This window comes from Pristiophorus japonicus, chromosome 19 (genome assembly GCF_044704955.1).
Source record: "Pristiophorus japonicus isolate sPriJap1 chromosome 19, sPriJap1.hap1, whole genome shotgun sequence".
Taxonomy (NCBI): domain Eukaryota; kingdom Metazoa; phylum Chordata; class Chondrichthyes; family Pristiophoridae; genus Pristiophorus; species Pristiophorus japonicus.
Window position 1 is genome coordinate 60,914,464 of NC_091995.1, and position 72,089 is coordinate 60,986,552.

At 46.3% G+C, this 72,089-nt stretch overlaps 1 protein-coding gene and 1 long non-coding RNA gene across 2 annotated transcripts; one reads left to right on the forward strand and one right to left on the reverse strand.

The window, feature by feature from the left end:
* Window positions 1-11,986: 11,986 nt before the first annotated feature.
* On the reverse strand, window positions 11,987-51,376 carry LOC139229913 (uncharacterized). The gene is made up of 3 exons (XR_011587862.1): window positions 51,342-51,376; window positions 50,067-50,231; window positions 11,987-13,861 (listed from the first exon to the last, which is right to left on the reverse strand). It is a non-coding gene; the product is annotated as an uncharacterized lncRNA (long non-coding RNA).
* On the forward strand, window positions 26,813-27,223 carry LOC139230468 (histone H3-like). Its single transcript, XM_070862291.1, has one exon. The coding sequence runs from the start codon at window positions 26,813-26,815 to the stop codon at window positions 27,221-27,223; it is 411 nt and encodes a 136-aa protein (XP_070718392.1).
* Window positions 51,377-72,089: the final 20,713 nt, after the last annotated feature.

Below are 72,089 nucleotides of genomic sequence, written 5' to 3' on the forward strand. Positions count from 1 at the left end.
TATATTCATCAAAGGGAAAACATTAGCAGGACTATGGAGAGGGGGACTAATTAGATATGTCTCTTAGGAACAGCACAAGCACGATGGGCCGAATAGCTTTCTTCACTACCGTCAGAATCTGAGAGCTACGCTCCTCACATCGGTGGCTCGTTGGTCTTGCTTAGGGATTTTCACAGTTTAATTGTGCTAATTTACCAAAATTCACTGGATTCAGGGGAGGTCCCAGCAGATTGAAAAATTGCAAATGTAATGCTCCTATTCAAAAAAGGAGGTAGAAAAAGCAGGAAACTATCGACCAGTTAGCCTAACATCTGCGGTTGGGAAAATGTTGGTATCCATTATTAAAGAAGCAGTAACAGGACTTTGAAAAAGCAACATTTAGTCAGGCAAAGTCAGAATGGATTTATGAAGGGGAAGTCATGTTTGACAAAATTGTTGGAATTCTTGGAGGACATAATGAACAGCGTGGATATGAGTGCATCCTGTTTTCTCTTGAGCTGAAAAGAAGTTAGAAGTTGTCTGTTGAAATAGTCCTTTGGCTGCCGAATTCAAACCGGAGAGAAAATCAATACGGGGTGGCCAAGTTGCCTGGTCTTAATAAAAGGCGTTGGCACCTTTTATTTCTGGCCTCAACATCAGTTCAACATATCGGATCATAAGCACCGCTCCCATTGTCTGGTAATGGTTCTGCTATTCCCACTAATACTGGAGGGGCCCGATGGTTAGTTTGTACTACCCATGGCTCAAGCACTCTCTGATGCCAGTCTTGTACATGTTGTTAAGTTTAAAATATTGCATTTTTCCGCACTGGCAATGCATTGACTGATAGCCGTGCTGTAATAACCTGGGTTGATGTGGCGCAAAAAGGTACATGAAAGGCTAAAGAAAGCCATCATTTACAGTGCCTATCACCAATTCTCGTTCCATTTGTTGAGCGAGGTCTAGTCATTTACTACTGACTTTAAAACAGCAGCACAGAATAGTATTTTGTATCACTGCAGATGTGCTTCTGATGGTTGGGGAAGCAGCAGTGCGATATTCAGTAAATTTGGTCAGTGACAGCTGTTGAGTTTACAGTTCCACATCCGAAAATGCACTGTTCCCTGACCGGGAACTGATTCCAGGCTAAGGCGGTGTAAGTGCCGAATCCGAACCAATAGACAAGCAGGAAAGCTGCTGCAAATGTCTTTCCAGCAAGCACATCAATGCAGTCTTCCCTCCTTGCTCCTTCGAAATTCACATCACATTTGTGCCAGGTAAAACTGTTCGGAGAAAGTGGCATTTTTGTTGAGAATACGAAAGACATGTCTGCGCAACCATAGCATTACGTGTGTGTAGGCATCCACTGAAATCTATTTCGTTCTGTCCTTTTCTCTGGATTTTTCACTCTTGGTGCCGGTTGAACACTTCCTTTGGTGTATTTGTCCTCAACTGCAGCCTTTTGCCCATCTCGGGGAGACAGAACCGTTCTGTCTGTCTATTCCTGCTTAGGGCCATTTATCAACAAACCAAGAAACACAAATAAACAGAAAGATGTGCCTCTCGACCCTGGCGGCAAAGAAGCAATGGATGTTATTCCAAATAATTCCAATCCCTTAGGATTCTGTGTGAATTTGTTTCATTAAAAAGATTGGATTTAAATGGTACGAAAAATATGATCAGTAGTACTCGAATGACTCTTAAGGGGACCAAACCCACGGCCTTGGCATTATTACTACCACGCTTTAACCAATTGAGCTAACCGGCCACGAAGTGCACTGAGGGCGTGTGAAAGCCCAGCCTGAGGGGATTGCGTTTCCGGCTCACACTGGGTGACAGAGTTACTGCACAAACATTGAACACATCACATCGTTTAAACATTGTTCACTGTTCATATACAAAACTGGGCAGTGTGTAAATAGAAAGTAACAGAAAAAGAGCCCTGAATGTAATAACATTCATGCTGAAAAGCATTATCACGCAACCGCTGAACAGCCCATTCCTCAAGCACTGTCCTGATATAAAACCAGTCTCTCCCCTTAAAATGAAGGGAACGCAAAATAACCAGAAATTGCCAAAATCTGGGATTGATCAGGAACCTTTAAATCTTCAGTCTAACGCTCTGCGAGCTGAGTTATTTTGGCTCCACAGCAAATGCAGCAATACCTGCTCACACCTTTAAAAAAGGAAACCTAAGCGCGGGAGGAACTGCCCCGTCCACTAAAGCCTCACTTCTCGGCAATGGGTCCCAAACAGATCTCCCACCCTGGTTGTGTTAATGTAATGTGTAATGATACTGAAAATCTTAATGCTCAGGTTAAGTTATCACTGCCCACGATCCAGACACTCTCTGATTCCGGTCTTATACACGTTGATGAGTTCAAAATGTGCATTTTTCCGCACTGGCAATTAACTTACTGATAGCCGTGCTGTGATCAGCTCGGTTTGTTAGCGTGATGCCTCGCAAGAACATACATGGAAGGATAATGATGATTGTGATTGTTCTCACACAGCAGTTAAATGTTGGCAAAACGTATAGTATCAATCAGCAATTCTAGTTCCATATGTTGATTTAATTTTCTGCTGAGGTTTTCATAAAGACACAAAGATTGCACACCAGGCTAGATCTCACAGTGTTGAAGACACAGTGAAATATACTGGAGAGTTTATAACTGTTTCAGAACATAAAATGTCAGTAAAATTCCCCGTTCTTTTCTTGACACTGATGGGTTGTGAAAGGGAGACGGGCCGAAGTCCCATTGAGCTGCACTGACCCCGAGCCAAGGTGAAATTATCAAAGGTTCAGTCCTTAGCAGTGACATGCTGAAGAGAGATAAGAGTCGCGAATCAAGGATTGATTTAACAATACTGATGTTGAATCTCGTTCAGATCAAACACTCCATGATTTCTCTGCCGCAGAATTCAGAGCTGGGAAATCGCCTGTGAACCCTAAACAGAGACACACAGTGAGCCAATGTGCAATACAGGACGGGCCCAGGCCAAATGAATATATTAATGCTCAGGATAAGTAACATTAGGCATTATCAGATGCCAGTCTTGTACATGTAATTAAGTTTAAAATGTTGAATTGTTCCACACTGGCAGTGCATTGATTGTTAGCAGTGTTGTGATAAGTTAGTGTGATGTGGCACAAAAAGTTACATGGAGGACTAATGATTACCATGATTGATCTGACATTTGCAGTTAAATGTTTACAACACTTACAGTGTCAATCCGCAGCTCTAGTTCCACTTGTTGAGAGAGGTCTAATCATTTACTGCTGAGTTTAAAACAGCAGGTACAGAAGTCTATTTTGTATCGCTGGAATGAATGATGCGCTGCTGATGGTTGGGGCAGCAGCAGTGTGGTGAGCTGTGAATTTGTTCAGGACCGGCACATTACTTCGCATTTCAGACAATCTAAATCACACTGATCCGCACTGACCCCGAGCCAAGGTGAATTTATGTTAAGTTCACTCTTTAGCAGCGAGAAGCAGAAGAGAGATAATAGTCGCGAATCAAGGAGAGATTATCTGATGATGATGTTGAATCTCCTTTATATCAAACACTCCATGAAACTCTTTTTGGAGTTTACCTGCAAAACAAAAACATTAATCGGTGCCACCCGCCCTGGATGACACACCAGACATTTTTTTTTTTTTTTTTTTTTGGGCACTAAAATCAAATTTTCCTTTTTCCAGTGCCCCCTATAAAAGGGGAGGGGGACACTAAAAGCACCGGCAATTAAAACAAATTAAACTTTAAAATGTAAAATCAAATTAAAATTTGGTTGCCGGGCGTGATGATGCACTCCAGTCCCTCCGGTGCCCACCTCTCGCGGAAGGCCGCGAGCGTACCGGTGGACACTGCGTACAAACACTCCATGAATCCTCTGCTGGGGGATTCACAGCAGGGGAATCACCTGATTAATCAGCTTAAACATGTGAAACTACAACCTCAGTCTCTGCTCCATGTCTGTCATTGCAGGGAGGCAGCTGCTGGCTCCGCCCCAGGGGCTCAGCTTGTGTGGATTTTGCACATCTCACCCGGTGTGGTACTGAGCCCCATACAACAGAATGCATTCAGGTTCCTTCCTCGGCCTTACACATGTTAGTTTATTGCACGCGGTGTGGTATGAGGCCACACAGAGCAGTGGAAGTCCAGGCTCCATTCCCCACCTGTGGTATGTTACTCCATGACCTAGTGTGGTACTGTGCCCCACACAGAGCAGGGAAATCCCAGGCTCCATTCCCCACCTGTGGTATGTTACTCCATGACCGAGTGTGGTACTGAGACCCACACAGAGTAGGATGGGTCCAGGCTCCATTACAGACTTGTGATTCCTTGTTGTCATTCTGTGTGCTACTGACCCCCATATAGAGCAGAAAGAGCAGGTCCCATCATTGGCCTGGGCTCTAGAGTGTCTGGTTCCCAGGGCACCCAGTGAAGCAACCACGTGTATATCTGATCCCTACATTGAAGAACAAGTACAATAGCAGAAGAACTCGTGGAAAGGTTCCAACAGTTGTGCGAAACCCAGATACCATGTTAATTGGTTGATGAACCATTCTAATAGTTCAACGCGGGTTTTCTGATCAATTTGTTTGACGTATTTTCTTCCACCAACCATTTGCATGTTTCCAAATTGAATGTTGCGTTCTTTATTGGGATAAGTAAACAGATACTGGACAGTTGCTATCTTACTCATTGTGATCTGAAGTTTTAGTTTGGTAACTGCCTGTTTTAGCATATGTTGTTACTGACAATTTAATTTGTTTCTGTGGTGCAATTGATTGACACGTTCGGCTGTTAAATAAAAGTTTGGTGGTTCGAGACCACTCAGGGTCTGCTTTTACTTCCAGATTTTCAATATGTGCTTCGGCTGCAAGAAAATGGGGTTAAAACTGTGCCAGATTGAATTCAATGTTGGAAAGTGTGAGGTCTTCCAGTTGGATCAGAGAAAGCCATTTTGTAGTATTTTCTTAATGGTGAGTGACTAATAGGAAAAGGAGGAGACCATCCAGCTCTTCAGACCTCGAGACATAGAAAAATAGAAATTCACAGCGCAGAAGGAGGCCACTTCGGCCCATCAGGTCTGTGCCAGCCGACAAAGAGCCGCGCGACCCTTGGTCAGCAGCCCTAAAGGTTACATATAAACATATGAACAATGAACAATGATGAAAGGTAAAGAACACTCACCCCAACCAATCCGCCTCACACAGGTGCGACACCTCTTAAACTGAAACATGCTACATTCCACCCCAACCGGAGCCATGGGATCTCGTAGGAGAGGCAAAAACCAAGTAAAAACCTTGGTCAATTTTGGGGGAAAAAATCCGGGAAAATTCTTCTCCTACCCATCCAGGTGATTTTAACTAGTCCAGGAGATCACCCTGGCAGTATTCGATTCCGTGCAGTACTTAACATCATATCTGCACCGGCCAACAAGAGGTTATCCAGTCTAATCCCAATTAAGAGCTCCAGGTCATTAATCCTGCATTTGCGGCACTGCAATTGCCCACCCAACTATCTCTTAAATGTGGTGAGGATGTCTGCATCCACCACTCTTCCAGGCAGTGAGTTGCAGATACCCATAACCCTCTGCGGAAAGAAGCACCACCCCCATCCCCTCTAATCCAATCTAAGTATTCTACCAACCACCTTACAACTATGCCACTTATAACAGACCCCTCCACCAATGGAAATAGGCCCACTATATCCAGGCCCCTCAATATATTGTACACCTCAAAGAGGTCTCCACTCAACCTCCCCTGTTTCAATGAGAACAGACCCAGTCTATCCAATTTGTCATCACAACTAAGATTCTCCATTCCAGACAGCATCTTAGTAAATCTCCGCTGCACTCTCTCCAGTGAAATCACGTTCTTCCTATAATACGGTGACCAGAATTGCACGAAGTACTCCAGCTGTGGCCTAACCAAAGTTTTATATAAATTTAAGCATAAACTCCCTGCTCAGATATTATGTGCCTCAGCCAATAAAAGCAAGCATTCCATATGCCTTCTTAACCACCTTATCCAGCTGGCTTGCTAGTTTCAGGGATCTGTGGACAAGCACTCCAAGGTGCCTTTGTTCATCCATGCTATTAAGTAGGTCACCGCATAATGTGTATACCCTTTCCTTATTAACCCTCCCAAAGTGCATTATATCACACTTCTCTGAATTAAATTCCATTTGCCATGGCTCTGCCCACCTGACCAGTAGATTGATATCCTCCTGCAGCCCAATATCAACATCATAGCAAATTTTAATGTTGTCTACAAACTTCTTAATCATACATCCCATATTCAAATCTAAATCGTTGATATATACCACAAAAAGCAAGGGGCCCAGTACTGAGCCCTGCGGAATCCCACTGGAAACATCCTTCCATTCACAAAAACAACAATCAATCATTAAACTTTGCTTCCAACCTCTAAGCCAAATTTGGATCCAACTTGTTACTTTGCCCTGGATCCCATGGGCTTTAATCTTTGTGACTGGTCTACCATGTGGGTCCATATACACTACAACATACACACTACCCTCATCGACCCTCTTGGTTACCGCCTCAAAAAATTCAATCAGGTTAGTCAAACACTATCTTCCCTGCTGACTATCCCTAATTAATCCTTGCCTTTCCAAATGTAGATTTAGCCTGTCTTTCAGGATTTTTTCAATAAAGTCACCACCACTGTGGTTAGGCTGACAGGCCTGTATTTATTCGGCCTTTCCTTTTCTCCCTTGTTAAACAAGGGGACTACATTAGTGGTCCTCAAATCCTCCGGCACCATGCCCAAATCCAAAGAGGACTGGAAAATGATGGTCAAGGCCTCTGCTGTTTCCTCTTTTACCTCGCTCAACAGCCTGGGATGCATTTCATCCGTCCATGGGGCTTATCTACTTTCAAAGCTGCTAAACCCCTTAATACTTCCTCTCTCACTATGTTTATTTCATCCGAAATATCACACTCGTCCTCGATAGCAGTATCTGCATTACCCATTTCCTTTGTGAAAACAGATGCAAAGTTTTCATTAAGAACGTTACCAACATCTTCCGCCCTTCACACAAAGATTACCCTCATGGTCTCTAATAGGCCCTACCCTTTCTTAAGTTGCCCTCTTACACTTAATATATTTATAGAACATCTTGGAGATTTACTTAATTTTACTAGTCAAGAATTTTCATGCTCTCTCTTAGCATTCCTAATAGCCTTTATAATTTTTCCTCTTAACTTTCTATATTCCTCCAAAGATTCTATACTATTTAGCCATTGGTATGTGACATAAGCTTCCATTTTTATCTTTATTCTCGCCTGTAACTCCCTAGACAGGGGCTCCAGAATTGTTATTCCCACCCTTTTTCTTGAAGGACACATGTTTAGCCTGAGCCTTCCGGATCTCTTCCTTGAATGCCTCCTACTGGTCCGACACTGATTTACTCAAAGTAGTTGTTTCCAGTCCACTGTGGCCAAATCATTCCTTAACTTTGCAAAATTACCTTTTCCCCAATTTGAGAATTTAATTCCAGGCCTATCCTTGTCCTTATCCATAACGAACTTGAATCTGACTGAATTATGGTCACTGGCACCCAAGTGCTATCCCAGTAATACCCCCTCAACCTGCTCAGCTTCATTCCCCAAACCTAAATGCAAAACCACCCCCTCTCGTGTTGGGCGTGTTACATCCTCATTGAAAACGTTTTCCTGAATGCATTTCAAGAATTTCGCACCCTCTATACACTTCACACTATATTTGTCCAATCAATATTTGGATATTTAAAATCCCCTACTATTACTACCCTAAGGTTTTTGGACTTCACAGCAATTTGCGTCCATATTTGCTCCTCTATCTCCCTCCCACTGTTTGGGAGTGTATAATACACGCCCAGCAGTGTGATCGCCCTTTTTTATTTTTCAGTTCGACCCATGTGGTCTCATTTGATGACTCCTCAAACATATCATCCCCCTCCATGCTGTAATAGTTTCTTTAATCAATACCACAATGCGTCTTCCCCTTTTTATCCCCCTCTCTATCTTGTCAAAAACCCTGTAATCAGGAATATTAATCTGCCAATCTGCCCTTCTTTCAGCCATGTTTCTGTAATGGCTATAATGTCAAACTCCCAAGTATCTAACTGTGCTCTTAGCTCATCTGCCTTATTCGCTATACTCGTTGCATTAAAGTATATACCATTTAGCTGTTGTATCATTCAAGTAGATCAAGGCTGATCTGCATCTCAGCTGCAGTTACGCCTGGATACCATATCCAGCTTCATCTGTTTGTCCTCTCATTTTAGTTAAGCCTGATGCTGCTCCTGGCAAGCTCTTCTACACATCTCATTGAAACAGGTTTGATCTCCTGGCTTGACGGTAATGGTATAGTGAGTGATAGGTCAGACGAGGACGCTGCAGATTGTGGTTGAATATAATTCTGCTGCTGCTGGTGGCCCAAAATTGTAGAGTGAAAATATATGGGGTTGTATGCGATATTTTACTTTATTCATATTTAACCACAAAATGAATTCAGTTTTTAAAATATTGATTCAGTTTTAATGGGGAAGGTTTTCAAAATGTTCCCACCTGGTTTCGCAGTGGGGATTTTTTGTGTGTGAGGCGATAACCACTGCACTACACAAATTCTGCTCCGAGAGGTATCGTAAGAACATCACAGAAGAGAACATGGTCCACAAATGCAGGTCCTGGATTAACATTTGTATAATACACCTTATTATCAGAATTTCAAAAACAATTTAAACTCTATTGGAAGATGAACCATTGTTCTAATTGATGCATCAACTTTCTGTTTCAGACTAAAGGACATTGCAACATGGTCACCGAGTGACAGGCAAATCTTTTATAAGTGTTTTGTCTTTTGCTTGTGATACATTTTCATCAGCTCTAATTTTACAGAGGGTATTTTATTAGTTGGTTAAGAATGTTCAGTGTTTCTCACACCGGGAATCTGGTACAGCCGTTGTTCAGTGTAACAGGAAGCAACAATTGTCGCCACTTTTACACAGAGGAGTAAACTCGCCCCTGGAGGTTCGCGTGGAGCAAGTTACAATTCATTCATTCCACCCGGGATCCCGACTTTTTGCGTGTGAAGCGAGCGTGAAATTTGCTGCAGTCCCGAAACCTGTGCTCAGTGTGTCAGCCGCATGTCAGAAGGATGTGATAAGGGAGAAGGTGAGCCACTGACTCACCTCTCTCTGCACCGATTGAGATTGTGTCGCTTCTCCATCAAACAATATCACTTCTGCCACACACAAAAAGCTCACATTCCTTCTCCTCTTTCACAAACATCTCACAGAGCAAAACTACACCACACACCTGGAAAAATTCTTCATTTTAGAATCAGAAAACTCCTGAAGGAGCAGCAGGGACAGACTTCATTCACCAAAGGTGGAATCTGAAGGGTGTGGGTGTTTTTTCATCCTGAGAGACCACAGACCAGGGACATGGATTTCCTTGGAGTGTATGTCCACAGATCCCTGAAGGTAGCAGGCCGGGTAGATAAGATGGTTAAGAAGGCATATAGAATGCTTGCCTTTATTAACTGAGGCATAGAATACAAGAGCTCGCACTATAAACACTGGGTTACAGTACAGAAGGACGCAATTTTGGACCATCACACCTGTGGCTATCGACAAAGAGCTATACAGCCTAATCCCACTTACCAGCTTGTGGTCCATAACCTTGTTGGTTACAGTACTTCATGTGCAAATGCAAGTACTTTTTCAATGTGGTGAGGGTATCTGCCTCAACCACACTTTCAGGCAGTGAGTTCCAGACCTTCACCACCATCTGGGTGATGAAATTCCCACTCAAAACCCTTCTGAACTTTCTACCAATTACTTTAAATTCATTCTCCATGGTTGTTGACCCCTCTCCCAAGGGAAACAGGTCCTTCCTATCCATTCTGTCTCGGCCCCTGATCATTTTATACATCTCAGTAAGGTCTCCCCTCAGCCTCCTCTGTTTCAAAGAAAAAAACCTAACCATTACAATCTTTCTTCAAAACTAAAATTCTCCGGTCTAGCCAATATCATCATGAATCTCATCTGTACCCTGTGCAGTACAATCACACATTTCCTATAATGTGGTGACCAGAACTGCATGCAGTGCTTTAGCTGCAGCCGAACTAGTCTTTTATACGTTCAAGCATAACCGCCTTGGACTTCTATTCTATGCCTTGGCTAATAAAGGCAAGTATTCTGTAGGCCTTCTTAACCACCTTATCTACCTGGCCTGCTACCTTCAGGGATCTGTGAACATGCACTCTAAGTTCCCTTTGTTCGTCTACGCTTCTCAGCTTGAAGGAATTCAAGCATCCACCACATGAGATGCCAGCCTGCTCCAGAGATCCACTGTTCTGTGGGGAAAGAATCAGCTACCGACAACTAACCTAGATCTAGCCTCAAACACCTATTCCCTTCATTATCGTATCAGCCTCAATCAGATCATCGCTGAGTCTACGCTTCACGAAAGTGTAGAGTCCCAACTCTTTCACTCTATCTCGAAAACAAACTTGGAATTAGTCCAGTGGCCCACCTCTGGACCTTTTGCAAAGCCTCAGTATCACCCAACGAACGAGGAGACCAAAACATGACACAGTATTCCAAGTGTGGCCTGAATAATGTCTTCGACAAAGACAAAATAGTATGCTTCGTCTTAGCTCAATTGTCCCATGGATTCACCCCAGCACTCTATTTGCTCCAGCTATCGATTCATGGCATTGCTCAAGTAATTTTAAAGATGTATGTGCTAGAATGCCCAAATCGCTTTCTGTCTCCACCTTCTTTACTGCTTATCCCTGATGCATGAATGAATGTTGAGCATTTACCCTGCCCACGTGCATAAGAATGCAATTAGTTAAATTACACACCATTTGCCAGTCATGATACCAATCTCCCAAAATAGCAAGATCTGCCTGAAGCAGACGAGACCCGAATATTCGCACAAATCTCGGTATCCTTTGTAAATTTGCAGATTATGCCACCATTACCGACATCCAGATCATGAATAAAAATACTATATTAAAAATAATCTCTATCGCTAAAGAAGGAGTACTTGGTAAAATAATGGGACTAAAGGTGGATAAGTCCTCTGGACCTATTGGCTTGCATCCGAGGGTCTTTGAAGAAGTGACTGCAGAGATGGTGGATGCATTGGTTGTAATCTACCAAAATTCCCTGGATTCTGGGAAGTTTCCAGAAGATTGGAAAACCACAAATGTGACACCCCTATTTAAAAAAGGAGGGAGAGAGAAAGTAGACTAGTTAGCCTAACTTCTGTCGTTGGGAATAACCCTGGAGTCCATTATTAAGGAAGCAGTAGCAGGACATTTGGAAAAGCATAATACACACAAGCAGAGTCAGTATGGTTTTATGAAAGGGAAATCATGTTTGACAAATTTGCTGGAATTCTTTGAGGAAGTAATTCGCAGGGTGGATAAGGGGGAACCAGTGGATGTGGTGTATTTGGATTTCCAGAAGGCACTTGATAAGGTTTCACATAACAGGTTAGTACAAGATATAAGTTCACGGGGTTGGGGGAAATATGTTACCATGGATAGAGGGTGGGCTAACTAACAGAAGCAGAGAATTGAGATAAATGGTTCATTTTCTGGTTGTCCAATGGCAATTAGCGGGGTGTCACAGGGATTAGTGCTGGGGCCCGAACTATTTACAATCTATATTAATGATTTGAATGAAGGGACAGAGTGTAATTTAGCCAAGTTTGCTGATGATGCGAAGCTGGGTGGAAAGCAAATTGTGTGGAGGACGCAAATAATCTGCAAAGGGTTGTAGAAAGCCTAATTGAGTGGGCAAACAATTGGGAGATTGAGTATAATGTGGAAAAGTGTGAGATTATCCAGTTTGGCAGGAAAAATAAAAATACAATTTATTATTTAAATGTAGAGATATTACAAAATTCTACAGTACAGAGGGTCCTCGGGTCCTTGTGCATGAAACACAAAAAGTCAGTATGCAGGTACACCAAGTAATTATGAAGACAAAAGGAATGTTGGCCTTTATTGCAAGGGAATGAAGTATAAAAGCAGGGAAGTCCTGCTACAACTGTACAGGGTATTGGTGAGACCACACAGAGTACTGCATACAATTTTGATCTCCTTATTTAAGGAGGGATATATTTGCATTGGAGACAGTTCAGAGACGCTTCACTAGTTTGATTTCTGAGATGAAGGGGTTGACTTATGAAGATAGGTTGAGCAGGTTGGGCTGCTACTCATTGGAATTTAGAATTGTGAGATGATCTTATTGAAACAGATGATACTAAGGGGGCTCGACAAGTAGATGCAAGGAGGATGTTTCCAATCTTGAGGAAATCTAGAACTTGGGGGCATAGTTTAAGAATGAGGGGTCGCCGATTTAGAACTGAGATGAGGAGAAATTTCTTCTCTCAGTGTTGTAAATATTTGAAATTCTCTACCCCAGAGAGCTGTAGAGGCTGGGTCATTGAATATATTTAAGGTGGTGATAGCCAGATTTTTGAGCAATAAGGGAGTGAAGGGTTATGGTGAGCAGGCATGGAAGTGGAGCTATGTCCAAGATCATATCAGCCATGATCTTATTAAATGGTAGAGCAGGATCGAGTGGCCAACGTCCTACTCCTGCTCCTATTTCTTATGTTTATTTAAAGGGTGAAGAATGAATGCAAACTTAATCAGCATTTTTTTTTATCTGACCATTTTTACATTGATTAATTTGTCAAATATCCCAAAAATTAAACTACAGCCCAGTTTTAGAGGGAATCAATATCAGCAGAAAGAAAGCCCAACTGTCAGAATGGACATGATTCAGTCTGGGACAACAGCAGAATCCAAACCCTGAAGTCACTTGTGAACTCCTTGGTGTCTCAGCAGGGTGCATAACTGAGTGAATCCCTTCCCACAAACAGAGCAGATGAACGGCCTCTCCCCGGTGTGAATTCGCTGGTGTCTCAGCAGGTGGGATGAAGTAATGAATTCATTCTCACATACGGAGCATGTGAACGGCCTCGCCCCAGTGTGAGTGTGCTGGTGTCTCAGCAGGTGAGATAACCGAGTGAATCCCTTCCCACACTCAGAGCAGGTGAATGGCCTCTCACGTGTGTGAATTCGCCAATGATCTAGCAGGTTAGATGACTTAGTAAATCTCTTCCCACACTCAGAGCAGGTGAACGGCCTCTCCCCAGTGTGAATTCGCTGGTGTTTCAGCAGGGTGGATGAGGTAATGAATCCCTTCCCACACTCAGAGCAGGCGAACGGCCTCTCCCCAGTGTAATTCGCTGGTATTTCAGCAGGGTGGATGAGGTAATGAATCCCTTCCCACACTCAGAGCAGGTGAACGGTCTCTCCCCAGTGTGGACTCGCTGGTGAATCAACAGGTGAGATGAATGAATGAACCCCTTCCCACACTCAGAGCAGGTGAACAGCCTCTCCCCAGTATGACTGCGCCGATGAGCTTCCAGCTCAGACGGGTAATTGAATCTCTTCACACAGTCTCCACATTCCCACGGTTTCTCCGTGGTACGGGTGTCCTTGTATCTCTCCAGGTTGGACGATCAGTTGATGCCTGGTCTACACACAGTAGACGTGTATGGTTTCTCTCCGCTGTGAATAGTGCGATGTTTTGTCAGGCTGTGTAACTGGTTAAAGCTCTTTCCACAGTCTGTGCAGTGGAACACTCTCACTTGGGTGTGTGTGTCTCGGTGCTTTTCCAGTCACACTGATGTTTGCATGGCAGAACAGACAAATTTTTCTCCTTCCACATTCAAAGTCCGATGATATTCAGGGCCTGAGGAATTGAGTGATTCTATCAGATTTTGACGTGATATTTGGATTCAGTATCCCGTCTGCAAATCCTCCCCTCCTGATACCCTGGAAAAGGAATTTACAAAAATGATTACTGCAAGTACAGGACAGAAATTCAGAACAGACAATTCTAGAATGTAAGGAACATTCTTTCCTCTCTTGTTCCTCCAAAGCTGGAAATCCCCGTCCCATGCAGTCTTCCCCCTCACTGTCCTGAAATTCAAACACATCGCACGTCTGAAGGCAGCTTGTCCTACGCTCTCAATTATCATCATTAACTCTGGCTGGGTTCAGTTCTACACTCACCATGTTCAGTTCTACACTCACTGGTTCCCCTCCCCTGAAGGTCTTACTCTGGCTGGGTGCAGCTCTACGCTCACTGGTTTCCCTCCCCTGAAGGTGCTGACTCTGGCAGGGTTCAGTTCTACAAATCACTGGTTTCCTTCCCATTCCTCTTGAAGTGCTGAGTCTGGCTGGATTCAGTTCCACATTCACTGGTTCTCCTCCCTGTCCTCCCTTGAAGGTGCTGAGTCTGGCTGGGTTCAGTTCGACGTGCAATGGTTCCCCTCCCTCTCCTCCCCAGAACGTGCTGACTGTGGCAGGGTTCAGTTCGACGCACAATGGTTCCCCTCCCTCTCCTCCCCAGAAAGTGCTGACCGTCGCTGGGTTCAGCTCTACACTAACTGGTTCCCCTCTGCTGAAGGTGCTGCATCTGGCTGGGTCCAGTTCTCCAATAGGTTCAGTGCTTTATTCATTGGTTTCGCTCCCTCATCTCCCCTGAAGGTGCGGACAATGGCTGGGTCCAGTTCTACACTCACTGGTTCCCCTCCACTGAAGATGCCGACTGTGGCTGATTTTAGTTCTACATAGAAATATAGAAATATAGAATGAAGGTGCAGGAGTAGGCATTCGGTTCTTCGAGCCTGCACCACCATTCAATATGATCATGGCTGATCATGCAACTTCAGTACTCCATTCCTGCTTTCTCTCCATATCTCTTGATCTCTTTAGCAGTAAGGCTCATATCTCACTCCATTTTGAATATATCGAATGAATTGGCATCAACAACTTTCACTGGGAGTGAATTCCACAGGTTCGCAATTCTCTGAGTGAAGAAGTTTATCCTCATTTCGGTCCTAAATGGCTTAGCCCTTATCCTTAGACTGTGACCCCTGATTCTGGACATCCACAACATCAGGAACATTTTTCCTGCATCTAACCTGTCCAATCCCGTCAGAATTTTATATGGTTCTATGAGATCCCCTCTCATTCTTCTAAATTCGAGTGAATATAAGCTTAGTCGATCCAGTCTTTCTTCATATGAAGTTCTGCCATCCCGGGAATCAGTCTGGTGAACCTTCGCTGCACTCCCTCAATTGCAGGAATGTCCTGCCACAGATTAGGAGACGAAAAGTGTACACAATATTCAAGGTATGGCCTCACCAACGCCCTGCACAACTGCAGTAAGACCTCCCTGCTCCTATCCTAAAATCCTCTCGCTATGAAGGCCAACATGCGATTTGTCTTCTTCACCACTTGCTGTACCTGCAACTTTCAATGACTGATTTACCATGACATCCAGGTGTCTTTGCACCTCCCGTTTTCCTAATCTTTCACGATTCAGATAATATTCTGCCTTCCTGTTTTTGCCAGAAAAGTGGATAACCTCACATTTACCTACATTATGCTGCACCTCCGATGCATTTGCCTAACCTGTCCAAGTCACCCTGTAGTCTCTTAGCATCCTCCTCACAGCTCACAGTACCACCCAGCTTAGTATCATCTGCAAACTTGGAGATATTACACTCAATTCCTTCATCTAAATCATTAATCTATATTGTAAATAGCTGGGGTCCAAGCATTCAACCTTGCAGTACCCCATTAGTTACTGCCTGTCATTCTGAAAAGGATTCATTTATTCCTACTGTTTGCTGACTGTCTGCCAACCAGTTCTCTATCCATGTCAATCCATTACCCCCAATACCATGTGCTTTAATTTTGCACACTAATCTCTTGTGTGAGACCTTGTCAAATACATCACATCCACTGGTTTTCCCTTGTCCATTTTACTAGTTACACCCTCAAAAAATTCTCGAAGGTTTATCAAGCATGATTTCCCTTTCATAAATCCATGCTGACTTGGACCGATCCTGTCACTGCTTTCCAAATGTGCTGCTATTATATCTTTAATAATTGATACCACCATTTTCCCCAGTACCAATGTCAGGCTAACCGATCTATAATTCTCTGTTTTCTCTCTCCCCACTTTCTTAAAAAGTGGGTTTACATTCGCTACACTCCAATCCAGAGTAACTGATCCAGAACGTATAGAATTTTGGAAAATGACCAGCACTATTTCTAGGGCCACTTCCTAAGTACTCTGGGATGCAGACTATCAGGCCCTGGGGTACAACTGCAATAAGACCTCCCTGCTCCTATAATCAAATCCCCTAACTATGAAGGCCGACATACCATTTGACTTGTTCACCTAGCCTGTTGTACCTCCATGTCAATTTTCAATGACTGATGTACCATGACAGCCAGGTCACGTTGCACCTCCCCTTTTCCCAATCTGCCGCCATTCAGATAATATTCTGCCATTGTGTTTTTCCACTAAAGTGGATAACCTCACATTTACCAACATTATACTGCATCTGCCATGCATTTGCCCACTCACCTAATCTGTCCAAGTCATCCTGCAGACTCTTAGCATCCTCCTCACAGCTCACACCGCCACCCAGTTTAGTATCATCTGAAAACTTGATATATTACACTCAATTCCTTCATCTAAATCATTAATGTATATTGTAAATATCTTGGGCCCAGCACTGAGCCCTGCAGCATCCCAATAGTCACTGCCTGTCATTCTGAAATGGACCCGTTTACCCCGACTCTCTGCTTCCTGTCTGCCAACTTGTTCTCTATCAACGTCAGTACATTACCCCCAATACCATGTGCTTTAATTTTGCACACCAATCTCTTGTGTGGGACCGTGTCATAAGAACATAAGAACATAAAAATTAGGAACAGGAGTAGGCCATCTAGCACCTCGAGCCTGCTCCGCCATTCAACAAGATCATGGCTGATCTGGTCGTGGACTCTGCTCCACTTACCCGCCTGCTCCCCATCACCCTTAATTCACTTATTGGTTAAAAATCGATCTATCTGTGACTTGAATACATTCAATGAGCTAGCCTCAGCTGCTTCCTTGGGCAGAGAATTCCATAGATTCACAACCCTCTGGGAGAAGAAATTCCTTCTCAACTCGGTTTTAAATTGGCTCCCCCGTATTTTGAGGCTGTGCCCCCTAGTTCTACTCTCTCCGACCAGTGGAAACAATCTCTCTGCCTCTATCTTGTCTATCCCTTTCATTATTTTAAATGTTTCTATAAGATCACCCCTCATCCTTCTGAACTCCAACGAGTAAAGACCCAGTCTACTCAATCTATCATCTTAAGGTAACTCCCTCATTTCCGGAATCAGCCTTGTTATGCGTCTCTGTACCCCCTCCAAAGCTAGTATATCCTTCCTTAAGTAAGGTGACCAAAACTGCACGCAGTACTCCAGGTGCGGCCTCACCAATACCCTATACAGTTGCAGCAGGACTTCTCTGCTTTTGTACTCCATCCCTCTCGCAATGAAGGCCAACATTCCATCCGCCTTCCTGATTACCTGCTGCACCTACAAACTAACTTTTTGGGATTCATTCAGAAGGACCCCCAGGTCCCTCTGCACCGCAACATGTTGTAATTTCTCCCCATTCAAATAATATTCTCTTTTACTGTTTTTTTTTCCCAAAGTGGATGACTTCACACTTTCCGGCATTGTATTCCACCTGCCAAACCTTAGCCCTTTCGCTTAACCTATCTAAATCTCTTTGCAGCCTCTACACAACCCGTTTTTCCACTAATCTTCGTGTCATCTGCAAATTTTGTTACACTACACTCTGTCCCCTCTTCCAGGTCATCTATGTATATTGTAAACAGCCATGTCAAAAGCCATTTGAAAGTCCAAATACACCACATCCACCTGTTCCCCCTTGTCCACTCTACTTATAACATCCTCAAAAAATTCCAGAAGATTTGTTAAGCATGATTTCCCTTTCATAAATCCGTGCTGACTTGGAACGATCCTGTCACTGCTTTACAAATGCGCTGCTATTGCATCTTTAATAATTGATTCCAACATTTTCCCCAATACTCATGTTAGGCTAACTGGTCTATTATTACCCATTTTCTCGCTCCCTTCTTTTTTAAAAAGTGGTGTTACATTAGCTACCCTCCAGTCCATAGGAACTGATCCAGATTCGATAGACTTTTGGAAAATGATCACCAATACATACATTATTTATCGGGCCACTTCGTTAAATACTCTGGGATGCAGACTATCAGGCCCCAGGGATTTATTGGCCTTCAATCCCATCAAATTCCCTAACACAATTTCCCTCCTAATAAGGATTTCCTTCAGTTCCTCCTTCTCACTAGACCCTCAGTCCCCTGGTATTTCCGGAAGGTTATTTGTGTCTTCCTTATTGAAGACAGAACCCAAATATTTGTTCAACTGATCTGCCATTTCTTTGTTCCCCATTATAAATTCACCTGATTCTGACTGCAAATTACCAACATTGGTCTTCATTAAACTTTTTCTCTTCACATATATATATAGAAGCTTTTGCAGTCAGTTTTTATATTCCCGGCAAACTTCCTCTCATACTCTATTTTCCCCCTCTAATTAAACGCTTTGTCCTCCTCTGCTGAATTCTAAATTTCTCCCAGTCCTCAGGTTTGCTGCTTTTTCTCGCCAATTTATATGCCTCTGCCTTGGATTTAACACTATCCTTCATATCCCTTCTTAGCCACGGTTTAATTTTACTCCAGACAGGGATGTACAATTGTTGAAGTTCATCCATGTGATCTTTACATGTTTGCCATTGCCTATCCACCATCAACCCTTTAAGTATCATTTGCTAGTCTATTCTAGTCAATTCACATCTCATACCTTCGAAGTTATCTTTCCTTAAGTTCAGGACGCTAGTCTCTGCATTAACTGTTTCACTCTCCATCTTAATTAAGAATTCTAACATATTATGGTCACTCTTCCCCAAGGGGCCTCGCACAACAAGATTGCTAATTAGTCCTTTCTCATTACACATCACCCAGTCCAGAATGGCCAGCCCTCTAGTTTGTTACTCGATATATTGGTGTAGAAAACCATCCCTAAAACACTCCAGGAAATCCTCCTCCACCATTTTGCTATCAGTTTGGTTAGCCCAATCTATATGTAGATTAAGGTCGCCCATGATAACTGCTGTACCTTTATTGCACGCATCCCTAATTTCTTGTTTGATGCTGTCCCCAACCTCTACTACTGTTTGGTGGTCGGTACACAACTCCCACGAGCACTTTCTGCCCTTTGGTATTCCGCAGCTTCACCCATACAGATTACACATCATCCAAGCTAATGTCCTTCCTTACTATTACGTTAATTTCATTTTTAACCAGCAACGCTACTCCACCCCCTTTTCCTTTCTCTCTATCCTTCCTGAATGTTAAATATCCTTGGATGTTGAGTTCCCAGCCTTGGTCATCATGGAGCCATGTCTCAGTGATGCCAATTGTATCATATTCATTAATTGCTGCCTGCGCAGTTAATTTGCCCACCTTATTATGAATACTCTTGCATCGAAGCACAGAGCCTTCAGGCTTGTCTTTTTAAACACACTTTGCCCTTAGAATTTTGCTGTAATGTGGCCCTTTTTGATTTTTGCCTTGGGTTTCTCTGCCCTCGACTTTTACTTTTCTTCTTTCTATCATTTGCTTCTGCCCCCATTGTACTTCCCTCTGTCTCCCTGCATAGGTTCCCATCCCCCTGCCATAATAGCTTAACCCCTCCCCAACAGCACTAGCAAACACTCCCCCGAGGACCATCCGGTTTGTACTGGTGCAACCTCCCCAGAACCAGTTACAATGTCCCAGGAATTTGAATCCCTCTCTTCTGCACCATTCCTCATACCACATATACATCTGAGCTATCCCGTGATTCCTACTCTGATGAGCATGTGGCAATGGTAGCAATCCTGAGATTACTATCTTTGAAGTCCTATTTTTTAATTTAACTCCCTAAATTCAGATTGTCGGACCTCATCACGTTTTTAACCTATGTCTTTGGTACCTATATGCCACCACGACAACTGGCTGTTCACCCCCCTCCTTCAAAATGTCCATCAACCGCTCTGAGACATCCTTGACCCTTGCACCAGGCAGGCAACATACTATCCTGGAGACTCAATTGCGGCCGCAGAAACGTCTATCTATTCCCTTTACAATAGAATCCCTTACCACTATAGCTCTCCCACTCTTTTTCCTGCCCTCTTGTGCAGCAGAGCCACCCACAGTGCCATGGACTTGGCTGCTGCTCCCGTCCCCTGGTGAGTCATCCCCCGCAACAGTATCCAAAGCAGTGTATCTGTTTTGGAGGGCGATGACCGCAGGGAACCTCTGCAATACCTTCCTTCCACTGCTCTTCCTGTTGGCCACCCATTCCCTATCTGTCTGTGTAAACTTTACCTGCGGTATGACCAACTCACTAAACATGCTATTCACGATTCACGGCATCGTCAGCTTCGCGGATGCTCCAGAATGAAACCACCCACAGCTCCAGTGCCACGATGTGGTCTGTCAGGAGCTGCAACAGGATACACTTCCTTCACATGTAGTTGTCAGGGACACTTCCCACATAGCACAGAAGGAGCAGGACACGTGTCTGAGCTCTCCTGCCATGACTTAACCCCTAGTTTCATTTAATTTGGCAACAACAATGATAAAGGTTACCTACTGATAAAGTGAAAAAAAAGAAAAAAGAAAAACTACTCACCAATCACCAGCCAATCACTTGCCCCCTTGGCTGTGAAGTGACCATTTGATTTATTTCTACTTTTTTGTTTACCTTCTACCCCTGCTGCAGATGCACCAGCTGGCCTCCGACTCACCGGACTCCTGCCTCTCTTGGATCTTTTATAGGCCTCCGACTCCCCAAACTGCAGCTCGACGAACTCCCTCCTCTCGCGGGCCTTTTTTCGGCCTCTGACTCCCCAAACTCCCACTCCACGAACTCCCACCTCTCACGGGCCTTTTATAGGCCCCCGACTCCCGAAACTCCCACTCCACGAACTCCCGCCTCTCGACTCTCGCGGGCCTTTTACAGGCCTCCTCGACTCCCTGGAAACCCGTCCACAAATTCCTGCCTATCGACTCTCGCGGGCCTTTTATAGGTATGTGAATGAGGATTGTACTCTGTATGTCAGTTTTTGATCCGAGAATGTGGGTTTTATCCTGCACCTGTCAATTTCTGTAATTGCTTGTGGGTTTCATTCTGTATATTTTCATTCCTGGTGTGTGAGTGTTTGTTTTGCACTGTATCTGTCCATCTCTGTTATATGAATGTGCCATACCCGTCATTCTCCAGTATGTTAGTATTATTTTACTCTGTACCACCAATTCCTGATAGAGTATTCATTTTACTTTCTGTCAATTTTTGATATGGAGGTGAGTGTTTGTGCTGAATGTATCGGTCTCTGATATGTGAGTTTGAGTTTTACTCTGTATCTCTCTGTCACTGGTATGTGAGTGTGGGCCTTTCTCTGTATCTCTCCTTTTCTGTTATGGGAGTCTGGGTTTTGTTCTGTACCTATTAGGTTCTGATATGTGAGTGTGGGCCTTACTTTATAACTGCCAGTTTCTGCTTGATTAAAAGTGGGCTTTCCTTTGTATCTGTCAGTTTCTGATATGGAAGAGGGGACTTTACCCTGTACCTGTCAATTATTGGTAAGTGAGTATGGGTTTTTCATTGTATGTCACTTCATGTAATGGGAACAGGATTTTAATATGTCAGTCTCTGATGTATGAGTGTGGGTTTTATACTGTATCTCTAAGTCTCTGATATGTGAGTGTGCGTATTATTCTGTACCTGCCAGGTTTTGGCATATATGAGGGGGTTTAAGCTGTGCCTCTAAGTTTCTGGTATGTTAGTCTGCCTTTAATTTGTATGTATTAGTCTACGTGGTTGTAAGTTTTATGTTATGTGTGTGAAGCATTTATTCTGTATCTGTCAGTTTCTGGTATGTGAGTGTGGGGTATAATCTGTACCTGTCAGTGTCTGGTATGCGATTGTGGGTTTAATCTGTATCTGTCAGTCTCTGGTATGTGAGTGTGGGGTATAATCTGTACTGGTCCATTTCTGGTATGTGAGTGTGGGGTTTAATCTGTACCGGTCTGTCTCTGGTATGTGAGTGTGGGGTATAATCTGTACTGGTCCGTTTCTGGTATGTGAGTGTGGGCTATAATCTGTATCTGTCACTTTCTGGTATGTGAGTGTGGGGTTTAATATGTACCGGTCCGTCTCTGGTTTGTGAGTGTGGGATACATTCTGTACCTGTCAGTTTCTGTTATGTGAGTGTGGCTTCAATCTGTACCTGTCAGTGTCTAGTATGTGTACTGAGGTTTAATCTGTGCCTCTCAGTTTCTGCGATGTTAATCTGGGATTAAGCTGTAACTATTTGTTCCTGCTACTTGATTATATGTTTTAGACTGTACCTGTCAGTTCCTGCTATGTGAGTGTGGATTTTACTCTGTATCTGCCAGTCTCTGGTATGAGAACGTGAGAATGAATTTAAGTTTTTACCTGTATTTCTCTGATATGTGAGTGAAGATTTTGCCTTCTACATGTCATTTTTCTGATGTGCGCATGTTGGTTTTACTCTGCCCCTATCAGTTTCTGCGATGTAAGTAACAATTTTACTTACTGCCTTTCAATTTTCCAATATGTGCACATGGGATTTACACTATACCTGTCATTCTCTGGTATGCAAATGTGAATTTTATTCTGTTACTGTCACTTTCATATATGTGGGTGTGTGTTTCATGCTGTATCTGTCAGACTATGGTACGGGAATGTGGGTTTTATTCTGCACCTGTCATCTTCTGGTATGTTCAGGGGGTTAAATACTGAATCCGTCAGATTCTGAAACATGATTATGGCTTTTACTCTGCACCCGTCAGCTTCTGATATGCGAATGTGGTTGATGCTACCTGTTTTTCATTTTTTCTGATAGATGATTGTGTTTTATTCTCTAGCTGCCAGATTCTGGCAAGTGAGTGTGGTTGTTTAATTTATCTGACAGTGTGATCTGTTTCAATGGTGAAACAGCATCTGATTCGACTGCTCTATGTGGCTGTAAGATTCACAATGTAACTCTGACACTTCAGATCACTGTGAGACTGACAATTTTTGCTGCCTGTGACAATAGGATTGAGGCCAGTTCTGTGTCTCTGTGCTCTACGAGTGGTAATCGACTTAGTGTGTGAGAGAAGGAGCTGCCTGCGCTGTTCCTTGTGTTCTGGTGGAGGAGGAAAGCTCAAATTTGTTCAGGCTGGTTAAAGAATTTTGCTCTGAGAATAATAATATGAGAATAATATTAGTTCTATGATATGGAGGTGAACATGATGTTGCTGAGGGAGCGACAATGTATAATCTAGAATTTTTTGAGGATGTAACTAATAGAGTGGACAAGGGAGAGTCAGTGGATGTAGGTCCAATACAATAGATTATTGTGCAAAATTAAATCCCATGGTATTGGCGGTAATGTATTTATGTGGATAGAGAACTGGCTGGCAGACAGGAAGCAACGAGTAGGAATAAACAGGTCCTTTTCAGAATGGCAGGCAGTGAGTCGTGGTGAAGCGCAAGGTTCAGTGCTGGGAACCCAGCTATTTACAATATACATTAATGATTTAGACGAAGGAATTGAAGGTAATATCTCCAAATTTGCAGATGACACTAAGCTGGGTGGCAGTGTGAGCTGTGAGGACGAAGCTATTAGGTTACAGGGTGACTTGGACAGGTTAGGTGAGTGGGCAAATGCATGGCAGATGCAGTATAACGTAGATAAATGTGAGGTTATCCACTTTGGCACCAAAAAACAGGAAGGCAGAATATTATCTGAATAGTGACAGATTAGGAAAAGGGGAGTTGCAACGAGACCTGGATGTCATGGTACATCAGTCGTTGAAGGTTGGCATGCAGGTACAGCAGGCAGTGAAGAAGGCAAATGGCATGTTGGTCTTCATAGCTAGGGGATTTGAGTATAGGAGCAGAGAGGTCTTACTGCAGTTGTACAGGTCCCTGTTGAGGCAACACCTTGAATATTGTGTACTGTTTAGGTCTCCTAATCTGAGGAAGGACATTCTTGCTATTGAGGGAGTGCAGCGAAGGTAACCAGACTGATTCCCGGGATGGCAGGACTGACATATGAAGAAAGACGAGATTGACTAGGCTTATATTCACTGGAATTTAGAAGAATGAGAGGGGATCTCATAGAAGCATATAACATTCTGACGGGACTGGACAGATTAGATGCAGGAAGAATGTTCCCGATGTTGGCGAAGTCCAGAACCAAGGGTCACAGTCGAAGGATAAGGGGTAAGCCATTTAGGGCAGAGATGAGGAAAAACGTATTCACTCAGAGAATTGAGAACCTGTGGAATTCTCTACCACAGAAAGTTGTTGAGGCAGTTCGTTAGATATATGCCGCTAAAGGGATCAAGGGGTACAGTGAGAAAGCAGGAATGGGGTACTGAAGTTGCATGATAGGCCATGATCATATTGAATGGTGGTGCAGTCTTGAAGGGCCGAATGGCCTATTCCTGCACCTATTTTCTATGTTTCGAAGTTTCGGTTCTGGAGAACTCAGCTCACCGAAACAATATAACTGGTCTTTAAAATATATTCTCCTACACTCCTCTCCTGGTGCCTGCAATAGATGCACTTTGTGAAATTCTCCATATCCTCACTGTCAGGCTGTGTTTCCACTGCTCACTATTCAAGAACAACAGACACGTTGAGATTGGAACTGAATCAGGAACATTCACTACTGATTTGGGGAAAGAATGCAGCAATGATTTGAAAGAGCGAGGTGGTTTACTTTCTCTATTGCCTTACACTATCCACACACAGCCCGAGAATGGCCTCTCACTTCCCACCCCTAACCCCCCCCCCCCCAGCGTCTGCACCCACCACTCCCCCAGCGTCTGCACCCACCGACTCCCCAGCGTCTGCACCCACCCCTCCCCCAACGTCTGCACCCACCGATTCCCCCAGCGTCTAGACCCGCTGACTGCCACAGCGTCTGCACCCACCGACTCCCCCAGCGCCTGCATCCACCGACTCCCCCAGTGTCGGCACCCACCGACTACCCCAGCGTCTGCACCCACCGACTCCCCCAGCGTCTGCACAGACCGACTCCCCCAGCGTCTGCACCCACCGACTCCCCCAGCGTCTGCACAGACCGACTCCCCCAGCGTCTGCACCCACCGACTCCCCAAACGTCTGCACCCAACTACTCCCCCGGCGTCTGCACCCACCCCCTCCCCCAGTATCTGCAATAAAACACACGGAGAATGGGTGTCCGGCCCGGACCTCACTGTAACTGGTGTTTGTGTTCGGCTCCAGTCTCAGTTCCTGGTCATTGTCATTTCACAGATTCAGGGGCAGAGTCTCTGTGAGACGGTGGTACTGGCGGCAATATCCCGCCTCACAACTCAAACCCCAAACACCAGATTCTCCAAATCAGCTGGAATAAGGTGTTGGTAAACTGCTGAACCTGCCTGTGGGAGGAGATGGAATAAGGTCTGAGATTGACAAGGAAGGGAATATATAGGCGGGAATATTCGTGAGTGTTAATTGTAACGGGACCTTATTTAAAAGCATCTGGCTCCTGGAAGGTTTGGATATGAATTCCGAGTCGGTAAGGGTTTGTGCGGAGCGCTGTGTATCGGTTCTATTGTGGAGAAAACAATGTGAGATTGGCGGTTGCAGAAAGCTGGAGGTGGAGCTGGAAGATCAGAGACCGCGCTCTGCTCTGTCTCCTCCCCTGCCGCGCTCTCTGTTTAATCTCTCACTTGTCTCCTCCCCTTCCCGCCTCTCTCACTCTGCACTTTCTCAGTCAGGTCGGGGCCGGCTCTCTAAAAAGGAGCCAGGAGCAGTTCGTTTCTCATTCAGCGACAGGAGGCAAAGGACTGGGCAAAGGCTGAGCCAAGCGGCACCGTAAAGTTCTCCGTGATAACATCTAGGGCATCACCAAATCCGTCATCCGCCGCCTGGCTCGCCGTGGTGGTGTCAAGCGGATCTCAGGCCTGCCCTCTCCCCCGGACACAACACAAAGAGCCACCCACCGCCTCACAGAGAGAGCAGCGACCTGATGATGGGAGTGTGGACAGTTTGGTTGGGAAATGATTTCAGCTATTTAATTAATGGAAAGAAAGACTTGGATTTATATAGCGCCTTACACAACCACCAGACATCTCAAAGCCAATGAAGTAATTTTGGACTGTAGTCGCTGTAGGAAAATGGGGATTATTAAATATTTTAGAACAATGTTTTACATGAAAGATCAGAAACTCCGAGTGTCACGGTCACAATGAACGGGCGGGGATACAGAGTCTCCTTTACCCAGACATTACAGTCTCCCCTCACAGATAATCCTGTCATGTTGTGAGGTTTCTGTGTGAGAAACAGTTAAGCGGGATGGCACTGGCAGGATGGATGCGAGATATTGCTTACAGGATGTAGTGACCGAGGAATTATTCCTGCCCGGTACAGACCGATCAGGGAATGGGACAGAATTCAAACCGGAATGTTAAAGAGAATGGGATTGATGACTTATGGGGCACCATCGACGTTATAAAGAGTGGGATTCTTACATTGCTGGCGGGAAATTAGAGTTTCTTTAATCTGTTCTTGATACTCTGAAATTGGCGGGCTTTTTGAAATTGACAAACTGTCAGTTCCATTTCAGCCAATCATGGCCCAGTAATCCCCGCCCTTCCGTTTCGCTCTCGATGATTGGTACAAACTTGATTGGCGGTCAGGCTGCGACCAATCACAGCCCCGGGGCAGACTCTCACAGACACAGATGCATTACCAGTCCTTGTGTTCCAGGTTGTGCTGAGATCCGTTCAGAAGATGGCCCTGGTCAAGCAGACAGCGCGCAGATCGACTGAAGGGAAAGCTCCTCGCAAACAGCTGTCGACCAAAGCGGCCATGAGGAGCGCTCCGGCCACGGGCGGAGTGGAGAAGCCTCATCGCTACCGACCCGGCACCGTGGCTCTGAGGGAGATCCGCCGCTACCAGAAATCCACCGAGCTGCTGATCCGCAAGCTGCCCTTCCAGCGCCTGGTGCGGGAGATCGCTCAGGACTTCAAGACCGACCTGCGCTTCCAGAGCTCTGCCGTCATGGCCCTGCAGGATGCCAGCGAGGCTTACCTGCTGGGGCTGTTTGAGGACACCAACTTGAGCGCCATCCACGCCAAGCGAGTCACCATCATGCACAAAGACATCCAGCTGGCCCGCCGCATCCGCGTGGAACATGCCTAGACTTCCCCTGCGCGGGCTCGAAGCTTCAGCACCAAGTGCACAACCGCTCTTTTCAGAGCCACCAAATCAGCAAAGGAAAGAGCTGCGACTGGCGCCAGGCAAACTGGCCTGTGCACTCACGGTGCCGGTCTTGTAGTGTTATTGGGTTTATACAGTGCCGTGAATACCTGACGGTGCGGGTTTGATCCAAGTTTAAATGTGAGTGAGATGCCCAGTATACCGACTACACCCGCCCAATGTGGGTCTGTAACTATAAGTGGGAGATCTGATATTGAATTGATCACACTGCACATACCAGGATAGATTCCAGAGAGCCAACGAGGTGCCTGCAATCTGTATCTCACCTTTAACCCAGCTCTGAATGCGGGGACAGCTGGGACACTATTTGTAATATTTTGAATTAACCAGAGCTGTAATTCTGGTTCCATCCGGTATGCAAATTAAAAGGGTAAAAGTCTGCGTAGATCACTGTGTTCAGGATGTATACACCTCTCCCTATGTAATTATTGCCCCAATAAGAGACGGTGAGCCCATCAACCGCTCATTTTATTTATATTCGGCTCTTAACATCCGTTTATATTCGGCTCTCCCAACAACGGGTTCAATGAAGGACGGTCTCACGTTTAGGTTCCGTCTGTTTTGTATTTCTCTGAAGCCAGTCCCTCTCTATATTGATTCACTCATGTGAATATCGGCTAACAGCAAACATGCGGCACTGTGTGGTGAATTGGACTTCTAGATGTTCCTGCTTATAACTGAGAATGTCTGAGGCTCATTTCTGATCTGCAAACTCCCAGTTTAATTACAGAGATTTAATATTAAATTAGAACCGGGACAACTCAGATCCATAGATCAGTAACCAGCCCTTTCATAGATACTGTAGGTGGCTCTGAAAAGAGCCATTGGGTTATTAGATTAAATCCTGTCCGCTTTACTTGCTCTTGGACACACTGGTAGTTTTCTTGGGCAGCAGCACAACCTGGATATTAGGCAGTACCCCGCCCTGAGCGATGGTCACCTTTCCCAGCAGCTTGTTGAGCTCCTCGTCTTTGCGGATGGCCAGCTGCAGGTGTCTGGGGATGATGCGAGTCTTCTTGTTGTCGCGGGCCGCGTTGCCGGCCAGCTCCAGGATTTCAGCGGTCTGATACTCGAGCACTGCAGCCATGTAGACCGGGGCTCCGGCACCCAACGCGTTGCTCTTCCGCAGGAGCCTGTGAACACGGTGCACAGGGAACTGCAGTCCGGACCGGGAGGAGCGAGACTTGGCCTTGGCCCGAGCTTTACCGCCGGTTTATCCTCTTCCAGACAGTTCCACAATCCACACGTTCAGAGAAAGTATGAGAAACTCCTCCCACATCTGCCCTTCTTATACTTTCTGTGTGTATGAGAATGCAGGGAACGAACTTGTGATTGATCACTCTGTGATGAATTTCATTGGTCTTTTCCGATAACTAATCACAGTCTGCTTAGCCCACCAATGAAGGTAGGGCCGAAGTTACTGTCTCCAAACAGTCAGCATAACGATTTTTAAATTCAAAAACCCGTCAAAGAATTGTTAAAATAACGGATTATGTTAATAAATTCACCATTAGTCAAAGATTTCCCAACACGTTTAATTCCTTTTGTCTTATTCCATATTCCCTTGCAAGTTCCAGGCTGTTACAATCAGCATTCAATTCGGGTACTATTTCAAACTATCTGTAATAGGAGGGAGTCAATCCCCACTGATTCTGTAACGGCACACATTCCAGCTCAATCTTAGTAAAAGTTCGTTTTCATAGATTATCGATCGATCCTCCGTAAATGCGGGAGTGAGACCAGAACTTTGAGTCCCTCTGTGAAAAGAGAAGAGGGACAGAGTGTTCAAAATATCTCCGTTCTGTTCTCTGTAAAAACTCCCATTCTGGGTTGTTACACTGCGGAGAGTGTCGGGTTAATAATCGAACTGACCCGCAACAGGAATTGACAAATAAACTTGAAAAGTGCCTGCGAGAGAGAATGTGTGACGCAGATCTGAGTCTCAGTCCCTAAACATGCTGTTAATTCGACAGGCGGTGTCAATGAATGGATCTGAGAGCAAAGCGAAAGACCGACCAGGGGTCGTGTTTGAAGTTTGTGGGCGGGAAATTCCAGCGAAGCTGCTTATCGGAGAATTCAAAACTAAATCTGGATGCGGTAGCCCTCGGATGGGGAAGTTGCCTCAGGGCCATGGAAGCTACATGTTGAGCGGTAATGATCACTGCGGGTCTAGTCCTCGATCAAAAGCTGATTGTCAAGTGTCCCCACACCGTACATGCTTTGCTGTCTATGAATAGAATGTCTCAGGTGACGGCAGCTAGATGGACCCGCTGGACAGCAGTTTTGGAAGCTCCTAATTTCCATATCGTCCGGGCTAGCCCGGTTAATCCCGCAACTATGCTCCCGATGTCAGAATCAAGGGAACAAGAGGGGGGAGAATGTGAGGAGCATGACTGCGTGGAGATTTTAAAAGAAACAGAAGAAGCAGCCTTAGCAGCAGAGGAGCCTCTGCACAACCCAGTCCTCATCCTGTTTACAGATGGTTCCTCCTTTGTTGACAATGGTACCAGAAAAGCAGGATGGGCAGTTACAACCTTATATGAGGTAGTGGCAAAAGGATGTTTACCCTCAGGAACATCAGCACAACAGGCCGAGTTATGGGCCCTGTCAGAATCATGTCGAATAGCAGAAGGACAGACAGCTAATGTCTACACAGATTCGCGTTATGCTTTTGGAGTCGCTCACGACTGGTCTGTTATGGTGGAAAAGAGGATTCCTCACTGCTGCTGGTACACCTATCCGGAATGGAAAAGAAGTCCGAGACTTACTAGAGGCCATACAATTACCTCAGGAAGTGTTCATCCTGAAGTGTAAGGCCCATACTGATACGTCCTTACTATACAGTATAAATGCACACGAGGCCCATGCTTGAGAGAAGCTCAGTCTGTGACCTGTCCTTTATTCCTTAGCCTTCAAGTGATGAAGGTGGGTGGAGCTTCCCCTTTTATACCTGAAGGTCCAGGTTAGGAGTGTCTCCCATCTAGTGGTCATTGTTCTCATAGATTACACATGGGTTACAATGCTGGTTGAATACATGACATCACCTCCCCCCCAAAGTCTTATTGGGATCACAGATTGAGTCTCTCTGGTGGTTTACGCTCTATTGTAGAGCGCCTGAGTTGGGGCTGTGGTTGTTGGGCGCTGGCCTGAGTGTCTGCTGTTTGCGGTGCCTCAGGCCTATCCAGACTGCCCACAGTGATTGGGCTCTCCTCCCTCTGGTTCCGGTGCTCGGTCACCTGTGGTGGAGTGAACTCTATATCATGTTCTTCCTCTGCTTCTTCTATGGGATTGCTGAACCTCCTTTTTGTTTGATCCACGTGTTTGCGGCAGATTTGTCCATTGGTAAGTTTAAATACCAGAATCCTATTTCTCTCTTTCGCAATCACAGTGCCTGCGAGCTATTTGGGCCCTGTAGCGTAGTTGAGGACAAAAACAGGATCATTTACATCAATACATCGCGCCCTCGCATTCCTGTCATGGTAGTCATATTGTGGCTGGCGCCTGCTCGCGACAATTTCTTTCATGGTGGGGTGTATAAGGGATAGCCGGGTTTTGAGCGTCCTTTTCATTAGCAGCTCCGCGGGTGGAACCCCTGTTATCGAGTGAGTTCGGGATCTATAGGCCAACAGGAGGCGTGATAAGCGGGTTTGTAGGGAACCCCTTTGGACTTTCCTGGCTGTCCCCCCAGACCCATTCACGACCTTTGTGTAGGAGGACGTGTAGTGGCTCTAGCAGCGTGCTCAATTTGGGAAGAAAGTTACCAAAATAGTTCAGGAGCCCCATGAACGAACGCAGCTCCGTCATGTTACGGGTTCTGGGTGCTCTGTGGATCACTTCCGTCTTGGACGCAGTCGGTCTGATCCCGTCTGCTGCTGCCCTCATCCCCAGGAATTATACCTCTGGAGCTAGGAAGACATACTTCGCCTTTTTCATTCGCAGCCCTACCTGGTCCAGTCTGCATAGCACCTCCTCCAGGTTGTGGAGGTGTTCTTCAGTATCGTAACCCGTGGTGATGATGTCGTCCTGAAAAACCACCGTCCCTGGAATCGACTTGAGGAGACTTTCCATATTTCGTTGGAACATCGCGGCGGCCGAGCGAATCCTGAATGGATATCTGTTGTACTCAAACAACCCCTTGTGTGTCGTGATGGTGGTCAGCTTCTTCGACTCACTCGCCAGCTCCTGGGTCATGTAAGCTGAGGTCAGGTCCAATTTTGAAAAAAGTTTCGACCGGATAGCGTCGCAAAGAGGTCCTCCGCTCTCGGTAGCGGGTACTGGTCTTGGAGTGACACGTGATTGATGGTGGCCTCGTAATCACCACATATCCTGACTGACCCATCCGCCTTGAGCACCAGCACGATCGGGCACGCCCAGTCACTGAATTCGACTGGCGAGATGATGCCTTCCCTCAGCAGGTGGTCCAACTCGCCTTCTGTCTTTTCTCGCATCACGTATGGCACCGCTCTGTCCTTGTGGTGTACTGGCCTGGCGTCCGGGTTTATGTGAATCACTACCTTGGCCCCTATGAAAGTGCCGATGCCGGGTTGAAATAATGATTCAAATTTGTCCAGGATCTGTGAGCACGATACTGGATCCAGAGAGGAAATTGCATTGACATCGCCCCATTTCCAGTTCATGACAGCAAGCTAACTCCTCCCCAGTACTGCAGGACCGTCCCCTGGGACAATCGAGAGTAGCAACCTGTTCTCCGAATCTTTGTGGGTCACAACTACCATGGTGCTGCTTAGCACTGGAATTATCTGCTTTGTGTAAGTTCGTTGCTGTGTGTCAATCGGCGATAATTTTGGCCTCCTGGCTTTGGATGGCCACAACTTTTCGAACTGTTTGATACCCATCAGGGACTGGCTGGCCCCCGTGTCTAGCTCCATTAATACTGGGATGCCATTGAGGAGCACTTTCATCGTTATCGGTGGCGTCCTGGTGTATGAACTGTATACGTGCTCCACATGAACTCGCTGAGCTTCAGCTTCCAGTAATTTCCCCCAGCGTTCACTTCTGCAATTTCTGCAGGTATTTTGCTCATTCCTACAAACTCGGCTGAGTGTGTGCCTCCACGCCTCCAACTTGAGCTGTTGTTAGAATTAAAAGGTCCCTTGCCAGTCGATCGTCCCTGACTGCCCCTGTGACTCTCCTTGAATGTGCCATTAACAGGTGTTGATGGCCCCATTACTGGCCGCATTGTCCCTTGCAATGACGTGAATCGCCGTTCAGCTTGCCATTGTCTCTGTCGAACTCCCCCTCTGGGTTCGACTGCATGTTGGGGCATGCCCGATTGCCCTTGTCTGTCTGGAGAACTGTGTGCTGCTTTATCAATGTTGAATCTCTGTCCCAACCATTCCTTAACACAGTACCTCTCGTCTGTTCTGCTAGTGGCCATGCTTGCGTGGTTTAAATCCCAGTTTCTCGTCGCCATTGATACGTCCTTACTATACAGTATAAATGCACACGAGGCCCATGCTTGAGAGAAGGTCAGTCTGTGACCTGTCCTTTTTTCCTTAGCCTTTAAGTGATGAAGGTGGGTGGAGCTTCCCCTTTTATACAAGAAGGTCCAGGTTAGGAGTGTCTCCCACCTAGTGGTCATTGTTCTCACAGTGTACAACTTAGGTCAGATTATACATGGATTACAATGCTGGTTGAATACATGACACATACCAAGGAAAATACCACAGAAGCACAGGGAAATGCCCTAGCCGACCAGGCAGCTAAAGATGCCGCTTCACAGGGCGTTCCCCCAGGAGAACCAACACAGATGTGCAGATTGAAAGCACTCAGGAGTCTGACAGGAGACCTCCAATCAATGCAAGGCGAGTGCTCCCGAGAGGAAAAATGGACATGGATTGAGGCAGGAATTAAGCTATACGAAGATGGTGTCTGGAGACAAAGAGTTGCCGACAAGCCAGTCGCGCCACAAGCACTTATGCCTGTTTGTAGCCCAACAGATCCACTCGTGGGGACACTTGGCTTCACAACAGATGACGGTGCGGTTCCAGAAAAGCTGGTGGGGTCGGGGATTTAAACAACATGCCCAGCTGGCAGCAGACCGCTGTGTGGTCTGCCAGAAAAATAATTCTGGACCCATCACGGTAATGCCCCAACTGAGGCCCCCTGCCCCTGTCGGACCATTCCAGCATTTGCACGTTGATTATATATCTCTTCCTTCATGCCAAGGATACACTAACATTCTTGTCATGGTCGACAGATTCTCTAGATGGGTAGAAGCTGTCCCAACTAAAAGAGCCACAGCCAATCACACTGCAAAGGTCTTGTGTAAGGATTACATTCCCCGATGGGGAGTCCCGAGCAGCGTTGACTCAGATCAGGGAACACACTTCAGAGGTGCTGTCTGCCAAGAAGTCTGTAGGTTACTGAACATTATGTGGGATTTACACTGTCCTTATCATCCACAATCATCAGGACAAGTAGAGCGAATGAATCGAACTTTGAAACAACAGCTTGCATAATATCACCAAGAAGGAACACCATGGCCCCAGGCACTACCAATATGTAGCATTAGGGCAACCCCAAACAGAGCTACAGGTCTAAGCCCATTTGAAATTATAACAGGAAGACCCATGTCACTGCCAGGAACTATTGATTTACGGAAAGCTGATGTTCACTTAATGAGTAACATTTTGTTATCATACTGTCAGAACCTAACCAATGCTATTAGTTCTGTTTCCCGACAGGTATCGGCAGCTTGGGGTAATCCACCCGAAGGAGGACACGACATCATCCCGGGAGTCTGGGTGTATGTGAAAAAGTTGCATAAAGAACCTTTGGATGCCAAGTGGGAGGGACCTTATCAAGTGTAATTGACCACCCAGGCAGCTGTTAAATTCCAAGGAAAGAAAGCCTGGATCCACGCTTCACACGTTAAACGAGCACCCGTAACTGAAGCTGAAATCTAGTAAGGACAATTACTTTTTGCCAAAATGTATAAATTTACTGTATTACTGATTGTAGGTATTCTAGGCATTTGCCTACTTCTTACTAGCCGACCCTCTGCACCAAAGGGAAATAGTAGAGTACCAAGAGTACCACATGTAAATACTTTTTTATATATGTCATACATTTATGCCAAACAAGGTAACATTTCTAGTTGTTGGGTATATGCGCATATTCCTATTCACTCAAAGGGAGGGATTCCCTTGAGACCAGTTCCCTTGAATATCTCGGAAATGGCTGAGTGAATAATTAATCAAAACAAAACAGGCAATGCGTTTCAGGATACGGAAAACTGGGCATGTGAATGGAAGTCAGCAGGTTACAATCTTACTACCTTTGAAGGGGGATACCAACGATGTTACAATAATTCCAAACGGCCCCCATTTTTTGTTATCACTAATACAACGGGAATAGGAAGACCGAGGAATTGGTCTGTCTGATTAGAAACATCAAATGAGGCCAAAATATGGGGTGTAGTAACTGCTCCCGGAATTATAATATAATCAAGCCACGGAACCGTCCAAACAGGGCCGATGTGGGAATTTTTAAAGTAAGGGGGATTCTAAATAAAACAGATGGAAAAGCCTGGTCAGGCCCCGGAGTTTTGCTGACAAAGAAACAGCTAACCTTCATTGCCTATAATGGCACCTATTGGGTGTGTGGCCACAAGGCCTACCCTTGGCCGCCCCAGAATTCGACGGGATCCTGCTATTTAGCATACATTGTGCCGTATATGTATCACATAAAGTCACTGTCGGAACATTTACACCGTCCTAAGTGAGCTATCACAGAAACAGAGAGGTTCTTTGCCATTCTGATCCCCAGGTATGGGACCGCCAGACTGGCAAGGGAATCCATTAACATGGCATCCGTTGTGGAACGTGTAGCCAATGATACCTCAGAGGCCCTAGTTAAAATCAATGCAGAAATGGTAGCAATCTGCACAGTAGCCCTACAGAATAGACTGGCCCTTGATTACATCCTGGCTGAAAATGGAGGTACCTGTGCCCTACTCGGAACTGAGTGTTGCACGTATATCCCAGATAGCTCCGAAGAAGTTACCCACTTAGCGGAGCATATCCAAAAGGAGGTAGAACAACTTAAGCAACCCCCATCATTCACTTTGTGGAGCGGAGCCACTGAATGGCAAGGTTCAATAGGAACTTCATTGGTAGAAGGTTTAATTCAATTCATTGTAATTATTTTACTTTTATATTGTTTGTTTATGTTGATTAAATATTGTTGCGACCAGGCAGCTGCAGCTGCTGTCCCTAAGGTGAGATACCTTGCAGGTCCCAGCAGACTGTCTGTACGTGGCACAGGGGTATTTTATGCTCAAGGGAAAGTTGTCTACTGGTTCAATTAAGATATTGATTTGGATTAAATTGGAATAAGGTTAATTAACCTACTAAAACAAGACTTCAATTGTGGTCACGATGGAATTCGGGTTGGTGTAAATGTGTGTGGAAGCTACTAGTCCGGACATGTGGCAAAACATATCAACAAATTTTAGAAGGAAACTCTATTAACATGTATAAAATTATTTTGTAGAATGTTTAACCAGTGATAGCTGATGTTTTATGATTCAGTTTGTGAAAGAATCAAAGGGGGGATTGATAGAGAATTGAAGCTTTGCAGCCTGGCTGCAGTTTTGAAAAAACACAGACCACATTGCATTAATTCATCAATCAACTTGACATTTTAGGACCTTGGGTAGTGAGCCAATTAAATGTTAAAAGACTATCAATTGAGGCAATAAGGTCACCAAAATGGGCAGACCCTCATCAGGTAATAATGGTAAGCGACACGTGCGTGTGTGTGACGATAGGCGGAACCAGACGGTCGAAACATTAAAATGTTATGTGTAACATGAGACCCTAACTGATCGGTGATGACCGGGAAAACATGTTGTTTTACAGAACCTTAGTTCTAGTTGGAGAAATACTGGGTAACCCCATCTTATACCACGACCCAGTGGTAAGTTTTCCAGATGGCTATCAAGGAAATATTTCCACTACAAACTCAATATTTTGCAGAAAATGTCAAAGGGGGCGACTTGAAGTGGAATGGATAAGCCCGGATAAGGGACACTCATGGCAGAACCAATCATGAACATGCATGAATAGCTCGGACCAAGGAAATCCACACAAGTGTATGTGGGTAAGATGTAACCTCACCAGAGAGGTAGAGGGGACTACCCCCATACCCATCAGGGAATCACAATGTGGTAATGGTTCCTTATGGGGAATGTTCGTGTGTAAGATAGAGATCCCAACCACCACAATAACCCCCATCACAATGACCTCAGAACTCCCAGGATTCCCCAAAATGACACAGGGAGAAATCGGAGGATTAGTAATGAAAAGAACTAAAGATAAAATCCACTTTGGGGTAAACTAAAGTGTAATTACGGTATTGTTAAACCTAATGGATGTAACTGCGGTAAGAAAACTATAAACTTACATAAAAACCCAACCCTAAGAGACCTTGAGGGGCCCGAATCCAAGACTATGAAGTTCAACGTAAAAAAGACGAACAAAAACGGGAAATGTGGGAGGAGAAAGAGGGGATATTAAGAAATGGTGGGCGTGGGATACGCAGTGGGATTTGCGATGGTTAATACAATAGATCTTCAAAACAATAGAAGAGCAAGTCATCATCCTCACACAGACCTTAAAAGAACTGCTGAAAAGGGGAGATGATAAGGAGAAAATGCAGGCCCGGCAAGGGGATGGGGCGGAGCGGGAACTGCTACAGCTTCCCCATATATTTAAGAAAGGAGCGAGAGCGAAAACGGGTAATTATGGACCGGTTAGCCTGACATCAGTATCGGGGAAAATGTTGGAATCAATTATTAAAAATGAAATAGCAGCGTATTTGGAAAGCAGTGACAGGATCGGTCCAAGTCAGCATGGATTTATGAAAGGGAAAGCCGACTTGACAAATATTCTAGTATTTTTTGAGGATGTAACTGGTAGAGTGGACAAGGGAGAATCAGTGGATGTAATGTATTTGGACTTCCAAAAGACTTTTGATAAGGTCCCACACAAGAGATTGTTGTGCAAAATTAAAGCACATGGTATTGGGGGTAATGTACTGATGTGGATAGAGAACTGGTTGACAGACAGGACGCAGAGAGTCGGTATAAACGGGTCCTTTTCGGAATGGCAGGCAGTGACTAGTGGGGTGCCGCAGGGCTCAGTGCTGGGACCCCAGCTCTTTACAATATACATTAATGATTTGCATGAGGGAATTGAGTGTAATATCTCCAAGTTTGCAGATGACTCTAAGCTGGGTCGTGGTGTGAGCTGTCAGGAGGAAGCTAGGCGGCTGCTGGGTGACTTGGACATGCTAGGTGAGTGGGCAAACACATGGCAGATGCAGTATAATGTGGATAAATGTGTGGTTATCCACTTTGGGGGCAAAAACACTAAGGCAGAATATTATCTGAATGGCGGCAGATTAGGAAAAGGGGAGGTGCAACGAGACCTGGGTGTCATGATACATCAGTCATTGAAAGTTGGCATGCAGGTACAGCAGGCGGTGAAGAAGCCAAATGGTATGTTGGCCTTCATAGCTAGGGGATTTGAGTATAGGAGCAGGGAGATCTTACTGCAGTTGTACAGGGTCTTAGTGAGGCCTCACCTGGAATATTGTGTTAGTTTTGGTCTCCTAATCTGAGGAAGGACGTTCTTGCTATTGAGGGAGTGCAGCGAAGGTTCACCAGATTGATTCCCAGGATGGCAGGACTGACATATGAGGAGAGACTGGATCAACTGGGCCTGCATTCACTGGAGTTTAGAAGGATGAGAGGGGATCTCATAGAAACATAAAATTCTGGCGGGACTGGACAAGTTAGATGCAGCAAGAATGTTCCCAATGTCGGGGAAGTCCAGAACCAGGGGACATAGTCTCAGGATAAGGGGTAAGCCATTTAGGACCGAGATGAGGAGAAACTTCTTCACTCAGAGTTGTTAACCTATGAAATTCCCGACCGCAGAGAGTTGTTGATGCCAGTTCATTGGATATATTCAAGAGGAGTTAGATATGGCCCTTACAGCTAAAAAGATCAAGGGATTATGGAGAGAAAGCAGCAAAGGGGTACTGAGGTGAATGATCAGCCATAATCTTATTGAATGGTGGTGCAGGCTCGAAGGGCCGAATGGCCGACTCCTGCACCTATTTTCTGTGTTTCTATGTTTCTACACATTGCGGAACCATGCAAAAATGATAAATTTGGTTAACCGGGCAGCACAACGTATCAGTAAAAGAATGGCGGCCGAGATAGTTTGTACTGTACTGGGTGCTCAGTACGGTAGAACATAACCTAGAACAGCTCCAGAATGGGATTGGATAAACAATGATGTATTTGATGAATGGACATTGGGCAAGAATGACACTCAAGCCTGTGAGGTCCTGAGGAATAGCCATGCCTGGATCCCTAAGAACAGGTGTGTAACCGTGTGGATATCTGAACGGAATATATGGAATTAAGGACAGAAAAGTAAACGGGATATATGAAAATGTATAAGCCATGGAAGAATAGCTGGGAGAATGTCAGATTGCAAATAGTGCAACATCAGCATAGCTAACAGTCTGTCTCAAGGTTTCAAGTCACTAATCCTGCCAATAATATATAATTGTAACATGAAATACATCTGCAGAATTGCAAGGTCTCAGTAAATAGTCACACCATTAGATTGAAACATTTAGAGGCAATACTTGAGCTTTCAAGAAGAACATCTCATATAGATTGACTAATGAGTGGCTGAGTTAGACTGTCAATCTATTTGTATTTTGTTATCTGATTTCAAAACTGTATAACTGTTAACGCTTTACGATGTAACTTCACCTATCCGTAGGGAGTGTGTACGCTCTAGCCAGAGAGTATATCTTCTGTCTGATAGGTCTTACTGGCCGGTAATAAAAAACTGCTTTGTTCAAAGCACAAGAGGTATTCGACTCAGTAATTTTACTGAACCAGATTGAGGTAAAAGAACTCAGATATTAACATTTGGTGTCAGAAGTGGGATCTCAACGGACAACTGCCGACAACTTGCGAACTAAGAGCCAGACTAACCTTGGACGAGACAGGGAGAAAGTGGCCACTGGAGTGAGTATGATTTCAATACTGTTCCAGTTTCCCCCAGTTTCATAAGTCTGAGAAAAGTTTGGCCACTCGCTAGTTCTCGGGTAGTGCCTGAACGAGATTCATAACAATTTGGCGAATACCTTCTAAGAAATCGAATAGGTGTTCATCTGATTGAATTTAAACTGCGCAGTAACGCGAAAGGATAGGGAAATTTGGAGACTGAAAGAAATTAATTGAGGCTCATAAGAAATCAAATTAGAAAATTAGGCTCACAGGGAATAAAATGGGGATTTAAATAGAAGATAGGTGTTCAACTCAGGTACGACGTCGACCTTGTATATCACTTGGCCCGTCTAGGCTGATTGAATTTAAAAAAAAACCCCGCAGCAACTCGGAAGGTAGGGCCGACGCGAACGCGCGGCCGAGAGAAGGGCCGAAGCGAACGCGCAGTGACGTAAACGCGCAGTGAAGCGAACGCGCAGTGACGTCAACGCGCAGTGACGTAGACGCGCGGTGACGTAAACGCGCAGTGACGCCGAGGCGCAGCAACGCGAATCGCGAAAGTCAGTGCTAATGGCAGTAAGTCTGTAAGTCTTAAAGTGTTTAGAGTTTTAAGTAAAGTTTTAAGTATTGAAATCGCGCGGCGACGCAAACCGCGCGGCGACGCGGGTAAGTGTTAGAAGTCCTTGTTTACCTTTTAAAGTTAAAGTATCTTAACTCGCGCGGCGACGCGAGCCACGGGTCGACGCGGATTGCGCGGCGACGTGAACTGCGAGGCAACGCGGATTGCGCGGCGACGTGAACTGCGAGGCGACGTGGTAGTTTAGTATTGAGATCGCGCGGCGACGCGGACCGTGCGGCGATGCGGGTAAGTGTTAGCATTAGTAAAGTTTGGTTATTTGGAGTTAGTTAAAGTCAGTGTTAGTTCTGTAAAGTCTGTGTCTATTTTTAAGTTTGTTTAAATTGCATGACGACACGAACGCGTAGCGACACAGTAATACGAGGGGCAGTGTGAAAATGGGTAATCAGTTAGATAAAACCACGGATGCGGATAATCCGCTACAAAAGCTATGTGAGGAATTCCCTGAAAGAGCTGAAGACTTTAGAAAATTATCAGGAGCCCTGAACAAATTATTAGGGGATGACCAGTGGCCTCTAGGTGGCACTAGAAGCGTAGAGGTAGCAAAAAAAGCACAGGGATTAATTTGGAGAAGGGGACGAGGAAAAGTGGATAAAAATTTAATTGCAACCTGGCGACATTATTGTCAGAAATTAAAAGATGCATCACTTCTGTCAAGTTGGCAAACAAATGCTATTAAATTAGGACTTTCATTGACAGAGGGAACACATGTTAAAACTGTAGACGTCTTAAAGAAAGAATGTGCGCGCGAGAAACTTGCTAAGAGATCCTCTGGGACCTCTGAGAAAGGTATTGATCAACTACAAGTTAAAATGGCTGGCGTTGTGTTAGCCGAGGCTGATGATGAAATTGATGAGTGGCCACTGACTCAGCGCCCAACGGCGCCTCCCGCACCCCCTGGCCTCTTGCTCCAGTCCTCTACCCAACATCCTCTACCTAACACTCCGAAAAAAAAAGGAGTTAAAAATAACCCCATACCACCAAAGCAACAAACCCGAACTGACTCCTCATCCTCTGACAGCGATTCGGATCCCCAGTTCACAAGCAATATAGCCGAAAGGACCAGATCTCACACTCAAAAGGGCAGAACTGAATCTCAACATTACAAACAATCCCGTAAATCTTCTGGTCAATCTACTAGTCCAAGTTGTGAAAGACATAGTAAACCCCCCCGCCGATTAAGACGCAAAACTATCAAGCAGTCAGACAGCTCTGAAACATCCTCCGACCTAGAAATTTCCAAGATCCCAAAGTCCCGGCACCAATTCCCTGTCAGACCGATGCCAAACCCTGATGCACAACAAGCTGCAGATCACCCCACTATAGATGTCTATGTGCCTTGGAAACCGAATGAAATTATGGCCCTTATGGCCAACATACCTGATCGAAAAAAAGAACCTATCAAGTTTATAGATTACCTTCGAACAACTATTTCAGTTTATAATGCAGAATCAAGGGACCTGTGGTCCTTAGTAAAGCAAACCTTGAGCCCAACTGAACACACCTGATTTCTAACTCACCTAGGACGTGCTACTCATGATGCATTATTGATTGCTCATCCTAACGATGTCCAGGATCGCCTAAACGATATCTTTAATGCTCTCACCACAACCCTTCAGAAGCCCATCAGTATGGCCACAGTATTAGAAACTAAACCCAAGCATGAAGAAACTCCCGATGAATTTATGGAAAGATTCATTGAAATATACGGGAGTCAATCCGGAGATAATGCCTTCAGGGCAGGAGAGGATTCTCCTCAATTCTGCGCCATCCTACTTCAGTGCTTGCCCTATTCAATTGCTCATGCTATTCGGACAAATAATATGAATTGGGCAGATAACAGTAAAGCCCAGATGGAGAGGGCAGTTAGATATTATTGGCAGGAAAAGAAAGGGGAGAGGGGAGGTGCGCCCCCAACCCGAGTCAAGACTGAATACGTGACTAGAAGGGAAGAGCCGCCTCAGGAGGAAGGACCAAAACCGGACCCAAGGGGATACCAGATGGAACCGCAGTATTGCGTGCCTGGTTGGGTGAATAAAAAGGGATACGGTTATATCGAACACCCAAATGGTCCGGGCCCTGCTAATTACGGACCACCCTACTGTCCCCGGCCTGATATGGGAAAAGGTCGGTGCTGGGAAAGGAGAAATGGATGTTTTAACTGTGGGCAGGAAGAACACTGGTTTAAAAATTGCCCCTACTATCAGCGTGGAAGAGGAAGAGGAGGGAAAGGGGGGGGACAAGGGGGGAGAAGAGGATTTTACACTAACTTCTCCCAGAACAACCCCTTTGGTCACTTGTCCCCCAATTGACTACACAGCTTGATTGTACAGGGATCCTCCCCGGACGACGAACCAATGATATCGTTAAAAATTCTGAATGAATGGCAACCCTTTTTGATAGATACGGGAGCCTTCATGTCTTCTGTACAATCAAAGCTTAAACTCCCTGCCTCCACTGAAACACAGGAACTTTCGGGATTCCTGGGACAAATCTCGACATTCATGGTGTCAGAATTAGTTAAAGTGGGTTACCAAGAAGAATTGGTAGAACATCGATTTGTCATCACTACCAATCTGGACTGTAACTTGATGGCTAGAGACCTCCTCTGCAAATTCCAGTTGCATTTGGAGTGTGGAGATGATGGGATTATTGTAAAACAGGAAACCCTTAAGCGGCAGTATTATACCACTAGAACCCCTCAGTGGTGGTCTCTGGACCTGCCGCAGGCACCCTATCACGTGACCCTAGCATACGATCCTAGTGGAAAGAATCGGGACCTACAGAACTTTTATCAGGATCACGAAGGGGAAGTGAAGGGAATTCTATTAAGGGCTAGAGTGACTGGACCGGAAGGAGAAGCAGATTTTGTGGAAGTGGATAAGAATCTGTGGAAACAGCCCCTAACAGTGGCACCGCATATTGCTCGTGAAGTATTAGCCCCTCACCATGCTAAAGATTTGGGAGTTATGGTACGCAAGGCCATAGATGAGGCGGACCCTACCAGCCGGGATGTGCAAATCGTAAAATATGGCCGAACCGTCCAATTTCATGGGGACCCCGAGAGAGAATTAACAACTCTACGGCATCATACTGGCTCGGATATACCTGATTATGTGGATCCTCATGTGTGGGCAGAGGACCCCTCCCAAGTGGGTTATACTCCCATTGATCCGATTGAAATTCCAGTGAAGGGCAATGTGGACTGGCCCTCTATCCGACAGTACCCACTGAAATCACAGGCAATTCCAAGTATCCACCGATTGATTAAGGGGCTAATGAAACAGGGGATTTTGGTCCGATGTCAGTCCCCATGTAATACTCCTATACTGGCAATACCTAAGCCAGGCAGACCAAACGAATACCGTTTGGTCCAAGACCTCCGAGCTATCAATACTATCGTCCAGCCCCTGCATGCTCTAGTTTCTAACCCAGCACAGATACTGTCTTTAACCCCAGCAGACGCCAAGATCTTCACAATAATAGACCTCCAACATGCCTTCTTCGCTTTACCGCTAGCCCAGGCGAGTCAGTACCTATTTGCCTTCACTTACCAGGGACAGCAATATACCTGGACAAGACTTCCCTAAGGGTTCATCCACTCCCCAACCTTATTCTCAAGGTGCTTGCAGAAACAGTTACAGTCTCTCACGCTGAATAAGGGATCTACTTTGATTCAGTATGTGGACGATTTACTGATATCCAGCGTAGATGAACCAAGTAATAGAGAGGATGCTAATCAGTTACTGAATCACTTGTCCTCCCTGGGATACATAGTATCCCCGTCGAAGGTCAAAATTGGCCAGTCACAAGTAAAATTTCTTGGGATCATTTTAACAGGCACCCACCGAGCCTTGGAGGCATGTCGAATTAAACCTATCTGCCAGTTTCCAGTCCCTGGCACGGCTAGACAAATGCGGCAGTGGTTGGGGATGATAAATTACTGTAGATCCTGGATTCCTAATGCTGCCCTAATGACCAAACAGCTCACACCGTACACTACGAAGGAAGGCAGCTTCAAATTAGAATCTACAGACATCCAAGCCTTTAAGGAACTAAAAACAGCCCTGCTGCAAGCTCCGGCTTTGGGACGGCCCTTCTACGACCGTCCCTTTCAATTGTATTGCACAATCATGGAAGATTGTGCTACTGCTGTTTTAACTCAGAAACACGGGGATAAACACAGGCCTGTTTATTACTACTCTTCTAAGATAGATCCCGTTGCCTTGGGACACCCCGTATGTACTCAAATATTAACTGCTATCTACAATAGCCTACAATCTGCCGCCAACCTTACCCTTCAGCAGGATATTGTTGTATATACTTCTCACTCCGTAGCTGCCCTTTTGGGCCAACTGCAAACTCAACATCTTACCATGGCTAGGCAAAGTAGATATGAGATCTACCTACTAAATAATCCAAGGCTGACCTTTCGGTACTGTACTGCTATCAATCCAGCTTGTTTTCTTAATGAGCCACCCCAAGATGAGGAAGAACCCAGTCATGATTGTTTATCCTTAATTCAGGAGACTACATCGGTCAGGGAGGATTTAGTTGATGTACCAATGAAGGATCCAGACTGTATTATGTATATAGACGGAAGTTCCTCCATTGACTCAGAAGGTAGACGAAATTCTGGATACGCCATAGTAAACCAGGAGAATCAGATCGTGGAATCTGCCGCCTTTGAGATCGCTTATTCTGCCCAACAAGCTGAACTATTTGCCCTTACCAGAGCCTGTATCCTGGCTAAAGACCTCAAGGTTAATATCTATACCGACTCTAGGTATGCCTTTGGGGTAGCCCATGATTTCGGACAATTATGGAAAAATAGGGGATTCCTAACCTCACAGGGGAATGAGATATCTCATAAACAGTTAGTATCTGATTTGTTGCAAGCCCTCATGTACCCCAAACGCATTGCCATTGTCAAATGTACTTCCCACACTACCGGAAAATCTCTGGTTGATATAGGGAATCGTTGTGCTGACCAAGAGGCCAAACAGGCCTCTCGGGAACAACGGATGGTAGTGCCCAGAATGATGAGTCAGACTAAAAATCCTGAAAAGAATAAGTTAGCCTCGGAGAAACCAATGCCAACCATCCAAGATGTTATACAAGCACAGGAGGACGCTCCTGAAAAAGATAAACTGTTGTGGAAAGATTATGGATGTACCTATGACCATGTCTCTAAACTCTGGACCACTCCCGCGGAACAGACTTGCATGTCTGATGAGTTGGCCTCATGGGTTATAGAATGTTTGCATTTTGCTACTCATTGTGGAGCAAGGGCAACAAGTGATACGCTTTTGGCTACTTGGTGGCACCCAAGACTTCAGGCGCTGGCCCAGAAAACTAGTAGTCGTTGCCTTGTTTGCCAACAGCATAATCCAGGGAAGGGAGTCCCCTGTGATTGGGGTAAGACGCCCCAACCAGAAGGTCCCTTTGAGACCTTGCAGTTGGACTACATTGAGTTGCAAAGGGTGCAGTATTATAAATATGTGTTAGTAATAGTGGATGTATTCAGCAGGTGGATTGAAGCTTATCCTACCCTAGACAATAAAGCTCAAACTGTTGTTAAAGTGTTAATGAGGGAAATTGTTCCTAGATATGGTATCCCTGCGCGACTGAGTTCCGATAATGGCCCTCACTTTATTGGCCAAGTTAACAAAGAATTCTGCTCCCAGATGCACATCGACCAGCAACTACATTGCGCTTACCGACCCCAAGCTGCAGGACTGGTTGAGCGTACTAATCAAACTCTGAAAAATAAACTTGCAAAACTAGTAGCATCAACTGGACTAAACTGGCTTAAACTCCTTCCCATAGCCCTATTCCAGATACGCACTACCCCAACTGGTAAAACTAAACTCACCCCCGCTGAAGTCATTTATGGTAAGCCCTTAAGGACCCCTTGGAATCAAAATGTCCCCTCCACTGTCCAATTCCACCACATGACTGAGCAGATGACCACATACATTCTTTCCTTAACTCAGGCTCTGCGAGAAGCCCACAACCAGGTTCGAGGGGCTCACCTTGACCTCCCAGTTCTACCTGAATCATCCCTTGTGGTTCCAGGAAAGTATGTTCTGATTAAGAGATGGGTTCGAAAGGGATTGGAGCCGAGATGGGAGGGCCCTTTTCTGGTGTTACTCACTACCCCTACTGCAGCTAAGGTAGAAGGGAAAAGTGCCTGGGTTCACCTGCACCACTGCAAGCTCATCACCATTTAAACAAATTTTGCTGGTTAGTCTAATTCTTGTTTTTGTTCCAGATCTCCTCCTCCCTATAGCTGAACAAGGCAGTTGAAGGAGGATCAGTTTGAACTCTTACCTGTCAGACAGCCAAATACACTGACGGAGACCTGAAGGGAAACGTGAAAACAGAACTCTTTTTATCAGCTAAATAATAAGACTGTGTCTGTATGCTACTGTCTGCATGATAGTATTGATATATGACAGTTTTAGTGCACGGGAAGGAAGATAAAGGCGAGAGCTCCATGTAAACACCTTTTTGTATATGTCTTACGTTTATGCGGAAAAAGGGCACTTCTCTAAATGCTGGGTGTGTTCACATATCCCTATACATTCCAAAGGGGGAATTCCTTTACACACCATTCCACTGACTCTAACTGAGACTGTTAGATGGATTCAAAGCCAAACCATAATAGAAGGAGGGGGACCAATACTAGTACGAATGATGAAAGGCGGGTCAAAAGAGGGATCAAGGAGACCAGGAGGGGTAACATACCGTTACCACCTGAATGAACACGGTGAGGTCACCAAGTGGGAGAGTATTGGAGATCCCAATAGTCAGACATTCCAGGGATGGTACCAACCAACCTACAACCGGGAAAAGGAACCCCCATTCATAGCTCTGATCAACATCTCAGGGATTGGGAGGCCAACAGGGGGCATATGTCTAATTCGAAATGATACCAGTACAAGGGGACATGTGGTAGGGTATAGCAATTGCCCACAAAGTCTTAACCTCACCACAGGTACACGGGTTACCCTTCACTCTTATGATCCAAATAGCACAGACGGGAGGGTATGGGCCCAGTCCTGGGATCCAGAGGCAATATACCAGAAAGCAGCCTTTAACGGCACATATTTCGTGTGCGGTCATAAGGCATATCCTTGGTTGCCCAGGCGATGGACAGGGTCCGGCTATATGGGATATGTGGTGCCATTTATGCGACAGGTACGTACCTTGGCGGAAGTACATGCCTCCGTACGAGTTAAGCGAGCCATCACCCCCGCCGACAAGTTCTTTGGGGTCCTGGTATTCCCAGTGGGGATAAAACGTCTCATGGATGAAGTACAGAACTTAGAAACGATATTGGAACAGGTAGCTAACCGCACTGCTGAGGCTTTGGAGGGAATCACAGCTGAAATGGTAGCGATAAGGACCGTAGCATTACAAAACCGAATGGCCCTCGATTACCTGTTAGCTGAGAAAGGGGGAACGTGTGCCCTGATAGGATCTGAATGTTGCACTTACATTCCTGATAGTTCAGAAAACATAACCCACCTTGCCGATCACATAAGGAGGGAGGTGAAGAAGTTATCCACACCAGCAGAAGAACTTAGCAGCTTTGATTGGTTTTTGGGTGGATCTTGGAGATCCTATCTAATACATGGGGCAATTATTCTCATCGTAGTAATAATTACCTGCTGTTTGATTGTTGGTTGCCTTAACCTCTGCTGCAAGGTAATGATGGCAAGGTTAGCAGACCCTCTTGTGGTCAAGGCTTCCCGGGTTATGATCCAACAAACTAGAGAACTACTCAACAATAATATGATTCTGGAAAGGGAGTGCGAACGGATGAATGCAATACTCATAGAATGATCCTAAATGTTATCATAGAATGATAAAAGGGGGGATGTGGATATCTGAACGGAATATATGGAATTAAGGACAGAAAAGTAAACGGGATATATGAAAATGTATAAGCCATGGAAGAATAGCTGGGAGAATGTCAGATTGCAAATAGTGCAACATCAGCATAGCTAACAGTCTGTCTCAAGGTTTCAAGTCACTAATCCTGCCAATAATATATAATTGTAACATGAAATACATCTGCAGAATTGCAAGGTCTCAGTAAATAGTCACACCATTAGATTGAAACATTTAGAGGCAATACTTGAGCTTTCAAGAAGAACATCTCATATAGATTGACTAATGAGTGGCTGAGTTAGACTGTCAATCTATTTGTATTTTGTTATCTGATTTCAAAACTGTATAACTGTTAACGCTTTACGATGTAACTTCACCTATCCGTAGGGAGTGTGTACGCTCTAGCCAGAGAGTATATCTTCTGTCTGATAGGTCTTACTGGCCGGTAATAAAAAACTGCTTTGTTCAAAGCACAAGAGGTATTCGACTCAGTAATTTTACTGAACCAGATTGAGGTAAAAGAACTCAGATATTAACATTCGGACCTCAGAATATAATAGGGTTTGTGTTATCAATACCACAATACGATGCAACATTGTACCAAGTAAGCAATATAGGAGAAATAAGGAATCAGACCCGTGTGCAGTATCACAAATTGCACCAGTCCGAAATTAAATAGGGAAACAATACCAAAGGTGTCTATATTAAAGATTTTTACAAGAATAATCAAGTGTTTTAAGCCGAGAGCACCCAGACCTCGATAAAAATACGGCTGTGGATATGGTCAACATGATTGGTGGGGGAAGTTACCCGCTGCCCTATCATGACCACATACTTCTGTTTTGCGCCAAACAAAGAAGTCGATATTCAGGAAAATATCATATATCTGGAATTGAAAGGAGAGTCAGTCAATGGGATGGCAGTGGACACTTTCAAAGCAGGGTATAAAGGTTTCGTGGAATGAAAAGGATGACATTTCTCCAAACTTAGTGAAAAACAAACTAAGTTGGAACAGGACATCCATGAACAATGGCAGAAGTACATCATTCTGATGAAGAAGATCGACAAACTCCAGAAGGACACTAAAGAAATGTTGGCAAACAAGGCTTCGGAACTTTGGACTAAACATGCAGGTGCACGCCTGGATAAGAATAATATCCCATGTATTGGTGATTGTGCAATGCCTGGTTTTAATGTTATTTTTGATTGAATTATGTTGGAGATGTAAACGATGGGCAAGGAATGCCATAGCTCAGGCCCCCATAAAAGCCTTAGAAGAAACTAAACCTTTAGTATCCAAGGAAAGATCTGTAAAATGGGTAAATGATGTGTAAAGGGAAGGAGATACGAGAAGCTATCCAAAAGTAGGGGCTTGGTCACCCAGACGAACGGGTTACGCTGACAATATTACTTCCCCTTTGGATGAAATAATGAGGGGACGGCACATTGGCCTATCTTGGGATATATAGCCAAGGGCCAAAATGGGGGATTGCAAGAGCAAGATTGATTATCAAAGATTTTATCTGGCTATTGTGGAGGCCGTGAGCTGGCAAAACAAGAGGTATGCTTAAAACCACACATACGCATAAAACACATTAGAGCCTCGGGCTCAAGGGAGCAATAAAGAAAATCTAAAGAGGAACTATTATAACCATATAACAATATAAGGTGAGTGACACCTGGAAGAATGGAACAAATGGGTATTGGATCATGCATTGCTACAACCAATCATGTCATTGTTAAGGTCTGTCCACGAGGACACTCATGTGCCAAAACCTGTATAATTAGGAGTAATTTGAACAGTTCGGTGTAAATCCTCTCTCAGGCCGATAAGAAGTGATATGCTTCCCCTGCACGTGTCGGAATAAAGTTCGTTGAAACTTATCCAAGGTCTGTTGAATCCGGGCTTGTTGTTGAGAGAGGAGAAGGGCAATTCTCCCAATCAATCCTCAGGACCAGTGTGCATCGGAGTCAATGGGACTCTCCCTGACCTTTCTCCCCAGTCCCCCAGGACCAAAGTGCATCTGAGTCAATGGGAATCTCGCTGACCTTTCTCCCCAGTCCATCCCCAGTACCAGTGTGTATCTGAGTCAATGGGAATCTCGCTGACCTTTCTCCCCAGTCCCCCAGGACCAGTGTGTATCTGAGTCAATGGGATTCTCTCTTACCTTTCGTCCGTCTCTCTTTGGAAGCTTTGTGAATTGATAGAATTATCTCTATTGGGTGCTCTCACAATCCTGGGCTGGTTCACCTGCTCTTGTTTGTCAGTTTACAATCCCTGTTTACTTCCAGCTGTGGACCTTTCTCAATCACTCTTTCATTCACCAGGATATCTAATTATGGCAGAAAATGAGAACAGTATTGACGGTGTGAAGTAGAATGCGACGTTAACCTACCCTGTAGTTACTGGTAGAAACAAAACATTGAAATAAAAATAATTCCATAGTCCGCAGTTGGGGACTCCTCATATACCGGCTGCACATTTTCTAGGAATAGCTCACATATTGGGGACTTTCTCCGCTATCTGTAATCACTGCCCATTCCTTTATATTCTTGGTTGAAGCCCATCCAGGACACAGCCGCCCAGTCTCCACCTGTCTTTCTTTCCCTCGTGTTTTACTTTCTCTCAGTGACTCCTCAGGCAGAGAGTTGACAGACAATATATTCAGCTCAGACAACTCAGCAACTTTCCTGGAGCGTTGCCCAGCTTTAATGACACTGATTAACAAGGGGTTTCTACCTCCCACTGTCTGGGGCACTCTCTGTGTCCGGAGAGACAACAATGAAGATCCAACTCGCTCTCAATTTCTGTCTGAGTATCCGCCACATTTGGAGAGGGACCGGGAAATATTAGAGTGAGCGCCCGCCTTCCGTGAGCTCAGAGCCCCGCCCCTGTAACCTAGGCAACCATCCTATGCCTGCCCGTCACTCACACACCAGCCCCGCCCCTGTAACCCGGGCAACCACCATGTGCCTGCCCGTCACTCACACACCGGCCCGACCCCGTAACCCAGGCAACTATCATGTGCCTGCCCGTCACTCACACACCGGCCCCGCCCTCGTAACCCAGGCAACCATCCTATGCCTGCCCGTCACTCACACACCAGCCCCGCCCCTGTAACCCGGGCAACCACCATGTGCCTGCCCGTCACTCACAAACCGGCCCCGCCACCGTAACCCAGGCAGCCATCCTGTGCCTGTCCGTCACTCACATACCGTCCAGCGGGGCACATCACGCAGAGCCCACCCACCGAGATGCTAGCGATGGGAGGACAACATTTCCCGCGGGGCACTGCCTGGGGCTCAGTGCGGGGGCTCACACCGGGAAGTGTCGCCGTTTTGGTGAACGAGAAACCCCCAGAGGAAGGAGAAGCGATCGGCCATTAACCCGGACACTGAGCCCGTCCGCCCACCATCAGTCCGGTTCCCCCCGGTTTACCCACAATGTCCAACCGCTGTTTGCAGCAAACCGCGCTGCGTCCGGGGTCTCGGGGTAGGCGGGACGACACCGAGCATGCGCACTGCGGCCACACGGCGCGATCGCTGCATAAATTAAGACCCTGGCTGAGTCATCCCGTTCTATTGGCTGCACACAGGAGAGTAACAGCCCCTTGCTCCAATCCCAGTTCCGCTCCGCCACAGAACTCCGCCCAGCGCGCGGGGGGGGGGGGGGGGGTCACGGGGATCCTGATTTGAACCTGCGGCAGTTGAACTGTCACGCCGCGAGCCCGGCAGCGCGCGGGACATGGTCCCGCCCACCATGTGTGAGGTCAGGCCCCCGCCCACACAGCCCCTGAGCTCAGCAGCGGGAATGCTGCACTGTGAGAGAATAAAGAGAGAAGGTACTGGGAACAGTCTGCCACTCAGGCAGTGTGTGTGGGGGGAGAGAGAGAGAATGGACCTGAGCGAAGCTCATTGTCATTGTCCTGACATTCAGGGCCACGGGGCTTTACCTGCTGCTGGGGAAGTGCAACTGAAAGATTTATTGACAATATACAGCACTGTTTCCTGACACAACGTGTTAATGAAGTAACTGGGAAAATCATAGATTGGATCCAGTGTTTAGTAGTGAGCCTGACCTCGGATCAGGCCTCTGTGCGGGGAACATCTGGGCAACACTGATCACATTATACCGTCCCAATTGGCCGGGAGAACCAAAGGGACTGACAACCTATAACTCGGACCGCATTTCAGGGCAAACTTCTCCAAAATGACAGAGGACTTGCAACAGGTAAATTGGTCAACCCTCGTCGGTGGTGATGTGACCGATGTTGAATATAAATGGAAAGGTTTTAAGAACAAGATTAAAAATGTGGTAATCAAACGTAGCCAAAATCAAAAGAAGGAAATGTGGTAACAAAAAGCCAAGGTGTCTGACTGGCTCTGTACAAAGGCAAATAAGATGTATACCAAAATGTTTCCATAAATTAAATAAACTTAACATTCAAATAAGTTGGGTTGAATGCAACAAACAAATCTAATTGTATTTTTTGAAGTTACAAAGTTGGTTGATGAGGGAAGCCCAGCAGACATTGTCTACTTTGATTTCCAAAAGCCTTTTGACAAGGTACCGCACAAGAGGCTTCTCTATAAGATCGGAGCCTCTGGTATTAGTGATAATATATTGAGCTGGATACAGAACTGGCTGGCAGGATGCAGGTAAAGAGCAGTTATAGATGGATTTGGATCTGTTTGGAGACCGGTCACCAGTGGCGTCCCGCAGGATTAGTGTTGGGCCCATTGCTTTTTAATATTTTTATTAATGATCTGGATTTTGGGGATGGGCGTACAATTTTGAAATGATACCAAGATCTGTGCGTGTGCTCGAACTGTAGAAGAGGCTCGTCTGATTCAGGCAGATCTTAAAGATCTGGGACACTGGGCTCATGACTGGAAAATGAGGTATTACTTAGATAAATTCAATGTTATGCATGTGGGCAAATGTTCAACATTTGCCCACAAACCCTCCAGGGAAAGGCATTAAAGATAGTGGAGATAGAAAGAGATTTGGGCATTCTAGTGCACACATCCTTAAAGGTACACGAGCAATGCAGTGCAGCGACAGCTAGAGCAAATAGTGTGTTGGGGTGTATCCATAGGACAATTGAGTATAAGACGAGGCATACTGTTTTGTCCGAGTACAACACCTTAGTCAGGCCGCACTTGGAATACTGTGTCCAGTTTTGGTCTCCTCACATGGTGGGTGATATTGAGGCTCTGGAAAAGGTGCAGAAGAGGGACACGAGACTAATTCCAGGTCTAAAGCATCTTAGTTATCAAGATAGGTTAAAATAGTTTGGACTCTTTAGATGTGTTTCTGTTGTTGCATGTGGGAGCTGGTTGACCCTATTGAGGTCCACAGCGACCACATCTGCAGCAAGTGTCAGCAGGTCGAGGAATTTCGGCTCCGTGTTGATCAGCTGTATTCTGAGCTGCAGACACTGCGACACATCAGGGAGGGGGAGAGTTACCGGGACGCTGTGTTCCAGGAAGCAGTCACACCTCTTCGATTAATTAATTCAAATTCAACCCGTGGTCAGCGACAGGAGGGTGTGACTACGAGTGAGGAAGGTACGGGGACTCAGGATGTAGTGATGGAGGAGCCTCAGCCCTTGCTCTTGTCCAACAGGTTCGAGGCTCTTACTCCCTATGTGGACGAGAACAGTTGCTGCAGGGAGGATGAGCAAACTGACCACAGTATCGTGGTACGGGGGGCCATTCAAGTGGGGGAAGTAAAATGAAACGTTGTAGTAATAGGAGACTGTATAATAACGGGGATAGATACTGTTCTCTGCAGCTGAGAGCGAGTCCCAAAGGCTGTGTTACCTACCCAGTGCCAGGGTTAATGACATCTCCTTTGGGCTGGAGAGGAACTTGGAGGGGAAAGACACATTTGTTGTGGTCCAACAATATACCAATGACATAGGTTGGAGAAAGAAAGAGGGTCTTCCAAGGGAGTATGAGCAGCTAGGGGCCAAATTAATAAGCAGAACCACAAAGGTAATAAGAACATAAGAATTAAAAACAGGAGTAGGCCATCTAGCCCCTCGAGCCTGCTCCGCCATTCAATAAGATCATGGCTGATCTGGCCGTGGACTCAGCTCCACTTACCCGGCCGCTCCCCAAAACCCTTAGTTCCCTTATTGGTTAAAAATCTATCTATCTGTGACTTGAATACATTCAATGAGCTAGCTTCAACTGCTTCCTTGGGCAGAGAATTCCACAGATTCACAACCCTCTGGGAGAAGAAATTCCTTCTCAACTCGGTTTTAAATTGGCTCCCCCGTATTTTGAGGCTGTGCCCCCTAGTTCTAGTCTCCCTGACCAGTGGAAACAACCTCTCCTCCTCTATCTTGTTTATCCCTTTCATTATTTTAAATGAATTTCTGTAAGATCACCCCTCATCCTTCTGAACTCCAACGAGTAAAGACCCAGTCTACTCAATCTATCATCATAAGGTAACCCCCTCATCTCCGGATTCAGCCTAGTGAATCGTCTCTGTACCCCCTCCAAAGCCAGTATATCCTTCCTTAAGTAAGGTAAACAAAACTGCACGCAGTACTCCAGGTGCGGCTTTACCAATACCCTATACAGTTGCAGTAGGACCTCCCTGCTTTTGTACTCCATCCCTCTCGCAATGAAGGCGAACATTCTATTCGCCTTCCTGATTACCTGCTGCACCTGCAAACTAACTTTTTGGGATTCATGCACAAGGAAATTTGATTTTACGTTTTAAAGTTAATTTGTTTTAATTGCCGGTGCTTTTAGTGTCCCCTTCCCTTTTATAGGGGGCACTGGGGAAAAATTGTGATTTTAGTGCCCAAAAAAAAAAAACAAAAAAAAAAGAAAAAAAAAAAAAAAACACAAAAAAGGGGGAAAAAAAAAATGGGCCTTGTAAATGTCTGGAGTGTCACCCAGGTCGGGTGGCACAGTTTAATGTTTATGTTTTCGCAGGTAGACTCTAAAAAAAAAAAAAAAAAGAGTTTCATGCACAAGGACCCCCAGGTCCCTCTGCACCTCAGCATGTTGTAATTACTCCCCATTCAAATAATATTCCCTTTTACTGTTTTTTTTTCCCAAGCAGGATGACTTCACACTTTCCGACATTATATTCCATCTGCCAAACCTTAGCCCATTCGCTTAACCTATCCAAATCTCCTTGCAGCCTCTCTGTGTCCTCGACACAACCCGCTTTCCCACTAATCTTTGTGTCATCTGCAAATTTTGTTACACTACACTCTGTCCCCTCTTCCAGGTCATCTATGTATATTGTAACCAGTTGTGGTCCCAGCACCGATCCCTGTGGCATACCACTAACCACTGATTTCCACCCCAAAAAGGACCCATTGATCCCGACTCTCTGCTTTCTGTTCGGCAGCCAATTCTCTATCCATGCTAATACATTTCCTCTGACTCCGCGTACCTCTATCTTCTGCAGTAACCTTTTGTGTGGCACCTTATCGAATGCCTTTTGGAAATCTAAATACACCACATCCATCGGTACACCTCTATCCACCGTGCTCGTTATATCCGCAAAGAATTCCAGTAAATTAGTTAAACATGATTTCCCCTTCATGAATCCATGCTGCGTCTGCTTGATTGCACTATTCCTATCTAGATGTCCCGCTATTTCTTCCTTAATGATAGTTTCAAGCATTTTCCCCACTACAGATGTTAAACTAACTGGCCTATAGTTACCTGCCTTTTGTCTGCCCCCTTTTTAAAACAGAGGCATTACATTAGCTGCTTTCCAATCCGCTGGTACCTCCCTCGAATCCAGAGAATTTTGGTAGATTATAACGAATGCATCTGCTATAACTTCCGCCATCTCTTTTAATACCCTGGGATGCATTTCATCAGGACCATGGGACCTGTCTACATTGAGTCCCATTAGCCAGCACTACACCCCTAGTGATAGTTATTGTCTCAAGGTCCTCCCTTCCCACATTCCTGTGACCAGCAATTTATGGCATGGTTTTTGTGTCTTCCACTGTGAAGATCGAAGCAAAATAATTGTTTAAGGTCTCAGCCATTTCCACATTTCCCATTATTAAATCCCCCTTCTCATCTTCTAAGGGACCAACATTTACTTTAGTCACTCTTTTCCGTTTTATATATCTGTAAAAGCTTTTACTATCTATTTTTATGTTTTGCGCAAGTAATCTTTGTAATCTATCTTTCCTTTTTTCATTGCTTTTTTAGTCATTCTTTGCTGTTGTTTAAAATTTTCCCAATCTTCTAGTTTCCCACTAACCTTGGCTACCTTATACACATTGGTCTTTGATTTGTTACTCTCCTTTATTTCCTTGGTTATCCACGGCTGGTTATCCCTTCTCTTACCACCCTTCTTTTTCACTGGAATATATTTTTGTTGCGCACTATGAAAGAGCTCCTTAAAAGTCCTACACTGTTCCTCAATTGTGCCACCGTTTAGTCTGTGTTTCCAGTCTACTTTAGCCAACTCTGCCCTTATCCTACTATAGTCCCCTTTGTTGAAGCATAGTACGCTCGTTTCTGACACAACTTCCTCACCCTCAATCTGTATTACAAATTCAACCATACTGTGATCACTCATTCCGAGAGGATCTTTTACTAGGAGATCGTTTATTTTTCCTGTCTCATTACACAGGACCAGATCTAAGATACCTTGCTCCCTTCTAGGTTCTGTAACATACTGTTCTAAGAAACAATCCCATATGCATTCTATGAATTCCTCCTCCAGGCTACCCCGTGCGATTTGAGTTGACCAATCGGTATGTAGGTTAAAATCCCCCATGACTACTGCCGTTCCTTTTTCACATGCCTCCATTATTCCCTTGATTATTGCCCGCCCCACCGTAAAGTTATTATTTGGGGGCCTATAAACTACGCCCACCAGTCACTTTTTCACCTTACTATCTCTAATCTCCACCCTTACTATCTATAATCTCTGGATCACTTCCTGAGCTACGAACAAATTTGCAGAGTAAACACATGGCTCAAAGATTGGTGTGGGAGAAATGGGTTTTGGTTCGTGGGACACTGGCACCAGTACTGGGGTAAGAGCGAGCTTTTCTGTTTCGACGGGCTCCACTTAGACTGTGCTGGGACAAGGGTCCTGGCTAATCAAATAACTCGGGCTGTAGAGAGGGCTTTAAACTAATTCGTCACGGGGGGGTGGGGGATTCAGGTGAGCAAAAATTTAACGTCAAAGAATAAGGAGAAGGCAATAGATCAGGGTAGCACTGGGAAAATGAAAAGCTGTGAGTGCCAGGAAGGGACAGAATGTGTAAGCATAAAATGGGGTCAAAGCAGGAAAAAATGATTAAAAAAAAATTAAATGCTCTTTATCTGAATGCATGTAGCATTCGTAACAAAGTAGATGAGTTGACAGCACAAGTAGATACAAATGGGTATGATCTGATGGCCATTACAGTAATGTGTTTGCAAGGTAACCAGAACTGTGAACTAAATATTCTTGGGTATTTTACAATTTCAAAGGACAAACAGAAAGGAAAAGGAGGTGGGGTAGCACTGTTAATAAGGGATGAGATCAGTGCATTAGTGAGAAACAATACTGATTCAGAAGATCAAGATGTTGAATCAGTTTGCGTGGAGATAAGAAATAATAAAGGCCTCCTAACAGTAGCTACACAGTTGGTCGGAGTATAAATCAAGAAATAATGGAAGCTTGTAATAAAGGAACGACTCTAATCATGGGCAATTTTAATCTTCATATTGATCGGACAAAGCAAATTGGTCAGAATAGTCTTTAGGAAAAGCTTATAGAATGTATCTGGGACAGTTCCTTGAACAGAACATTGTGGAACCGACCAGGGAGCAGGCTATCTTAGATCTTGTACTGTGCAGTGAGACAGGATTAAGAAATGATCTCGTAGTAAAGGATCTTCTAGGAATGAGTGACCATAACATGGTTGAATTTAAAAGTCAGTTAGAGGGTGAGAAAGCTGGTTCTCAAACCAGTGTTCTAAGCTTAAATAAAGGAGACTATAAAGGTATGAGGGCAGAGTTGACTAAAGTGGACAAGGAAAATACATTAAATTAAGGGACGTTTGATGAGCAGTGGCAGACAGTTAGAGATATTTCGGAACTCGCAACAAAAATATATCCCAATGAGAAGGAAAGACTGTAAGTGAAAGGATAACCATCTGTGCCTCACAAAAGAAATAAGGGATTTTACCAAATTAAAAACAAGGACATACAATGTGGCCAAGACTAGTGGAAGGCCTGAGGATTGGGAATCTTTTAAAAGCCAGAAAAGAACAGCTAAAAAAATAATAGAGAGGGAAGATAGATTATGAAAGTAAACAAGCACGAAAAATAAAAACAGATAGTAAGAGTATCTACAAGTACATAAAAAGGAAAAGAATGGATAAAGTAAATGTTGGTCCTCTAGAGGATGAGACTGGGGAATTAATAATGGGGAACAGGGAAATGGCAGAGACTTTGAAGACATTTTTTGTATTAGTCTTCATGGTAGAAGACACTAAAAACATCCCAATAGTGCATAATCAAGAGGCTATAGAGATGGTGGACTTAATACAATCACTATCACTAATGAAGTAGCATTCTGTAAAATAATGGGACTAAAGGCAGACAAGTCCCCTGGACCTGATGGCTCACATCCTAGGGTCTTGAGAGAGGTGGCTGTAGAGATAGTGGATGCATTGATTGAAATCTACCAACATTCCCTGGATTCTGGGGCGGTCCCAGCAGATTGGAAAATCACAAATGTAACGCCTCTATTTAAAAATGGAGGCAGAAAAAAGCAGGAAACTCTAAACCAGTTAGCCTAACATCTGTCATTGGGAAAATGCTGGAGTCCATTATTAAGGAAGCAGTAGTTGGACATTGAATTATGCTTTTCCAAATCAAGCACAGTAAGCATGGTTTTATGAAAAGGAAATCAAGTTTGACAAATTTGCTGGAGTTCTTTGAGGATGTAATGAGCAGGGTGGATTAGAGGGAACCAGTGGATGTGGTGTATTTCAATTTCCAGAACGCATTCTATAAGGTGCCACATAAAAGGTTACTGCACAAGATAAAAGTTCATGGGGTTGGGGGTAATATATTAGCATGGATAGAGGATTCACTAACTAACAGAAAACAGCGAATTGGAATAAATGGTCATTTTCCGTTTGGCAAATAGGGACTAGCAGGGTGCCGCAGGGATCAGTGCTGGGTCCTCAAACTATTTACAATCTATATTAATGACTTGGACGAAGGGACCGAGTGTATTCTAGCCAAGTTTGCAGATGATACAAAGATGGGTGGAAAAGCAAATTGTGAGGAGGACACACAAAATCTGCAAAGGGATACAGACAGGCTAATTAAGTGGGCAAATATTTGGCAGATGGAGTATAATGTGGGAAAGTGAGAGTTTATCCACTTTGGCAGAAAAAATTGAAAAGCAAACTGTAATTTAAATGGAGACAAATTGCAAAGTGCTGCAGTACAGAGGGACCTGGGAGTCCTTGAGCATGAAACACAAAAGGTCAGTATGCAGGTTCAGCAAGTAATCAGAAAGGCAAATGCAATTTTGGCCTTTATTGCAAGGGGGATAAAGTATAAAAGCAGAGAAGTCCTGCTACAACTGTACAGGGTATTGGTGAGGCCACACCTAGAGTACTGCGTGCAGTTTTGGTCTCCGTATTTGAGGAAGGATATACTTGCATTTAAGGCTGTTCAGAGAATCCCTCCCCAGACCCCATACTTCCACAGTTTCTCCATGGTGTGGGTGTCGTGTCTCTCCAGGTTGGACAGTCAATTGAAGCCTCGTCTGCACACAGAACACGAGTACGGTTTCTCCCCGCTGTGAATGGTGCGATGTTTTTTCAGGCTGTGTAACTGATAAAAGTTCTTTTCACAGGCAGTGCATTGGAACACTCTCACTCGGGTGTGTGTGTGTCTCAGTCCTTTTCCAGTCACACTGATGTTTGAAATCCTTTCCCATAGACAGAACAGACAAACCTTTCTCCTTCCACATTCAAAGGCCGATGATATTGGGACCCTGATGAATGGAGTGACTCTGTCAGACCTTAATGTGATGTTGGGGTTTGTGTGTGCAGTTTGTAAATGCTGCCCTTCTCACAACAAGATTTTACAAAAGCCATCACTGAGTCCAGGAATAGTAACTCACCACATTGGTCTGGAAATCCCAGCCTCCCCAGGTCCGTACAGTGTCAAAGGCATCGCAAAAGCCGGTTTCCAGCGCACAATGCACATGCACTGAAAACCGGCTTTTCCAATTTGTCCCAGCACATAATGGGAGCGAGGACAAGATTGTGGGAATTACCATATTGACCAGTAAATGTCCTCAAAACTCTTGCACCTGATAAAAGTAAGCACATAGCCTACTTTTACAGATGAAAGAGTTTTAAATCACAGTTAAAACATAGAAAATAAAATTTAAAAAACACATTTTATTTTTAAAACCCTGCCATTTTAAACCATAATTAAAAAAAACCTTTTTAAAAACTCAGACATTTTTTTTTTCTAAAATATTTATTAATGTCGATTTTAATGAATTTTAATTATGAGGTGTGTTTATAATTTTTTATTTTGTGTTACTGTGTTTGTTTGTTTTTCTCAATTAATAGCAATGAGAACTCGTAGATAGGGAGTTCTGGTTGCTATTAACTGAGAATACTTTACCTGATTGGTGGAGCAGTCACACGTGACTGAATCTTCTGCGCGGCAACCTGGAGGATGGGAGCGCGCTTTGCAGTGCGGGAGGAGAAGGCCTTCCCAATGGAATCCCATGCTCCTCCAGGAGCATCAGGTAACTTCTTAGAAACTTTTCAGGTCGGAGGCATCTGCCCATGGTTCTTATTCGGGGCCTGAGGCCCACAGCGGGTGTGTAAAGCGGTTGATGCAGAGTGTTTTCTCTCGGGTGGGACCTGTGAAGCCCGCGTCCCACCCCGCCGCGGGGTTTATTAACCTGCTCATCTCTCACCCACCGCGCATGCTCGCCCGCCAGATTGACGGCAACTCCCGACCAATAGGAAGAGCGGGGTGGAGCTGGAGTTGTGACTGGGCAGTTGGTCCTCCAAGCAATCAGAGTAGGTGAGGGGCGGTGCTTGATGGGCGGGACTGAGCTCGGTGGGTGGGGCTTGTGGGCCGCAGTGGGCGGGATCGAGCCCGGATTTCCCTCACTGACTGAGCATGTGCAGGCGGTGGAGACGGCCTTCGGTCGGACAGGCATTTCCGGGAGAGTGTGACCGCAGGGCAGGACTTGGACCCCCGGGGGTGGCTGGGGGCTCTGTAACACCCGGTGTCGGCCTCAGGTCCCGAATTAGCCTCCACAGGCCCCGTGGTGACAGGCCCCGGTGAGTGGGGGTCACTGGCCACAATCTTGCAATCAGGACGCATGCACGGCCATCTTGGTTCAGGAAGAGTGAGTGGGCGGGGCTTCAGAATCTCTTTTCCCAACTGGGTCCCAGTGCCCGGGAGATGGGGCATCCTATGGGGGCAACATGATTTTTGTCCAACTTCGAATCAGAGACTGGTTACAGCACGGAAGGAGGGCATTTGGCTCGTCGAGCCCATGCTGGCTATCTGCAAGAGCTTCAGCTAATCCCACTCACCCTCCATTTCCCCGTAGCCCTGCAGATTTCTCTCTTTCTGGTACTTATCTAATTCCCTTTCAAAAGCCGTGATTGAGTCTGCTTCCACCATCCTTTCAGGCAGTGCATTCCAGATCCTAACCACTAGCTATGTAAAAAATATTTTTCTTATGTCACCTTTGTTTCTTTTGCTAATCATCTTAAATTTATGTCCTCTGGTTCTCGGCCTTACTGCCAATGGGAACAGTTTCTATCTACTGTGTTCAGACCCCTCATGATTTTGAAATCTCCTCTCCATATTGTCTATTCTGAGGAGAACAACCCCAGCTTCTCCAGACTATCCATGTAACTGAAGTCCCTCATCCCTGGAATCGTTCCCTTAAATCTTTTCTGCAACCTCTCGAAGGCACACTTACTAAATGCAGTACCCAGAATTGGACACAATAATCCAGTTGAGGCCAAACCAGTATTGTATACAGGTTGATCATAATATCTATATATCTCTAAATCTCTAATCATGAAGCCTAGGGTCCCGTAAGTCTTTGTAACCACTTTCTCAACCTGCGCTGCCAACTTCAGCGATTGGTGCACATATACTCCTGGGTCTCTCTGTTCACGCACCCCTTTAAAATTATACCACTTAGTTTATATTTCCTCTTCTCTTTCTTCCTACCAAAATATAGCACTTTTGAACTTTTCTATGTTAAATTTCATCTGCCACATGTTTGCCCATTCCACTATGCTGTCTATGTCTTTCTAACATCTATCACCATTCTCCTCACTGTTCACTGTACTTCCAAGTTTTGTGTCATCTGCAAATTTGGAAATTGTGCCCTGTACACCCAAGTCTAAGTCATTAATATAGATTATGAAAAGCAGTGGCCCGACTACCGACACCTGGGGAACACCACTTCCTCCAGTCTGAAAAATCACCGTTCACCACTACTCTGTTTGTGTCACTTAGTCACTTTCATATCCATGCTGCACTGTCCCCGTTATTCCATGGATTTTGAATTTGCTGGTATTGTTATGACTGGGATCACTAAACACAAAACCCAGTCCGTTAATCACTTTCAGCTACTGGACTTAGTGTGTACCCCACAGCGTCTCTTCTACCTTCAATATGTGAATAGAGAATCATGCCTGTACACCTGGTTTAAGTTTATACCCACTCAGCAAATCTATTTAAAAGCCTGTAGGCCGATGAGACACTGTTAACGTGCCAGTGTGCTGCTGGTTTGCTCAGCATTTTGACTGTAATGGACTCCGTATTTTGGTCTCCATATTTAAGGAAGGATATACTTGCATTGGAAGCTGTTCAGAGAAGGTTCACTAGATTGATTCCGGAGATGAGGGGGTTGACTAATGAAGATATTAGAGTTCAGAAGAATAAGAGGTGATCTTATCGAAACATATAAGATAATGAGGGGGCTCGACAAGGTGGATGCAGAGAGGATATTTCCACTCTTCCCATTTATATGGGAAACTAAAACTAGAGGACATAGTCTGAGAATAATGGGGCCGCCCAATTAAAACTGAGATGAAGAATTTCTTCTCTGAGTGTTGTAAATCTATGGAATTCTCTGCCCAAAAGACCTGTGGAGGCTGGGTCTTTGAATAGATTTGAGATAGACAGAGTTTGGAGCGATAAGGGAGTAAAGGGTTAGGGGAGCGGGCAGGGAAGTGGAAGATTCCATCATGATCAGATCAGCCATGATCTTATTGAATTGTGGAGCAGGCCTGTGGGGCAAAATAGACTACTTCTGCTTCTATTTCATATGTTCTTATTTTGTAACTGAATATTTCTCCCAGTGCAACCTTGTCTGTAATGAAATATGTGTCTTTTAATAAGCCTGAGGTCCTTACTCATGTCTGCTGCAGATTCCGGAGTTGATTCCAGAGATAAGGGGGTTGACATGAAGATAGGTTGAGTAGGTTGGGCCTATACACATTGCAGTTCAGAAGAATGAGGTGATCTCAGTGTGGCCCTGAAGGAATGTGTCCAGGCTGAAGTTATGTTCCCCCTGTAAGATCCTCCCCCCAGATTGTCCTTTCTCAGCTCCAGCCAGGTGATGCTAAATACTCAGGTGGCAAAGACAAAAATCCACAACAATGTGTTGAAAGCAACACTAATTTATGTGTCCATATCCCAAATATTAAACTCCAGTCCAGCTACAGGAGTTATTAGCTCCAGCGTTACAGGAGTTATAAATCCCAACTGTCAGAATGAACACAATTCAGTCCGGGATGTGATTAACAGCAGCATTAAAAGCAGAATCCAACCCCTGCAGTCACTTGTGAACTTGCTGGTGTGTCAGCAGGTGGGATGACCGAATGAATCCCTTCCCACACTCGGAGCAGGTGAACTGCCTCTCCGCAGGTGAATTCGCTGATGTCTCAGCAGGTCGGACGATAGAGTAAATCCATTTCCACAGTCAGAGCAGGGAACGGTCTCTCCCCAGTGTGAACTCGCTGGTGTCTCAGCAGGTGGGATGATGTAGTGAATCCCTTCCCACAATCAGAGCAGGTGAACAGCCTCTCCCCGGTGTGAACTCGCTGGTGTCTCAGCAGGTGCTGTTTGCTTTTGAAACTCTTCTCACAGTCCGAACATTTAAAAGGTCTCTCCCCAGTATGAATTTGCTGGCATGTTTGCAGGTGGGATGATCGAGTGAATCCCTTCCCACAATCGGAACAGGTGAATGGCCTCTCCCCAGTGTGAAGTCGCCGGTGCCTCAGCAGGTGGGATGATGTCGTGAATCCCTTTCCCCAATCGAAACAGGTGAACGGCCTCTCTCCAGTGTGACCTCGCCGATGTGTTTCCAGTTGAGACGGGTAGTTGAATCGTTTCCCACAGTCCCCACATTTACATGGTCTCTTCCCCAGTGTGACTGCGCTTGTGTCTCTCCAGGTTGGATGATCGGCTGAAGCCTTGTCCACACGCAGAGCACGTGTACCGTTTCTCCCCACTGAACGGTGCCTTCTGCTTCCATGATCAAAAGCTGATGATATTCCAGTCCCGATGGATCGAGTGACTGTCAGATCTTGAGGTGATGTTTGGTTCGAGCTTCCAGTCTACAAATCCTCCCCTTCTAAAACCCTGTAAAGAGAATTTCAAACAGGAAAAAGGGAGTGTGAGAGTGAACCCACAAAAACACAAAGGCAGGTTGTGAAATTGAGCTTAATGACACTGGTCATTTGTGGGGCCAGCACTAGCAAAACGTGACCATGAAAGCTGCTGGATTGTCGTAAAGCCACATCTGGGTCAGTACTGTCCTTCAGGGAAGGGAACCCACCTCCCATCACAGTCCCACATGGGAAATTGTTGGTCCCACTGGGTCAAGAGTTACCGGGGGTGAAACCCAGCAGCTTCTCCCCTCTCTCCACTCCAGCTCAAACTGATGCAACAAACAGACCCACACAGGAGGCCAGGGAGTGACTTCCACATCCAGCACCCACCCTGACACAGAGCGGCTGGGAATTGCTGGGCCTGCTGTATAAATGTAAGTTGTTGTTTTCCTGGTGTGGGGGAAGTGCTGCCCCCGGGGTTTGCTGGTGTCTGGCCCGGCGGATCTGACTCGGGGCTTGAGAGCCACACTCGGTGTTGCCCGAGGCCTGAAAGCCGCACTCGGTGTTGCCCGGGGCCTGAGAGCCGCACTCGGTGTTGCCCGGGGCCTGAGAGCAGCACTCGGTGTTGCCCGGGCCCTGAGAGCCGCACTCGATGTTGCCCGGGGCCTGAGAGCCGCCCTCGGTGTTGCCCGGGGCCTGAGAGCCGCCCTCGGTGTTGTCCGGGGCCTGAGAGCCGCAATCGGCGTTGCCCGGGGCCTGAGAGCCGCACTCGGCGTTGCTCGGGGCCTGAGAGCTGCACTCGGTGTTGCCCGGGGCCTGAGAGCTGCACTCGGTGTTGCCCGGGGCCTGAGAGCCGCACTCGGTGTTGCCCGGGGCCTGAGAGCTGCACTGAGTGAAAAACGAGGCAGACAAAAAGCAGCAAACTATAAACCAGTTAGCCTAACTATTGGGTGGGTTGGGGAGGAGCTGAGGATATTGTGTTGGGTGGGGAGGGTCTGAGGATATTGGGTGGGTTTTGGACGGTTTGAGGACATTGGTTAGGCTGGGGATGTTCTGAGGATATAGGTTGGGGTGGGGAGTTTCTGAGGATATTGGGTGGGGTGGGGAGGGTCTGAGGATATTGGATGGGCTGGGGAGGTACTGATGATATTGGGTGGGGTGGGAAGGTCTGAGGATATTGGCTCGAGTGAGGAGGGTCTGAGGATATTGGGTGGGGTGAGGAAGGCCTGAGGATATTGGGTGAGGTGGGGAGGGTCTGAGGATATTGGGTAGGGTGAGGAGGGTCTGAGGATATTTGATGTGGTGGGGTGGGTCTGAAGATATTGGGTGGGGTGAGGAGGGTCTGAGGATATTGGGTGTGGTGAGGAGGGTCTGAAGATATTGGGCGGGGTGGGGAGTGTCTGAACATATTGGGTGGTGTGGGGAGGGTCTGAAGATATTGGGCGGAGTGGGGAGGGTCTGAGGATATTGGGTGGGGTGAGGAGGGTCTGAGGATATTGGATGGTGTGAGGAGGGTCTGAGGATAATGGGCGGGGTGGGGAGGGTCTGAGGATATTGAGCTGTGTGAGGAGGGTCTGAGGATATTATGTGGGGTGGGAAGGGTCTGAGGATATTGGGTGGTCTGAGGAGGATCTGAGGATATTGGGCGGGTGCGGAGGGACTGAGCATATTGGGTGGGGTGCTGAGGGTCTGAGGATATTGGGTGGGGTAGGGGAGGAGCTGAGGATATTGGGTGTGGTGGGGATGGTCTGTCGATATTGGGCGGGGTGGGGAGGAGCTGAGGATATTGTGTTGTGTGGGGAGGGTCTGAGGATATCGGGTGGGGTTTGGAGGGTCTGAGGATATTGGGTGGAGTGGGGAGGGTCTGAAGATATTGGTTGGGGTCGGGAGGCTCTGAGGATATTGGGTGGGGTGGGGAGGGTCTGAGGATATTGGGTGGGGTGGGTAGGTGCTGAGGATATTGGGTGGGAGCGGAGGATCTGAGGATATTGGGTAGGGTGGGGAGGGTCTGAGGATATTTGCGGGGTGGGGATGAGCTGAGGATATTGTATTGGGTGGTGAGGGTCTGAGGATATTGGGTGGGGTAGGGGAGGAGCTGAGGATATTGGGTGTGGTGGGGAGGGTCTGAGGATATTGGGAGGGGTAGGGAGGAGCTGAGGATATTGTGTTGGGCGGAGAGGATCTGAGGATATCGGGTGGGATTTGGAGGGTCTGATGATATTGGCTGGCGTGGGAAGGGTCTGAGGATATTCGGTGGGGTGGGGAAGGTCTGAGGGTATTGGGTGGGCTGAGTAGAGTCTGAGGATATTGGGCGGTTGCGGAGGGTCTGTGCATATTGGGTGGGGTGAGGAGGGTCTGAGGATATTGGGTGGGGTGGGGATGGTCTGAGGATATTGGATGGGGTGAGGAGGGTCTGAGGATATTGGATGGGGTTGGAAGGTCTGAGGATATTGGCTCGAGTGGGGAAGGTCTGAGGATATTGGGTGGGGTGAGGAAGGCCTGAGGATATTAGGTGTGGTTGGGAGGGTCTGAAGATATTGGGTGGGGTGAGGAGGGTCTGATGATATTGGGTGAGGTGGGGAGGGTCTGAGGATATTGGTTGGGTTGAGGAGTGTCTGAGGATATTAGGTGTGGTGGGGAGGGTCTGAGGATATTGGGTGGGCTGAGTAGGGTCTGAGGATATTGGGTGTGCTGGGGAGGTTCTGAGGATATTGGGCGGGTGCGGAGAGTCTGAGCATATTGGGTGGGGTGGGAAGTGTCTTTGGAGATTGGGTGTGATGGGAGGGTTCTGAGGATATTGGGTGGTGTGGGAAGTGTCTGAGGATATTGGATGTGGTATGAGGGTCTGAGGATATTGAGTGGGATGGGGAGGGTCTGTTGATAATGCGTGGGGTGGGGAGTGCCTGTAGTTATTGGGTGTGGTGGGGAGGGTCTGAGGATATTGGGAGGGGTGGGGAGGAGCTGAGCATATTGTGTTGGGTGGAGAGGGTCTGAGGATATCGGGTGGGATTTGGAGGGTCTGAGGATATTGGTTGGGGTGGGGAGGTAATGAGGACATTGGGTGTGGTGGGGAGGGTCTGAGGATATTGGTTGGGGTGGGCAGGCTCTGAGGATATTGGTTGGGGTGGGGAGGTTCTGAGGATATAGGTTGGAGTGGGGAGTGTCTGAGGATATTGGGTGGGGTGAGGAAGGCCTGAGGATATTGGGTGAGGTGGGGAGTGTCTGAGGATTTTGGGTGGGGTGAGGAGGGTCTGAGGATATTAGATGTGGTTGGGAGTGTCTGAAGTTATTGGGTGGGGTGAGGTGGGTCTGATAATATTGGGTGTGGTGGGGAGGGTCTGAAGGTATTGGGCGGTGTGGGGAGTGTCTGAGGATATTGGGTGGTGTGGGGAGGGTCTGAAGATATTGGTCGGAGTGGGGAGGGTCTGTGGATATTGGGTGGGGTGAGGAGGGTCTGAGGATATTGGATGGTGTGAGGAGGGTCTGCGGATATTGGGCGGGGTGGGGAGAGTCTGAGGATATTGAGCTGTGTGAGGAGGGTCTGAGGATATTATGTGGGGTGGGAAGGGTCTGAGGATATTGGGTGGTCTGAGGAGGATCTGAGGATATTGGGCGGGGTTGGAAGGGTCTGGGGATATCGGGCAAGGTGAGGAGGGTCTGAGGATATTAGATGGGGTGGGGAGGGTCTGAGGATATTGGGTGGGCTGAGTAGGGTCTGAGGATATTGGGTGTTGTGGGGAGAATCTGAGGGTATTGGGTGGGTGCGGAGGGTCTGAGCATATTGGGTGGGGTGGTGAGGGTCTGAGAATATTGGGTGGGGTAGGGGAGGAGCTGAGGATATTGGGTGTGGTGCGGAGGGTCTGAGGATATTGGGTGGAGTGGGGAGGGTCTGAAGATATTGCTTGGGGTGGGGAGGCTCTGAGGATACTGGGTGGGGTGGGGAGGGTCTGAGGATATTGGGTGGGGTGGGGATGTGCTGTGGATATTTGGTGGGAGCGGAGGATCTGAGGATATTGGGTAGGGTGGGGAGGGTCTGGGGATATTTGCGGGGTGGGGAGGAGCTGAGGATATTGTATTGGGTGGGTAGGGTCTGAGGATATTGGGTGGGGTAGGGGAGGAGCTGAGGATATTGGGTGTGGTGGGGAGGGTCTGAGGATTTTGGGAGGGGTGGGGAGGAGCTGAGGATATTGTGTTGGGTGCGGAGGGTCTGAGGATATCGGGTGGGATTTGGAGGGTCTGAGGATATTGGTTGGGGTGGGGAGGTAATGAGGATATTGGGTGGGGTGGGGAGGGTCTGAGGATATTGGTTGGGGTGGGCAGGCTCTGAGGATATTGGTTGGGGTGGGGAGCTTCTGAGGATATAGGTTGGGGTGGGGAGTGTCTGAGGATATTGTGTGGGGTGGGGAGGGTCTGAGGATATTGGATGGGGTGGGGAGGTTCTGAGGATATTGTGTGGGGTGGGAAGTTCTGAGGATATTGGCTCGAGTGGGGAGGGTCTGAGGATATTGGGTGGGGTGAGGAAGGCCTGAGGATATTGGGTGAGGTGGGGAGGGTCTGAGGATATTGGGTGGGGTGGGGCGTTTCTGAGGATATTAGGTGTGGTGTGTGGAGGAGCTGAGGATATTGAGTGTGGTGGGGAGGGTCTGATGATATAGGGTATGTGGCGAGGGTCTGAGGATATTCGGTGGGGTGGGGAGGGTCTGAGGATATTTGGTGGGCTGAGTAGGGTCTGAGGATATTGGGTGTTGTGGGGAGAATCTGAGGATATTGGGCGGGTGCGGAGGGTCTGAGCATATTGGGTGGGGTGGTGAGGGTCTGAGGATATTGGGTGGGGTAGGGGAGGAGCTGAGGATATTGGGTGTGGTGGGGAGGGTCTGTCGATATTGGGCGGGGTGGGGAAGAGCTGAGGATATTGTGTTGTGTGGGGAGGGTCTGAGGATATCGGGTGGGGTTTGGAGGGTCTGAGGATATTGGGTGGAGTGGGGATGGTCTGAAGATATTGGTTGGGGTCGGGAGGCTCTGAGGATATTGGGTGGGGTGGGGAGGGTCTGAGGATATTGGGTGGGGTGGGTAGGTGCTGAGGATATTGGGTGGGAGCGGAGGATCTGAGGATATTGGGTAGGGTGGGGAAGGTCTGAGGATATTTGCGGGGTGGGGATGAGCTGAGGATATTGTATTGGGTGGTGAGGGTCTGAGGATATTGGTGGGGTAGGGGAGGAGCTGAGGATATTGGGTGTGGTCGGGAGGGTCTGAGGATATTGGGAGGGGTGAGGAGGAGCTGAGGATATTGTGTTGGGTGGAGAGGGTCTGAGGATATCGGGTGGGATTTGGAGGGTCTGAGGATACTGGTTGGGGTGGGCAGGCTCTGAGGATATTGGTTGGGGTGGGGAGGTTCTGAGGATATAGGTTGGAGTGGGGAGTGTCTGAGGATATTGGGTGGGGTGAGGAAGGCCTGAGGATATTGGGTGAGGTGGGGAGTGTCTGAGGATATTGGGTGGGGTGAGGAGGGTCTGAGGATATTAGGTGTGGTTGGGAGTGTCTAAAGTTATTGGGTGGGGTGAGGAGGGTCTATGATATTGGGTGTGGTGGGGAGGGTCTGAAGATATTGGGCGGTGTGGGGAGTGTCTGAGGATATTGGGTGGTGTGGGGAGGGTCTGAAGGTATTGGTCGGAGTGGGGAGGGTCTGAGGATATTGGGTGGGGTGAGGAGGGTCTGAGGATATTGGGCGAGGTGGGGAGGGTCTGAGGTTATTGGGCGAGGTGGGGAGGGTGTGAGGATATTGAGCTGGGTGAGGAGGGTCTGAGGATATTAGGTGGGGTGGGAAGGGTCTGAGGATATTGGGTGGCGTATGATGGTCTGAGGATATGGGGTGGGGTGGGGAAGGTCTGATGATATTGGCTGGCGTGGGAAGGGTCTGAGGATATTCGGTGGGGTGGGGAATGTCTGAGGATATTGGGTGGGCTGAGTAGAGTCTGAGGATATTGGGCGGGTGCGGAGGGTCTGTGCATATTGGGTGGGGTGGGAAGTGTCTGTGGAGATTGGGTGTGATGGGAGGGTTCTGAGGATATTGGGTGGTGTGGGAAGTGTCTGAGGATATTGGGTGTGGTATGAGGGTCTGAGGATGTTGGGTAAGGTAAAAAAGGTCTTTTGATAATGCGTAAAGTGAAAAATGCCTGTAGATATTGGGTGGGGTGAGGAGGGTCTGAGGATATTGGGTGGGGTGGGGAGGGTCTGAGGATATTGGATGGGGTGAGGAGGGTCTGAGGATATTGGATGGGGTGGGGAGATTCTGAGGATATTGGGTGGGGTGGGAAGGTCTGAGGATATTGGCTCGAGTGGGGAGGGGCTGAGGATATTGGGCAGGTTGAGGAAGGCCTGAAGATATTGGGTGAGGTTCGGGAGGGTCTGAGGATATTGGTTGGGTTGAGGAGGGTCTGAGGATATTAGGTGTGGTGGGGAGGGTCTGAAGATATTGGGTGGGATGAGGAGGGTCTGAGGAGTTTGGGTGTGGTGGGGAGGTTCTGAGGATATTAGGTGGGGTGGGAAGTGTCTGAGGATATTGGGTGGTGTGAGGAGGTCTGAAGATATTGGGTGGAGTGGCGAGGGTCTGAGGATATTGGGTGGGGTGAGGAGGGTCTGAGGATATTGGATGTGTGAGGAGGGGCTGAGGATATTGGGCGGGGTGGGGAGGTTCTGAGGATATTGAGAAGGGTGAGGAGGGTCTGAGGATATTAGATGGGGTGGGAAGTGTCTGAGGATACTGGGTGGTCTGAGGAGGGTCTGAGGATATTGGGCCGGGTGGGGATGGTCTGGGGATATCGGGCAAGTTGAGGAGGGTCTGAGGATATTAGGTGGGGTGGGAAGGGTCTGAGGATATTGGGTGCCGTATGATGGTCTGACGATATTGGGTGGGGTGGGGAGTGTCTGATGATATTGGCTGGGGTGGGGAGGTTCTGAGGATATTGGGTGGGGTGAGGAGGGTCCGAGGATATTGGGTGGGGTGGGGAGTTTCTGAGGATATTGTGTGGTGTGTGGAGGAGCTGAGATATTGAGTGTGGTGGGGAGGATCTGAGGATATTGGGTGTGGTGGGGAGGTTCTGAGGATATTGGGCGGGTGCGGAGTGTCTGAGGAAATTGGGTGGTGTGGGGAGGGTTGAGGATATAGGATGGGGTCAGGAGTGTCTGAGGATGTTGGGTGGGGTGGGGAGGGTCTGAAGATATTGGGTGGGGTGAGGAGGGTCTGAGGATATTGGGTGGGGTCGGAGCGTCTGAGGATATTGGGTGTGGTGGTGAGGGTCTGAGGATATTGGGTGGTGAGGGTCTGAGGATATTGTTTGGGGTGGGGAGGTAATGAGGATATTGGGTGGTGTGGGGAGGGTTGAGGATATTGTTTGTGGTGGGCAGGTATTAGGATATTGGGTGGGGAGGGAGGGTCTGAGGATATTGGGTGGGGTGGAAATCGTCTGAGGATATTGGTTGGGGTGGGGAGAGTCTGAGGATATTGGGTGGGGTGGGGAGGGTCTGAGGATATTGGTTGGGGTGGGGAGGTTGTGAGGCTAT

What these genes read in the sequence shown, in the direction of transcription:
- LOC139230468 (XM_070862291.1), top strand. Translation starts at nt 26,813, where the DNA reads ATGGCCCTGGTCAAGCAGACAGCGCGCAGATCGACTGAAGGGAAAGCT.